The sequence below is a fragment of the Carcharhinus amblyrhynchos genome, unplaced genomic scaffold (assembly GCF_965287045.1).
Source record: "Carcharhinus amblyrhynchos unplaced genomic scaffold, sCarAmb.v2.hapA scaffold_38, whole genome shotgun sequence".
NCBI classification, from domain to species: domain Eukaryota; kingdom Metazoa; phylum Chordata; class Chondrichthyes; order Carcharhiniformes; family Carcharhinidae; genus Carcharhinus; species Carcharhinus amblyrhynchos.
In genome coordinates, this window is record NW_027649779.1 from 1069859 (window position 1) to 1124069 (window position 54211).

Below are 54211 nucleotides of genomic sequence, written 5' to 3' on the forward strand. Positions count from 1 at the left end.
TCTTTCACGGAAGAGCCTTGAGTTCAACCAGATCCAAGACATGACTGGAGGGATATGCCTGTCTGGGAAAGTGGGGGAGACCTTATAATAGGGAAATGGAGCGGAATTGGTGGGTTTTAGAGAACGGAATTAAGCCAAGCCAGAGATGGTTAAATTTTTATTCAATGTTTATTTTAAAAGTTCAGAGAATATTTTACAATGATTTTTTTTTAGAAGTTAGAAAAGTGAATATAACGATCTAAATTTACATTGAAAATAGAACACATGCACAGGGAATCCGTCAATATTTGGACATTTGTTACATACACCAGAAATAGAAAACAGGACATTAATGGGAAGAGGAATTAACAAATGTGAATAAGAAATAAAACAAGTTTCTTATTTATACATGAAATTTGAACTACGGGGAAACTATTATCCATAATTACATTATAACAAAAATGCCTGATACGTTTTACGCTGAAAACTGAAATAAAATCTAAGGTAGCCTCAGTGACAGACTCAGAATGATACGCTGGGAGAATTTTACTGATACAGTCACCGAGAGCTGATATTGTATTTGAGCCGTACAGAGATCTTTATAATCAGCTGAGGGAAATCTTCAGCGTCCAAGTTCAACCCATCATTTGATCATTAAAAGGAAGAGACAATAGTGAAGCAGATGTTTATGATGCGGGAAATTAATGTTAGAGTGTTTAATCAGTGAAATATTGAGAGATTTTTCAAATCCATTCTGCCAGTTTGAAATGTGAGTGAATTGAATCATCTCACCTTCACCAGAGTGACGGCAGTGCTGTAGAAAATGCTCAGGAAGAACAGGACGATGAATGTGGAAGCTGTTGTCCAGATGTTGCTGTTATCATCGTCATTGTCTTCAATCCAGATGCGGTCGGTGGGGTCTAGGGGTTGGAGACCAGGAAATGAAATTAGATTACTTAATTTATCCAGGAAATCATGTTGTTATTTCTCATCTCCCCGTTCTCCTTCATGAGTTGTTAATGTATTCTCTTTGTCTAATTTTCAATATGTATCTACTGTTAAGTTCAGGACACTCAGTAACCGATTTCCGTAACTACGTTCACACTTGATCTTTATGCACATTCCTTGGACAGTCCATGTCAGAAAACACTGAAGATGTTTTCTTGAGTATCAGTTCATTTTTGATCAATTTGGCACTATCCCTCATTGAAGAATATTGTGACTGATATTGAGGAACCTTCACTGATCAATGATTGTTTTCACAGATGGTGACTCATCTGTAAACTGTGAATGTTGCTGTTTAAGAACTGGGATGTAATTTCTGATCTTTTCTTATTTGTGGTGGTAATGGTTAGAAGATCACTAGCTTAATTCAGCTTCTCAACGTGTTTTCGGTGCAATGTACATTGGGCTAGTTGTTGGTAGACATGTCCATTAAAATTCATGTTTAAATTTTACTTTCATCATTTACCTACCATTTGTATTTAAGATTTTGCATTTGTTTGCGTGCGCATGATCATCTCGTGCTCTGCATTAAACTTTGGCTCTGAGTTAATATATGTACAAGAGCGTTAATGTACGCGTTCAATATCTCCTCGTTTTTGATCTCAATATGACTCAAAATATCTATACACCTTTTCCCAGATCCATCATCCACCAAATACTTTTCCCATTCCTCCTGTCTCACTCAATCTCTCTCTCCATCTCCATGTGCCTCCTCCTTCATGCCATTTCCACTTCCGTCTCTCTGTCCCACCTCCCTTGTTGCATTTCTCCCTTCATGGCTCTGTCCCGCCTCCCTCAGATCGTTTTTCCTCCATTGGCCCGACTCTCCTCACTCACTCTCTCTGTCTCTCTCTCTCTCTATTCCCCCCGTCTGCTCCAGCTCTCCTTCCATTATGTGGTAACTGCCTCTCCTTCCATTATTTGGCATCTGCATCATTCGCCTCGTCTCTCTGCCCCTTGCCTCCTCTCTCCCTTTCTCTCACTCCATTAAAGTTTTTTTTTCTCCACGCATCCCTGTGTCTCTCACCCTCTCAACACTTATACCCTTAAATCTCTGATTTAAACTGTGTCTCTGACTTACCTCATCTGTATACATCAACATCTTACTCCCTCTTCACTCATCACTCTCTCCATCTCTCTCATCCCAGTTGCCATTTCCTGTCGGACCCTCTTCTCCATTTCTCTCGCCAACGCCTTTACATCATGTCTATTTGTGTATCCCAAAACAGAACACAATACAGCAGCTCAGTTATTTAATGTGAGCACTGCACCGAGTCCTTTTGGTAGGCCAAACTTGAATGTGGATTACGGAGTCAATGGCAGAGTCCTGAGGAATATGGAGGAAGAGAGAGATCTTGGGTTTCATGTCCACAAAGCTATAAAGGTTGACACTCAAGTGGATAGAGCAATAAAGAAGGCTTATAGTGTGTTGGCGTTTATTAACAGGGGGTTTGAGTTTAAGAGCCGTGGGGTTATATGCTGCAACTATACAGGACCTTGGTGAGACTACACTTGGAATATTGTGTGCAGTTCTGGTCACCTCACTATAAGAAGGATGTGGAAGCATTGGAGAGAGTGCAGAAGAGATTTACCAGGATGCTGCCTGGTTTGGAGGGTAGGTCTTATGAGGAAAGGTTGAGGGGAGGGAGCTGGGGCCTTTCTCTTTGGAGCGGAGGAGGATGAGAGGCGATTGAATAGAGGTTTATAAGATGATGATGGGGATAGATAGAGTTGACGTGCAGACATTATTTCCTCGAGTCGATTTAGCTGTTACGCGGGGGCATAACTATAAGGTTCATGGTGGGGGATATAAGAGGGATGTCCGAGATAGATTCTTTACTCAGAGAGTGGTCGGGGTGTGGAATGCACTATCTGCTGTGATAGTGGAGTCGACACTTTAGGAACTTTCAAGCGGTTATTGGATAGGCACATGAAGCACACCAGTATGATAAAGAGTGGGGTAGCTTGATCTTGGATTTAGACAACACGTTGCACATAATCGTGGGCCGAAGGGCTTCTAGTGTGTCCCGTGTTCTATTTAAGATGGAGCTGAATTCCCTCAAGTTTAAGATACTTACATAGACACCATTCCTCTTACAGTATCTGATCCCCACAGATTCTCTCCCACACTCCCTCTCCCTATATATTTCAATCAATCTTCCTCTTTTTCGTTTCCATCTCTCAGAGATTCCTTCTCTCAGTTCTATCCATTCATAATCTTCATCCGGTTCTCTCCCTGTATAAGGTTGTGGATGAGAGTTGACACAAGTGTCAGCTGGAGCCTGTGTATTACTTGACATGGTTAAATCTGTTTTTTTTTACTTTGAGGTGATGTGTCTGTATCTGTTGCATTGTCTGAATTTTTTGTGATGTCCCATTGTTTCGTAATGTTTTCTCAGTTTGAGCAGATGGATTAAATTTAGGGGTAAAATAATTCTCTTTGCACCTTAATACTTCCAGATTATTGATTAGTAGAATTTTGGAATTTAGGGTCACCCATAACCCATTTAAGCCATTAAACTGAATATCCACAGTTAAACATCACACAGAGAGAGACGTGGTAACAGTTGCAACTTAGTTACTGAATGGTCACAGTCCAGATATCACTGTAACAAACTGAGATCTCGAATGGGCCTGATGGCGTTTGAGTAGATAGTGTATTTCCACTCATTATTCGTTGAACAATGTGATCAATGGAATCCAGTGTTTTGAACGAGGTCAGTCAATTAACAAATAAATATTTTCCATCACTGAACTGAATGTTGTAATCTGTTTGTTCATGTGTTAAAAAAAAATTGCTCTACCTCAATGTCCCTCAGGTGCTTCTATAGTGTATAAATTAAAGGCTTTGGGAATGGAAAACCTCACAGTTTAAGACAGAGGGATTGCGAGCAATACAAAGGGACTCATTACTACACATTGAGAATGCTTTATCCAGTTCAGAAAGCTTTGAAAATCATCTACCCAATCATTGCCATTACTGGCGTTCCTGGTAAGTAACTATAACCAAGTCGTGTCAATCTGTGTTTAAATTCTGAACGAAAATGTCCCATGCTAATCTTCTGTTCACTGCTATACATACTCCAGGTGCATGATGGAATTTATTGATATTAAACTTCTTGTATTATGTCTATGATTTCAATTATTGTCATGAACAAATAAAACTCACCATTTCACTGATGAATGAAATTATTGTACTTAATTTTATTTTGTACATTTAGAGATTGAATCTCAGTGAAGGTAATCACTGAATTTTACAGAAATAAGAATAAATTCAAATTTTGCATGTGGAATATCTGACACCAGTGAATAAATATTACCCGGTCTATTTGTCAATGTCGAATTGTACTGTTTGTGGTTCTTTCAGCAGAGTGGAACATCTGATCTAAGTATCCAGCTATTTATGACATTATATGCCTGCAATGTTCTGTGTATAGAACATTAGTGAGGCCATGGCTATAGTGACATGTGCACTTCTGGTCGCTACTTTTTCGGAAGGATGTCATTGAATCTGTAACTATTTTTGATCAAGTGTGGTCAGCGTTGCATTGTAGGCCAGTATGTATGTTCAGTAAGATGCCAGAAGAAACTAACTGGTCCGTGTGAATTTCAGCAAAGCATTGGCAAGGTCCTACGTGGGAGACGTGTAAAAAATGTTAATTCACATGGGATACAGAGTAATTTGATAAAATGCATTCAAAATTGACTCAGTTGTCGAAGCAGAGGCTGATGATAAAAAGTTGTTTTAGTAACTCCAAGCCAGCATCCAGTGGTGTAAAGTGGAGATCTGTGTTGGCCCCCTATTATTCGGAATTAATGCAAATATCACATTGATGACTCTGTCGGGGGTATGATTAATAATTTTGCTGAATACACCAAAAACGGAAGGATGCTGAAGACAGCGCGTGGAGCATTGGGCTACAAAAAGATGTAGATGGAATGGTCAAATATGCAAATCAGTGGCAGATGGTTTTTCACTCTGAAAGGCCTGAGATGATACAATTTGGAAGGAGTAATTTAACAAGGAAGTACAAAAGGTATGGTAGGATACAAGGAAGTTCAGTGGAAAAAAGGAACCTTGACATTGGTCTCTGAAAGCAGACGGGCATTTTAGTTGGGTAGTGAAAAAGTATGGAACACTTACCATTATCACTCACGACATAGATTACAAAAGCGGCGAAGTCATGTTGAGCTGTATAGAACATGACTGAGGCCACAACTATGGTATTGTGTGCACTTCTGGTCGCTACTTTTTTCGGACGGATGTGATTGCACGAGGTGGATGTACTGGCAAAGGATATACTGGCTCTGGAGAAGGTGCAGAGGAAATTCGCTCGGTGAATTGCAGAGTTGAGAGTGTTGGCTTCTGAGGAGAGACTGAGGATAAACTAATTGGAATTCCGAAGAATGAGAGGTGATCTTACAGAGACATATAGGAATATGAAGGGAATAGATAAGATGGGAAGTTGTTTCCACTGGCGGGTGAAACTAGAAGTAGGGGCGTAGCCTCAAAATAAGATGAAGCAGATTTAGGACTGAGTTGAGGAGGAACTTCTCACACACAGGTTTGTGAATCTGTAACATTCCCTGCCCAGTGAAGCCATTGAGGCTACCTCGTTGTATGTTTTTAAGGCAAGGATAGATACATATCTGAACAGGAAAGGAATTAAGGATTATGGTGAGAGGTTGGGTGAGTGGAGCTGAGTCCATGAAAAGATCAACCATGATCTTATTGAATGGCGGAGCAGGCTCAAGAGTCCAGATGGCCTACGCCTGCTCCTATCTCTCATGTTCATATGCAGAGGAGATTCACCAGGATGCTGCCTGGTATGGAATATCAATGTTATTTTAAAAAAATTGGATAGGCTTAGGTTGTTTTTGTTGGAACAGAAATGACTGAGGTGCAATCTGATCGTGTTATCCAACATTGTGGAAGAGAGGGACAGAGTGAAGAAGGAAGAGTCGTTCCCCTTAGTTGAATGGTCAGTCACAGGATACAAGGTTTAAGGTGAGGGTAAGGAGGGTTGTGAAGATTTTTTTTTTAACCCAGTAGGTAATGACAGTACCGAATGCCCTGCATTGGAGATTGGTAGAAGTGATTTGATTCGCAAACTTTAAAAAAATTATCTGGATGAACACTTCACACTTGCGTGCTATGGGCCAAGTGCTGGCAGATGGGGTTAAATGTGACTTTAACTGTTTATCGCGTGCAGGTGCAGACACATTTGGGCAAAGTGCTCCTGCGCTGTGTGATTCTATCGTTCTATACCTCTCTGTTTTTTGTCTCCTTACTGTCCCATTTCTCCCATTCCTTCAAATCAGGCAGAAAATTGAAATGGAAAAAAAAGATAGAGATCTCCAAACAGAATCTTCTAAAACTGAATAAAATGTTCGTCCTCCCCCACCCCCATCTCCTGTCCCACTCTCAGTATCCAGAAGCTACTCAACTCCCTCTCTCAGTTTGGGATGGGGCTGCAGATTCCTTCCTGACACTTCTAAAATCCCTCTCTCAGGACTTTTTTCCACAAGTTCAGACTATCTGAAAGGGTGTGATTGGAGTTGCATCCAGCGAGTATACCCTGTAGATGGAATGGTCAAATATGCAAATCAGTGGCAGATGGTTTTTCACTCTGAAAGGCCTGAGATGATACAATTTGGAAGGAGTAATTTAACAAGGAAGTACAAAAGGTATGGTAGGATACAAGGAAGTTCAGTGGAACAAAGGAACCTTGACATGGGTCTCTGAAAGCAGACGGGCATTTTAGTTGGGTAGTGAAAAAGTATGGAACACTTACCATTATCACTCACGACATAGATTACAAAAGCGGGGAAGTCATGTTGAGCTGTATAGAACATGACTGAGGCCACAACTATGGTATTGTGTGCACTTCCTGGAGACCTTCACATATTGCCTCTCTTTCACTTTCTCCCTCACCTTCCTCCTCCTTTCTCTGTTTTGAAATTTGGCTTCCACCTCTTTCTGTTTCACCTACATTCTTCCTTTTTCACCTTCCGCTCACTCTCTGTAATTGTGAAGATGGATGTTCTTATCCAGGTCGTGATCCCCGCACCAACCAACCCACTACCTCTTCTTTTATCCTCCTTCTACGTACTTCTTGCTGTCTGTATCTCTGCAACTTTCCCTGCCTCTCACGCACTCTGTTTTCAACGAAGCGATGCAATATTTCTGACCATCTTTGCCAATAACCGCAAATCACATTGCTGCGAGGGGCTGAGAAGTGACACAGTATCTGGGCTCTCCAGGTTGCCCAATTGTCTGCCTCTGGAGAAAAGCATCCGCAACAGCCCTCTGGGATTGACAGACAGCAAGGAATGTATAAATAAATAAACAAACTAACACATTATTAGGCACAGGGGACCTTATTTCGAAACAATCTACCAAAGGAATTGACACAGTGTGTTGCCATACTGCGTGAGGGAGAGAGAGAGAGAGAGAGAGAAAGATGCTGGGGGAGATGAACAGGAATGGGATAGAGGGCGTGCGAGAGAGAGAAATTTTTGAGACAGATAGAGAGAGATGGGGAGAAACGCCCTTAAATGTATCGTGAGTAGAACTGACAAGGGGGAGCCAGTCCAAACGCTTTCAGAAAACGTTTGTCAAAGTCCCCGATAAGACATTATCGTTCAGGATTAAATTAAATAGATTGTGAATTGGATTGAGATGGTTAGACAACTGCTTGGCAATGATGAAACAAAGAGTAGGAATGAATTGGTTCTTTTCAAATTGTCAGGCAGTAAGGTAGTGTCGTGCTAGAGGGATCCGTGCTGAGGCCCTGGCTATTCACAACATATATTACTGACTTGACAAGTGAACAAAATATAACATCTCAAAGTTTGCAGTTGATACCAAATGGGGTGGAAGGGAGAAGAGTGACGAGGATGCAGAAATCCATTAGCATGATCTGGACAGGTTGGGTGAGTGGGTAAATGAATGACAGATGCAGTATAGTTTGGATAAATGTGAGATTATTCACTTTGGAAGTAAAAACATGAAGGCAGATTACTACCTGAGTGGCAGCAAATTGGGAAAGATGAGGGGGCAGCGAGACCTGGTTATCCTTGTGCACCAGTGCTGAAAGCAAACATGCATTTGCAGCAAACTGTTTAGAAGGCAAATGTGGGCCTTCACGGTGAGAAGCTTCGAAGTACAGGAACAGGAATTTGGTTACAATGTGGGTTGGTGAGGCCACAATTATAATATTGCGTGCAGCTTTTGTCTCCTTTTCAGAGGAAGGATGTTCTTGCTCTCGAGGGAGTGCAGCAACGGTTTATTAGCCCGATTCCTGGGGTGGTGGAACTGATATATGAGGAGAGATTGGTTAGATTAGGATCGTTTTCGCTGAAATTCAGATGAATGAGGGGGATTTCATACAGACTCATAAAATTCTAACAGGCTGAGAACAGATGTTCCCGATGGTGGGACTGTCCAGACCCAGGGACATCAGCCTGAGGAAACAGGGTAGACCATTAAAGACAGGGATGAGAAGTCATTTCTTCACCCAAAGAGTGGTAAGATTGTGAATTTTATTGCCCCAGGAAGTAGTTGATTTCAAAATGTGGAGTGCATTCAAAAGGAGACTAGACACAGCATTTGGGCTGAGCGGGATGAAAAGATATGGGAAGAAAGTAGCATTGGGCTTTTGAGTTGGACGATCATCCATGATTGTGATGAATGGTGGAGCAGGCTCGAAGGGCCAAATAGCCTCCTCCTCTTTTTTGACTCAACATTAAACAGTGGGAGAGAGAGATATTGCAGGGAAATGGATAAATAAGGGGTGAAAGCTAGATTGAAAGTTAAGAATGGAAAGAGATTGGATGGGAGAGAAACCTGGAGATCTGGGAAGAAAACTGCAAAGGGAAAGGAATAAGATGGCAAGAGTCAGATTAGGAAATAAATGGGGGATGTGTGGAGAAAGGGAGAGAATAATGGAAAGAAAGAAAAACAGAACAAGGCATCTGGAAACTACAATCATAAAAAGCTGGGAGAAAAAAGAAACAGAATGAGGAAGAGATTTGGGAAGGGAACGAGCAATACTGAAGTGACATCAAAATCCATCAGTTGACCTGTCGAGAAAAGTGTTCAATCTTCTTGGGTCTTTGACAATTGGGTGCAGGAATGGATGGCAGATTATATTGCCAATCTCTGACATACTTCTGTCCATTTCGGGTTCAATTAGGAAATCCGTCAGCTAACCCTGTAAAACAGATCAGATGAGAAATCGAACCTCTCAGTAATATCTGCCTGATCAGAATTTGCAGATTTGCTCCATTTACGTTGATAGATGTGTAATTCATGTCTTTCTGATCCCCTGTCACAATTAACCAGCAGTGTTACATTGGCACTTACCAGTCTGCAATGTTAATCTCTAACTGAACTCGTCCAACAACTGCGCCACATCGGGAACTCCTGCCCATTGGATTGATGTTGAAATCTTCTCCTTATTGTCGGTTCAGACATGGAAAAATATTCAGATTTTTTCTCACTAATTTTCAGGTTCTTATTTCTTGTTTTTTTTTTCTCTCTCTGACAGTTAATTTACTGGGAATTGTGATCCTGAGTCGGGGAAAGTGTGGCCTCTCCACCTGCACCACTCGCTACCTGGTGGCCATGGCAGTGGTGGATCTACTGTTCATCATCATAAACCCCATTCTCAACTACATAAATTATTATTATTTCCCCCTGAATTTCCTGACCCTCACATCTGTATGTCGGGTTAAAGCTGTCCTGGAGACTGCAGCTGCAGACTGTTCTGTCTGGTTCACTGTCACTTTCTCTTTTGACCGATTTGTGGCCATTCGTTGCCAAAACTTGAAAACTAAATATTGCACTGGGAAAACTGCAGCTGTAGTGCTGGCAACATTTGGCATGCTGCTCTCTGTGAAAAACATTCCCTTCTACTTTGTACATGAACATCGACTGATAATCGACAATGCCAAGTGGGGCTGTACTCCCAAGACAAGCGCTTGGACTGATCCTGGGTGGATTGGTTTTAACTGGTTTAATCAGGTTTTAACCCCACTGCTCCCGTTCAGTTTAATCCTGTTGATTAATGCTCTAACAGTCAGTCACATTTTAGTGAGCAGTCGAGTGCGGAAGGGGCTGAAGGCTCAGACTAAGGGAGGTAATCGCAGAGACCCCGAAATGAAGAGCAGAAGGAAGTCAATGATTTTACTCTTTAGCATATCCGGAGCATTCATTCTGCTCTGGTCGGTTTATGTTGTAAAATTTTTCTATGCAGATGTGAGAGGATTAGTTTACCTCACTATTCCTGAATATACATTTCAAACAGTTGGATTTATCCTGCGGGATTTAAATTGCTGCACAAACACATTTATTTATGCAGTGACTCAATCCAAGTTCAGGGAGGAGATCAGAATCGCGGTGAAATATCCGGTTACAGCAATTACTAATTTAATGAAGAGAGAAAACTGAGTGACATCAAGTAAGCCCTGGATAATTAACTGACCTCCTCAGCCAATAATAGACTGTGTCAATAACTGACCATCTCAGACAATCAAAGACTAGATTTCTAATAACTGCCAGAGCCAATCAGAGACGGGAATGCTAAACGACAACCTCGGCCAATCAGAGATTAGATCGCTAAAGGACTGCTTCGGCCAATGAGGGACCAGTTGGCTAAATAGACACCTCAACCAATCAGAGACTAATTCCATAACTGACCGCATCATCATGTAAGAAACTGGAACGTAGAGCGACCGCCTCAGCCAATCAGAGGCGGGATTGCTAAACGACTTTTTCAGTCAAACAGATATTTGATTGCTAAACCAGCTTAAAGTCCAGTAGTTTTATTTGTGATTGTGAACTTGTGGAGGGCTGCTCTTTCATCAGCTGTGATAATCTGGTTGTCTCATTGGGTTGGCTGTTCGCCTCAAGGGGCTTGTCGAAGGGCTGCCTGAGCCTCATTCGACTGATGTTTTTCTCTCCTTCTGCCGCATGACCAATGGGTCCATTTTGTTAGTGGGGCAGAAATTGGGCCCTCGACTGAGAACTTCGATTTCATCTGGTTGAAGGGTGTAGTCCGGCAAGTTGACAATGGACTTCACTGTATTGATACTGTTTTCCACTGTGGTACGGGGGAGGCTTGGTTTCTGCTGGTGGGAATGTCTAGTTTCTCAAGTTTCATCTTCTTGTTGTCCATGCAGATGGTGTAGTTTTGTTGTCTTGTCTGTTTGGTGGCCTGTACTTTCTGGTCTGCTGTGTCCTGAGCACAAGTTCAGAATAAGAACAAAGAAAAAGAACAAAATCAGCCCGGGAAACAGGCCCTTCGGCCCAACGAGCCCACACCGCCATCTCAACACCACCAGTCCACCTCTCTACCCACGACCCCTGTCTAATGTTTTATGGCCACCAAGATTGAGGGAAACTGATTTAGGGATGATTTATTTCTGCCAATCAGTCTAACAGCACATCTTTGGGGTGTGGGAGGAAACCGGAGCACCCGGAGAAAACCCACGCAAGCACAGGGAGAATATGCAAACTCCCACAGACACCGGCCCAAATCCATGTGTCTGCACAACAATCAGTGATAGTCACTGAGCTGTCGTCTTGCCCAGTATCTGGTCCAGTTTAGGCACACACGAACGACATGAAGCACTAGGCCAATCTCGAACAACCAAGAGCAGCCCCAGTACGACCCATCGCGTGTATGCCCCTCGTTGGACACGAGGTGGACCGATTTAAACCTGTGAATGAAAAGAGAAAATACATTATTATCATACTATACCCATTTACATTACCAGGGACGCCCCAATGCGAATGACCCTTATTTAAAAGGATCTGCTATATCCACCCATCTCCAACTCCGTCATGTGCCTGTCTAAGTTTCTCTTAAAGGACTCTAGCGTGTTTGCCTCCACCACCTTACTTGGCAGAGCATTCCATACACCCACTACCCTCTGTGTGAAAAACCTCCCTCTAATATCTGTGTTGTACCTCTCCCCCCTCACCTTAAGTCCGTGGCCCCTTGTCCTACGTGACTCTATTATAGGAAATAGCTTACCTCTGTTTACTCTATCTATACCCTTCATAATCTTATATAATAATCTATTAGATCCCACCTCAGTCGCCGTCTTTCAAGGGAAAAGAGCCCCAATTTCTTCAATCTTTCCTCATACCCCAATCCTTCCATACCAGGCAACATCCTGGTAAACCTCCTCTGCACTTAGAACGGAGTTGAGGAGGAACTTCTTCACTCAAAGGGTGGTGAATCTCTGGAATTCTCTGCCTGTTGAAGTGGTGGAGGCTGCCTCGCTAAATATTTTTAAGACGCGGGTTGATAGGTTTTTGATAGGCAAGGGGATTAAGGGTTATGGGGAGAGGGCGGGAATGTGGAACTGAGCCACGACAGATCAGCCAAGATCTTATTGAATGGCGGGGCAGGCTCGAGGGGCTAGATGGCCTACTCCTGCTCCTATTTCTTATGTTCTTATGTTCTCACTCTCTCCGGATTCTCCATGTCCTTCCGGTAGTAAGGCGACCAGAACTGGATGCAGTACTCCAAATGCGGCCTAACCAACGTTCTGTACAACTGCAACATGAGACTCCAGCTCTTATATTCTATACCCCTTCCTATAAAGGCTAACATACCATAGGCTTTCTTCACCACACTCTCCACTTGCACTGCCACCTTCAATATTGTCTCTATCTTTGTTTCCAGGCTGTGACATCCGCTGTAGAGTAATGTACAAGGTGGGTGAGGAGTGTGAGAGAGATGCAACAGCAACGTCTCTAGACATAATCTGTATTGTAGGCCGTGTTGACTGAGTTCGTGATCTGTATCCTTTTGGGACCTTGTTTGCTATCTTGCATTTTGTAGGAATATGATGTCTGTGTAGATGTGGGTGATATCGTTGAAGATCCTCTCCACTTTGAACCGATGGTTTGTGCTGTTGGTGATAGCCATGAAGTAGAGATGCCGGCATTGGACTGGAGTCATCACAGAAACAAGTCTCACAACACCAAGTTACAGTCCAACAGCTGTATCTGGTAGCACGAACTTTTGGAGCACTGCTCCTTCATCAGGTGAATGGAGAGTTCACAAACAGGGCCTATAGAGATCGACAGAATTGCAGGTAATCAAGTCTTTACAGTTACAGAAAATGCGAATGGAGGGTGAGATAATCACAGGTTAAAGAAGTATGCATTACCTCAAACCATGACAATTAGTAAAATTTTGCAAGCTCAGGCCAAATGTTGGGGTTTAAATGTAATGTGACATGAACCCAAGATCTGGGTTGAAACCATCCTCACACATGTGGAACTTGGCTATCGGTCTCTGCTCAGTGATTTGGTGTTGTCATGTGTCTTGAAAGCTGCCTTGGAGAACGCTGACCCAATGGTCAGAAGTTAATTGCCCCTGACTGCTGACCTGTTCTCTGACAGGAAGGGGACACTCCTGCCTGGTGATTGTCCTGCGGTATGTATTTATACAATGCCGTAGCGTCTGCATTGTTTCACCAATGTACCACACCTCGGGATATCCTTTCCTGCAGTGTATATGGTAGACCACGTAGGCCGAGTCACATGAGTATGTATCGTGTGCCTGCTGGATTGTGTCCTCATTTGTGATGGTGATATCCATGCCGATGATCCGGTACGTCCGACATAGGTTGTTGTGTGGTGTCGAGGCCGCTGTTCTCCTGAAGGCTAGGTCGGTGCTGCAACAATTGTCTGCTTGAGGTTGTGTGGTTGCCTGAAGGCAAGTGATAGGGGTATGGGGAGGCCTTGACCAGATGTTCGTCTTCATTGATGACATGTTGAAGGCTCCGAAGAAGATCTCATAGCTTTTCTGGTCCGTGAAAGTACTGGGTGATGAAGGATAATGTGTCGGTCATGTCCTGTGTTTAAATTCTGAGGAGGTCGCTGCAATGCTGATCGGAGAAAATGTCAGCAGTCAAGCCCGCTCAACTTCCGATCTTTGGGTCAGTGTCCTGCAAAGGTGGCCTTCAAGACACACAGCAATGCATAATCACCGGACAGAAACTGATAGCCAAGTTCTGCACGAGGACGGCCTCAACGTTGAGTTCTTGCTATACTGCATATCGTTCTCAGTATTTGGCCTGAGCTTGTGAAATCTTGTTAACAATCCTGCCTTGAGACAATTCATACATCTTTAACCTGTGAGTCATCCTCTCGACAATTGCATTTTCTGTGGCTCTAAAGACTTAATTACCTGTAAAGACTCGCATTCCAACTACTTACTTGCATTTGCATCTGAGTGTGTTTATAGTATATATATGCTGTGTTTGTTCGTCCAGGTCCCACTCACCTGAGGATGGAGCAACGCTCCAAAAGTTTGTGATTCCGAATAAACCTTTTGGACATTAACCAGGTGTTGTGAGATTTCTTATTGTCTCTTAGCATCATTCCCTTTGTCAAATAAAAAAAACTCCAGCCTTCCCTCTTATCACAAGACCATTTGTTCTTTCTTCCTCTCCCTCTGTCTTTTCCCTGACTCTGCACTGGTTAGAAAAAACCTAAATATCTGAATTCTTCCTAATAAAAGACCACCGAAATGAAACATGCACTCCATTTCCCTCAGTTTCACAAAATGTCCTGTTGTGAGATGGCATTTGTAATATGTGCAATGTCTTGTCTTTGGGTAAAGGTTGTTCAGTTTTCTCGTTCTGAACCACACCTGCCTTAATAACATAGGGAATATCATAGAATCCTTCAGTGAAGATGGAGGCGATTCTAGTCTGCACTGAACACAAACCAGCCCATGCCCTATCTCCATAACCCCACACATTTACCCTCGCTAATCCCCCTGACAATAAGGGGCAACTTTGCATGACCAATCCACCTAACCCGCACATCTCTGGAATTTGGGAGGAAATCGTAACAGCCGGGGGAAGCCCACCCAGACGCGGAAAGAACATGTCGTCTCTGAACAGATAGTGACCCAAGCCAGGAATCGAGCCCAGGTCCCTGGTGCTGTGAGACATCACACAAAACCACTGGTTAGGTAAGGTTAATAATGAAAGAAAACCCATTTTAAATAATAATAATACACCAGATGTGTCACCATTTTCCATAAGAAAGCAAACACAATGTGAATGATTATTTTTATTTTCATTCATTCATGGACGTGATGTCGTTGGCTGGGCCAGCATTTGTAGCTTGTGTCTAGTTACCGATCAACTCAATGGCTCGCTTAACCCTTTTACAGGATAATTATGAAATAAGTATAGTGATGAGGATTTGGAGTAATGTGTAGGCCAGAATAGGAAAGGGCGGCGGATTCCCCAGTCTATTCAACTTAACTTCATAACAAAAATTCCGCAGCACTGGAGAACAATAGACTGCAATGTTACAATTCTGGATCAGAATCTGAGAACAATAGGCTACAATGTTCCAATACTGGATAAAAACCTGAGAAGAATAGACAGCAATGCCTCAGATTCTGAGAGCAATAGACTGTAACGCTCCTTCGGTTCGAATTCCATCATCTGCTGTAGTGGGATTCGACCCAATGATCCACCAGACATTAGGTGAGTTTTTCAATTAATAGTCTAGTGATAATACCACTAGGCCATTTCCTCCCTAACTTATGTTGAGGTTATTGGAATATATCTTTGGTTTGGATGGAGACGAGGAGTTTAGTTTTTTTAGTAATGTCACAAGTCTGCTTATATTAACACTGTAATGAAGTTACTGTGGAAATCCACGTGTCTCCACACTCTGGCGCCTGTTCGGGCAAAACTGATGGCGAATTTAGCATGGCAAATGCACCCTAACGAGCAGGTCTTTTGGACTGTGGGAGGAAACGGGAGCGCCTGGAGGAAACCCATAACGACACAGGGGAGGACACACAAACTCCACACAGTGAACAAGGCCAGCACTCAAACTCTGGCCCCTGGCACTGTGAGGCAACAGTATTAACTACTGTGCCACCACAATGAAGTCGCTAGTGATTTTGCTCTCGATACTTCAAGTGGCAAGAACAATCCAGTTAATTGCAGGCCATGAGCCCTACATCAACGGTAGGAAAGTTATTGAAGAGGATTCTTCGAGAAGGATCTGTTCCCATTTGGAAGTAAGCTGACGTATTAGTGAGAGGCAACGTGGTTTTGTGAAGGGGAAATTGTGTCTCACTAGCTTGATCGAGTGTTTTCGAATAAGATGATTAATGAGGCTAAGGTAGTGGATGTTATTTACATGGACTTGAGTAAGGCCTTTAACAAGATCCCTCTTAGCAGACTAATGCAGAACATGAAATCGCGTGGGATCAGAGGTGAGCTGGCAAGGTTGATACAAAACTGGCTCGGTCAAAGAAGACAGAGTGTAGCAGTGGGAGGTTGTTTTTGTTCTGAATGATGGTTTTGACAAGTGGCACTCCTCAGGGATCAGAGCTGGGAACTTTGCTCTTTGCAACATTGTGTATGACAGAAAGGTTGCAAGTTTGCGGATGATACAAAAGTTGGTGGATTTGCAGATGACGGTTAGGACCATAAGAGGATACAACAAGATCAGGATTGATTGGAGACTTGGGAGAAGAGGTGGAAAAACGTAATTTGACCTCACTGGAATGACGGAGGTTGAGGGGTGACCTGATAGAAGTCTACACGATTATGAGAGGGGTGGACAGAGTGGATAGTCAGAAGCTTTTTTTTTCCCAGAGTGGAAGAGTCATTTACTCGGTGGCACAGGTTCAAGGTGCGATGGTCAAGGTTTAAAGGAGATTACGAGGCAGATTTTTTTTACAAAAATGGTTGTGGGTGCCTGTAACTCATTGCCGGGGGAAGTAGTGGAAGCGGATACGGTAGTGACTGTTAACAGGCGTCTTGACAACAACATCATGGGAACGGAGGAATATGGACCCTAGAAGGGGAAAGATTTTACTTCAGTCGACGCAGCATGGTCAGTGCAGGCTTCGAGGGCCAAACGGGCCTGTTTCTGTGCTGTAATTTTCTTTGTTCTTACTCTAAAGCCTGAAAAAAAGATGAATGATTTTAGCGCTTAATAAATCAAGTCACGAATTTATTGGAGCCGATGAATGGCAAAAAGTTCAATGATGTATATTATCCTTACGGTAATATTTGCGGGCATATCCTGATATAATATAAATGAGTTTATGTTAATGCTAAAGTAAATTATCTCGAAACCAATAATATTTGTGCATTGAGAGGTGCGTTCAGGTCTCCACACTTAAACCTTTACATTGATCTTAAAAGGAAACATATACTATGATCATTCCAATGCGGGTAGGATGGTCTGTCGGAGACTCGGTTCAGACTCGTTGGGCCATATGGCCTCCTTCTGCACAGTCATGTCTGCCTCTCCATTATTTCCAACTTCCCATACTTCCCTGAACTTCAACGCCGCATCTAGGCTGTAAATTCTCTTCTTTGCGTGTAAAAAGTGTTGGATTGAACAGGGTGAGGTGAAGCTGTTTGTTTAGTGACTGTAATTGATGTGAGTCTGCATGGATCTGATTAGTGTGCCTGGAGGGATTTCCCCCTTCTAATAATAAGGGACTCCGTTCAGTGTGTTGTCCCATTGAGTCAGCGGGAGCGACAACTCCAACACTAACAGCGATCAGCGGCTGTGGAGAGAGAGGGAGCGAGAGGAGAGATCAGAATCTGGGAGCAATGGCCCAGAATGTTCCAACAGTGGATCAGAATCTGGGGACAATGACCCAGAGTATTCCAACAATGGATCAGAATCTGGGAACAATGGATTGGAAGCTTCCAGTCATCGACAACAGTTTATACTATTGGATTTCTATATTTACCTTAGATGATTGGAGGATGCCATCAGCTTATCGGATTGAAAGTCTACTGAAGGTGATTCAGTACGTTTACTATCCCATCTTGGCGATTGTTGGAGTTCCGGGTAAGTCCCTGTCTGGAATTGTACCAGTCCGACTGCCACTGGAATCGGAGCAGGCAAGGGTCAGAGCATGGGAAGGTCTGTTGAACACGGGTAGGATTTTGCAGTTTTCGGAAAAGTGAGGCTGTAAATTTCTGTCCCCAGTTCCTAATTCTAGAAAGGCTGTTTAACTGTATTGATTTCCTTGTCATTTACTGTACTGGGTTTGCTGCTCTTGTTGTTTCTGTTGAATCACTATATCCTGTTATTAATTCTTTCAGCCGCTGACAATTGTCTCAGGGCCTATGGGCTAGGGTGTCTTCTGTGTGCTGTGACTATCCATAGACATGTGACCTAACAATAATCCTTTGTGAGAAAAATATAAAGCAGAATCGTTTTTTACCATCTACATGTAACGCCAGCTCACTGCCAATTGCCCACCCAGTCACCATGCTGCAGAATGCATTTTATTGATCATGTTTGCACAGCAGGATCTCAAGTGAAAACATGTTTCGTATTGAAATTCATTCATCAATGTCACAAGTATGCAAACATTAACACTGCAATGAAGTTGCTATAAAAAGCCCCGAGTTGCCACACTCCGGCCCCTGTTCAGGTACACTGAGGGAGAATTTAGCCCGGCCAATGCATCAAACCAGCACAACTTTCAGATCTTGGGAGGAAACCGGAGCACCTGGAGGAACCACACGCAGACACAGAGAGAACGAGTAGACTCTGCACACACAGTAGGCAAGCCTGAAATTGAACCAGGGAGCCTAGTGCTATGAGGCAACAACACTGTCCCCTGTACCACCACAAACTTTCCTGGAGTCACAGAAACGCAAATATACATGTATTAATAGAAACATTTACTGATAGAAGCAATCAGATTTAGACACTTACTCCCACTCACACACAAATTCAGAAGCCAAAATTGTAGTAAGCCTCCGGAATAACACACACTTAGGAGCACTCATCAGGTACTCTGGTGCTCACACACAACACGCCCACACATACACACACACACACACACACACACACATACACACAGACACATGCATAGGAATCATGGTGTTAATGGCTGAGCTGTCGTCGAAAAACATGAGTCGGTGTTACAGGGTTGACTGTAGTGTCAGAGAGATGGGGTTTTGGACCGGTTGTGGATGTAGTGAACCGTAGTGGATCCAGGAAATCTGGGAAGCCGGAACTGATTCATGCCATGACTAACCTTTTCATGCATTTCATAATATTGGATGTCGGAGTAACAGGATGAGAGTCATTAGGCAGCTTGCTTGGCTTTTCCTTTGCTACTGGCCTTTGTTTGAGTTTTTACCTGGTGCATATATTGACAACATTCCTGCCAAGGGAGGACTCATGGAGATGTAAATCTAATAGAGATTCTGTGCTTCAGGGCATCAGGATCTCCCTCTGCCAACTGTTAGTATTGTCCAGAGGAAAGGGTCAAACCAACACTGTTTGGTACCAGCTCTGTTGCGGGAGTTGTCAGTGAGCTGTCTGAGAGACAACAGATTACCACCTACAGGACTCCACTCCAAATAGAACATAGAACATAGAACACTACAGCACAAACAGGCCCTTCGGCCCACGAGTTGCGCCGATCACGTCAACACCTATCTGTAACCCCCAATCCCATAAAACCCCATATACTCATCCAGAAATCTTTTAAAAGACCCCAGCGAGTTCGCCTCCACCACCACTGACGGCAGCCGATTCCACTCACTCACCACCCTCTGAGTGAAAAACTTACCCCTAACATCACTTCTGTACTTTCCTCCCCGCACCTTAAATCTGTGTCCTCTCGTAGCGACCATTTCAACCCGGGGAAATAGCCTCTGAGAATCCACCCTATCCATTCCTCTCAACATTTTATAAACCTCTATCAGGTCGCCTCACAACCTTCGTCTCTCCAGGGAAAAGAGACCCAGCTCCCTCAACCTCACTTCATAAGGCATGCCTCCCAGTCGAGGCAACATCCTTGTAAATCTCCTCTGTACCCTTTCAATAGCTTCTACGTCTTTCCTATAGTGAGGCGACCACAACTGCGCACAGTACTCTAAATGAGGCCTGACAAGGGTCTTATAAAGTTGCAGCATTACCTCCCGACTCCTAAACTCAATCCCTCGATTAATGAAGGCCAGTACACCATACGCCTTCTTGACCAACTCTTCCACCTGCGAGGCCGATTGAAGAGTCCTGTGGACCCGGACCCCAAGATCCTTCTGCTCTTCAACACTACTAAGACTCCTGCCCTTGATAGTGTACTCGTCCATCCCGTTGGTTCTGCCAAAATGGACGACTACGCATTTATCCGCGTTGAAGTCCATCTGCCACTTCTCCGCCCAGTCCTGCATCTTATTTATGTCCTGCTGCAACTTTTGACATCCTTCCAGACCATCCACAACATCACCGACCTTCGTGTCATCAGCGAACTTACTTACCCATCCCTCCACTTCCTCATCCAGGTCATTTATGAAAATGACAAACAGCAAGGGTCCTAGAACAGATCCCTGGGGCACTCCACTGGTGACTGACCTCCATTCAGAAAAAGACCCATCCACAACCACTCTCTGCCTTCTGCAGGCAAGCCAGTTCTGGATCCACAAGGCCAAAGGCCCTTGGATCCCATGCCCTCTCACCTTCTCAAGAAGTCTTGCATGGGGGACCTTATCAAACGCCTTGCTGAAGTCCATGTACACCACGTCCACGGCACTTCCTTTGTCAATGTGTTCAGTCACATTATCGAAGAACTCAACTAGGCTTGTAAGGCACGACCTGCCCTTGACAAATCCATGCTGACTATTCCTGATCATGTCAAACCTCTCCAAATGCTCGTAAATCTTGTCCCTCAGAAGCCTCTCCATCAGCTTACCAACCACTGAGGTCAGACTCACCGGTCGGTAATTTCTCGGGCTATCTATTAATTATATATTAATGACTTGGAAGAGGGGGTAGGTGGTGTGATCAGCAAATTTGCTGATGACACCAAGATGGTTGGATTGGCGTGTACTGAGGAGCAGTGCCTGGCAATGCAACAGGACATAGACAGGCTGGTAGATTGGGCAGATAGATGGCAAATGGAATTTAATCCGGAGAAATGCGAGGTGATGCACTTTGGCCGGAATAATGTGGAGGGGAGTTATACGATAAAAGGTAGAACTATCCGGAGTATAGATACGCAGAGAGACCTGGGGGTGCAAGTGCATAAGTCCCTGAAGGTGTCGGTACAGGTGCAGAATGTGATGAGGAAAGCGTATGGTATGTTAGCCTTCATAGGAAGAGGTATAGAATATAAGAGTAGGAGTCTGATGTTGCAGTTGTATAGAACGTTGGTTAGGCCTCACTTGGAGTACTGCGTCCAGTTCTGGTCGCCGTACTACCGGAAGGATGTAGAGATCCTGGAGAGAGTGCAGAGGAGATTTACCAGGATGTTGCCTGGTATGGAAGGGCTGTCTTACGAGGAAAGATTGGATGAACTTGGGCTGTTTTCCCTTGAGAGACGTCGGCTGAGGGGGGATCTAATAGAGGTTTATAAGATTATGAAGGGGATAGATAGAGTAAATGGTGGTAAGCTTTTTCCGCTACAAGAAATGGATAGAACGAGGGGTCACGGGCTTAGGGTGAGGGGGGCTAGGTATAAGACAAATATTAGAGGGCAGTTTTTCACGCAAAGGGTAGTGGGGGTGTGGAATGCACTGCCGAGTAAGGTGGTGGAAGCAGGCACGCTAGGGTTGTTTAAGAGTCACTTAGACAGCCATATGAGCGGGCTACATATAGGGGGATATAGTAGGCCTTACTGAACATTGTAGGCTTGGGAATACGTTTTGCCTCAGGAATGTTAGTCTTAGCCTGTTTAATAATGAATTTTTTTGTCTCCACAGGCATTTAAGTCCAGCAAGGGGCATGCAGGCGGCAGGTTGTAGTGGGCTGCTCTTGGATGTTGCTTCGGGAGTTGCCTATTGCTTCATGTCGTTAGTGTGCTTAAACTGGACCATCTCGAGGGCAACATGCCAGCTCAGAGACTATCTCTGTTGCTGTGCGGACACATGGATTTGGGCCTGTGTCTGTGGGAGTTTGCACGTTCTCCCCGTGGTTGCGTGGGTTTCCTCCGGGTGCTCCGGTTTCCTCCCACATCCCCCAAAGATGTGCTTTTAGGCTGATTGATTGGGTACTAAAATTGTCCCTAAATTGGACCTCCCTGATCCTCGCACGTTAGGCGTAGACTAAAATCATGAATAGGTCACTGAGATAGTAGGACGGCGGCGCGGGCTCGTTGGGCCGAAGGGCCTGTTTCCCGTGCTGTGTTGTTCTTTGTTCTTTGTTCTTTGTCTTTATCTCTGTTCCCTTTCTTGAAAATAGGGACTACATCCGCAATCCTCCAATAAGAACATAAGAACATAAGAAATAGGAGCAGGAGTAGGCCATCTGGCCCTTCGAGCCTGCCCCGCCATTCAATAAGATCATGGCTGATCTGTCGTGGCTGATCTGTCGTGGCTCAGTTCCACTTTCCCGCCCTCTCCCCATAACCCTTAATCCCCTCTCTTATCAAAAACCCATCAACCCGCTTCTTAAAAATATTTAGCGAGGCAGCCTCCACCACTTCAACGGGCAGAGAATTCCAGAGATTCACCACCCTTTGAGTGAAGAAGTTCCTCCTCAACTCCGTTCTGAACCGCCCCCCCTTTATCTTGAGGCTGTGCCCCCTAGTCCTACTGTCTTTTTTGAGCGGGAAGAGTCTTTCCGCCTCTATCCTATCCATCCCATTCATCATCTTATACGTCTCAATGAGATCTCCCCTCATTCTTCTAAACTCTAACGAGTACAAGCCTAGTTTATTCAGCCTCTCCTCATAGCTCAACCCCCTCAACTCCGGTATCAGCCTAGTAAACCTCCTCTGCACTCCCTCCAAGGCCAAAATATCCTTGCGCAGGTGCGGCGCCCAAAACTGCACACAGTACTCCAGCTGCGGCCTCACCAATGCCCTATACAGCTGCAGCAAGACCTCCCTACTTTTATATTCAATCCCCCTCGCTATGAAGGCCAGCATCCCATTCGCCTTCCTGACCACCTGCTGCACCTGCAGGCTGGGTTTTCCAGAACCTCTCCCGTCTCCATTGACGACGCAAAGATCATCGCCAGGGGCTCTGCAATCACTTCCCTCGCCTCCCACAGTATCCTGGGGTATATCCCATCTGGTCCCGGTGACTTATCTATCTTGATAGAATTCAAAAGTTCTAACACATCCTGCACCTTAATATCCACAAACTCAATGTTTTCCATCTGCTGCAAATCCGTAGCAAAATCTCCCAGATCAGCTTCCACCGTGAATACTGAGGCAAAGTACTCATTAAGCACCTCTGCCATTTCTTCTGGTTCCACACAGACCTTTCCCCCTTCACCTTTTATAGGTCCTATCCCTTCTCTTCTCATCCTTTTACCTTTCACATATTTATAGAAGGCCTTGGGATTCTCCTTAATCTTTCCCGCCAAGGTCTTCTCATGACCCCTTCTGGCTCTCCTAATTTCCCTTTTAAGCTCCTTTCTACAGTCCTTATACTCTTCAAAATCCTTAACCTCTCCTAGTTCCCTGAACCTTTTGTACACCTTCCCTTTCCTCCTGACTAGGATCAACACAGCCTTCGTGCACCACAGTTCCCGCGACCTACCAAAACCCCCTTGTCTCATCGGAACGTTGTCATGCATAGCTCCAGACAAACATTCCTTGAATATCCGCCACCTTCCTTCGGTACTTTTCCCTAAGAACGCCTCCTTCCAGTTTATTTGTCCAAGTAACTTCCTGACTTCTTCGTATCTCCCCTTACTCCAGACAAACACCTTCCTAGCCTGCCTGATCCTATCTCGTTCCAATGCAATTGTGAAGGAGATAGAATTATGGTCACCATTCCCAAGATGCTATCCTACCGAGAGATCCATCACCTGCCCTGGTTCATTCGCCAGTACCAGGTCAAGTACAGCCTCTCCCCTCGTAGGCTTATCCACATACTGTGTCAGGAAACCTTCCTGAACACACCTAACAAACTCCTCCCCATCCAAACCCCTTACCCTAGGGATATTCCAGTCGATGTTTGGGAAATTGAAGTCTTCCATCACGACAACTCTGTTATTAATACATCTCTCCAGAATCTGTTTCCCTATCTGCACTTCAACTTCCCTGTCACTATTGGGCGGCCTATAGAATACACCCAGCAAAGTTTTCGACCCTTTGCTGTTCGTAACTTCCACCCACAGAGACTCTGTAGATAGTCCGTCCACGGCATCCTCTTTCTCTGCAGCCATGACACTGTCCCTGATCAACAGTGCCACTCCACCACCTCTTCTACCATCCTCCCTGTCCTTCCTGAAGCATCTGAAACCTGGCACCTGAAGTACCCAGTCCTGTCCCTGAGACATCCAAGTCTCCGTAATGGCCACCACATCACATTCCCAAGCAGCAATCCACGCCCTAAACTCATCTACCTTATTCACTACACTCCCTGCATTAAAATATATACACTTCAGCCCCTCAGTCTGGGCATTTCCCTTCTCCACCCCCTGTCTAACCTCCCTCCCATACTGCCTGCGGTCCTCCCCTACCTGGGAGCGAACCTCCTCTGTCCCAGTTTCCCCATCGCAATTCCCTCCCCCCATCCTTTCTAGTTTAAAGTCCCCCCGGTAGCCTTAGCCAGTCTTTCCGCCAAGATATTAGTCCCCCTGACATCTTCTGTTAGAGTTCCTCATCCTTCTTACCCTCCAAATCCTTCACAGGCAGAGGGGATATTTACCTGTAGCTGAGTGAGGGATACTGTTGAGGACTCCCTGGAAAGCTCTCGCCCAAATGTTAACTTTGTGTCTCTGCCAAGGAGCAGTACGGTGGCATAGTGGTTAGTACTGCTGTCTCACAGCATCAGGAACCTGGGTTCAGTTCCAGTTTTGGGTCATTGTCTGTGTTGAGTTTATACATTCTCTCTGTGTCTGTACAGGTTTACTCCAGATGCTCTACTTTCCCCTCACATTCCAAAAGACGTGCTGGCTTAAAAAAATGTATTCCAATTGGTCTGATAATGTACTTTTAATAAAAAAAAAACCATCGTAAGTCTAAATGGTAATTCCTTCCATTGAATCATATGTAATTTTATTCTGTATTTCCTTCCTGACAGTGAACATAATCACAATTGTGACGTTGACGAGCAGAAACTGTGGTCTGTCCAAATGTGTCACTCGTTACCTGGTGGCCATGTCAGCGGGGGATCTGCTGGTCATTATCCTCGACCTGATATTGAGACACATTCCCATTGTTTATTGGGAACACTTTTATTTCCTGCTGTCGTTCCCCGTGTGTAACATCCACGCTGCCCTGCTTTATGCAGCCACTGACTGTTCTGTCTGGTTCACCGTCACTTTCACCTTTGATCGATTTGTGGCCATTTGCTGCTCCAAGCTGAGAAGTAAATATTGCACTGAGAAATCGGCGGCTGTGGTTCTGGGAACAGTGACAGTGCTGAGCTGTTTAAAGAATGTTTTCTGGTATTTTATGTTATTAAATACATATCGGCTGGGGAACTTCCCCTGGTTTTGTGATTTCACAGGCGATACCATAGATTCTCTGGCCTGGGGAACAATCGAATTGCTCCATTACATTCTAAACCCGTGTGTCCCATTCGTCCTGATTCTGCTGCTGAATGCTCTCACCGTCAGACACATTTTAGTGAGCAGCAGAGCCCGCAGGAGACTCCGGGCTCACCGCAGCAGTGAGAATCCCAGAGACCCAGAGTTGGAGAGTCGAAGGAAATCCATCATTTTCCTATTTGTTATCTCAGCCAATTTCATTATCTTATGGTCAACATTCATGGTTTATTCAGTATGGAATCGCATGTATGATTTGGGGTTGAATTTTAGATTAGACTTTTATGTTATGGAATTGGGCTTCATGCTGCAACTCACAAGTTGCTGTACAAATACTGCTATTTATGCTGTGACACAAACTCAGTTCAGGCAGCAGCTAAAAAATCTACTGAAATATCCCCTTACTGCAATTTTTCAACTCAATACAGCCTGAGAGGAAATGACAACAACAAGACCTCTGATTCTTCCTATTGGGCATTCAAACTGTAAATCACCAAACAGCCTCACAGAGATAGAAAGGGTGACAGATAGATAGAGTGGCAATGTTGGCAACATTGAGATTATTAGACAGAGAGTGGCAGAGAGAGGGAAAGACACAAAGACTTGGAGAGCAAAGAATTTGAAAGAGTTTCTAACAGGTACAGGAAAATAAACAGGGAGACAGAGAGATAGAAGAGAAACAAAGACAGAGCCTCACAGAATGTGAAAGACAGAAATAGTGAGGAAAATGGCGAGAGAGATAAACAGGGAATGAGAAAGACAGAAATTATGAGGAAAATGGCGAAAGAGATATACAGGGAATGAGAAAGGGAGCTAGAGGAAGACAGATTGGAGTTTGTAATACGAGAGGGAGACAAGGGGGCGGGCGGGGGGGGGGGGGAACGGGAGACAAAAAGTGATGCAGAAGGAAATAGCCAGAGACAGATAGAAACAGAGATATCGAGACACAGAGCAGGAGTGAATGGGAAAGAGTGGGACTGGAAAAGCACAATGGACAAAGCAAGAGCAAAAGTCAGAGTGAGGTGGGTGGGGGGGGGGGGGCAGAGAGACAAATAAATTAAAGAGGGATAGGGAGTGGGAGTAGGAGAGTCACACTGAGGGGGGGGGGGGTGCAGGAGAGATAGAGGGAGAGTGGGGGAGAGGCGGAGAGACAGCAAAAGATAGAGTGAAACATCGAGAGAGACAGAGGCACAGAGAGACATAGAGAAAGAGTGACAGAGAGAGAGCCACAAGAAACATAGAAAGAGGTAGAGAGGTATATCTAAGGACTTCAACGATAACCATCAAGTGGAGCTTTGGAATATGAGCTCCCTGATTGAGGCAGTTCATGCTGTCCAATCCGGGAGCCCTGCAGACATGCATAGCATGGTGTATCTGGGTTACCGGAATTCAGGATGTGTACACTCAGGTGTGGATGTGATGGACTGTAGGTTTTATCACTTGAGCATTAATGCAAGAACTCAGCTAATGTTCTGGGCACATGGATTCTGATCACGTCACCGCAGATGGTGGAACTTGAGTAAATATATCTGGAGTTTAGAATTCGTTAGTGACCATAAAAACATTGTCTATTTTCAGAAAGACCCATCTGGTTTATCTATGTCATGATGTGGATATGCCGGCGTTGGACTGGGGTAAACACAGTAAAAAGTCTGACAACGCCAAATTTATGTCCAACCAATTTATTTGATAATAAATTCTCTAGCTTTCGAGGTTACCCTCTTTGTCAGGTGAATGTTCGTCACCAGAACTCTCCATTCACCTGATAAAGAGGGTAACCTCGAAAGCTAGTGAATTTACTACCAAATAAATTGGTTAGACTTAAACCTGGTGTTGTCAGACTTTTTACTGTGTTTATCAATGTCCCAGGGAAGGGCCACAGCAATGTGGTTGACACTTCATTGCCCTCTGAACATGGGCAACTAGGCATCAGATTTGCAAAGGAAGATGCCTTGAGTTGGTGACAATTAACAGACACTGGTCATATCCCCAGTGGAAGAGACGGCAATCATGAACTTTTTCAAAACACTCCCAGTGGCAGCCAATAATATTTGGCTTTGGATACAAAATTACCCAGTCCTGAATAAACTGAAGCAGTGAGTGCTTATGAGGGAAACCAAAAGGCCGTTACAGCCTGAATTGTACCCATGTTGGAGTGGCAGAGGACAGCTGACTGTGGAAGATGGCACACGCCGATGGGGTTCAAGAGTGTCATCCTGAGCCAAGGTTCACCATCTCATCCTCGCGGTACTCGTGGCCACCCAGGAGTGACAAACTGAATAACCTCCAAATTGCCACGTCTGTGGCCACGTATGAATACAGGTCGTGGGTCAGTGTTGGCAATGTCAACAAGGGACGAATGTCACCAGTCACTACTCTTCACACTTGGGAATGGCTGGAACGGCCGTAGGCGTGGCTGCACATGGACAGTGCCGGACCGTTCATGGGGTCTATGTTCCTGATAATGGTAGATGCTGATTCACAATGGATGGCCATACAGAGGGTGAGTTCATCAAACACAAGGACAAGAGTGGAGAAGCCTCACTCCTCTTTCTTGACACCCGGGATCCCGCAGCTGTTGTTTTCTGAAAATGGTCCACCCTTCATGAGCCAGGAATTTGTGCATTGCATGAAGTTGAACAGAATTTGACACGTTAGGACAGTGTCCATATTCCCCATCATCCAACGGCCTGGCAGAAAGAGCGGCACAAACAGTAAAAACAGGTTCAAAAAACTATCCCACAGCCTCTTTTGACACCAAACTATCAAGATTCAGCTTCAGATACAGGACAACACCCCCCCCCACCCCCTCCCAATCACCAGTCCCCTCCCCTCTTCAACAAATGGAATAGCCCAAGCAGAGTTGCTCATGATCACTCTTCCCAAAGTTAACTCTGATCCTCCGAGGGCGGGAGCTGACACCCAGTGCCGTTTCCATCAACTGGGACAGGCCCTTAAAGGCAGTTGTTAGGCGATTAGTTAAGAATCATGGCAACGGATACGCTGGTTATGAGGCACGTTCAGGTCAGGAACAGGGCCAGATTCCTATCAAGTCCGCTTGGGAGATACCATCGATGGGAATGTTTCAAACATCTACAATCCATAAGAACATAAGAAATAGAAGCAGGGGTAGACCATCTAGCCCCTCGAGCCTGCCCCGCAATTCAATAAGATCATGGCTGAGCTGTCGTGTCTCAGTTCCACATTCCCGCCCTCTCCCCATAACCCTTAATCCCCTTGCCTATCAAAAACCCATCAACCCGCATCTTAAATATATTTAGCGAGGCAGCCTCCACCACTTCAACGGGCAGGGAATTCCAGAGATTCACCACCCTTTGAGTGAAGAAGTTCCTCCTCAACTCTGTTCTAAACCGCCCCCCAGTTTGTCTTGAGGCTGTTCCATCTAGTCCTACTGTCCTTTCTGCGCGGGAAGAGCCTCTCCACCTCTATCCTATCCATCCCATTCATCATCTTATACTTCTCAATGTGATCTCCCCTCATTCTTCTAAACCATGAAACCCCAAGACATGCAGGGAAAATCAATTCCCGGCACACCCGGAACTTTGGAAAGAATTCCAGATACTCCGGCTCCTGCTCTTCATCTCCACCAGTAAGAAACTCGGAGTCTGAAATGGACACAGCGGGTTTAGCCTCTCGGCCACATTGTCTCCCGATAAAGGTAACTCGGGCCACAACACTCATGGTGGAAGAGGCGAGCTCCGGTCTGCTGAACCCCACTCACTTCCGAGGCTGAGCTGGAGGAACCAGACCCAGCATTGAAATTTCAAAGAAAGGCTTCCAAGCCGGTCAGCCCTCGGCGGTTACTCCCCCTAGAGGGGGAGGGGTGTAATAACTTAAAATTGATTAATGATTTGGGCATGACCAAGTATGAACTTCGGAACTGAGGCCTGTGAAATCTGCCTATTGAGGGATCTCCACAGACTGTAAGTTGCAGAGAGTGAAACGCTGAGAGTTGGGGTAAGTGTGGGAGTTTAGGGAAGTGGGTGGAGAGGTGTTGCTGTGTCTTGTGTCCCTTACTACCCGGTCCATACTGCCATGTCCAGTTGGGTAGGTGTCTATCAGGTATTGCAGTTCAGAAAGTGACGTGGGACCAACAGAAGCAGCTGATTGTTAAGTAAGTCTTTGAAAGGAAAACTGAGGAAATTTTCTGAGTAGCTCCTACTGATGCCATAACTTCAGGAAGGATTCCTCATGTTGTTAATGTTCTAGGTACAAATCACTGCAGCTGATGGAACCTGAATTAAATAAAAAATGTCTGGAAATAAAAATCTACTGATGACCATAAAACCATATTTGATTGTCGAAAGGACCAATTTCTTTCACTAATGTCCTTTAGGGAAGGAAATCTACCAGGGAGAGGGGAATAAAGCAAAGGTGAATTCGCTGAAGTGGAACTAGAGAACAGGGCCAGTAAAACTCAGAGAAAGAGCAGAAATAGTGTGGCTCCTAATTAAAGCGGGTCCGGCAGGCTGAACTGCATTTGTTTCAATACAAAAAGTGTAACAGGTCAGGCTGATGGACTTGGAGCTGAGATTCGTTCTTGGAACTGTGATGTTGCTGCTATTACAGAGACTTGGTTAAGGAAAGGAGAGGAATGACAGCTTATCGTACAAGGATACAAATGATTCAAGCAGGATAGAGAGTGATGTAACAGGGGAAGGACATTTTCAAGACTGGTAAGGAGAATATTGCAGCAGTACTGCAGGAGGACTGCACCCAATGTACTTTGCATGGCTTATACAACGAGGCAGTATGGGTAGAGTGCAGGAATAGGAAGGGTGTACTGACAAGATTCGGCATTTTCTATTGGCCTCCCAACAACCTGCGGCAGATTGAGAAAGAGATATGAATGAGAATTTGGCAAGATGGAAAAGTAACAGGGTTATTGTGGTGGGAGAGTTAATTTCCTCAAAATTGACGGGGATTCATTTTGTGCTGAGTGTGTGGATGGGGCAGAGTTTGTAAGGAGCATCCAGGAGGGCTTCCCGAAACATTTTGTGGGTAATCCAACTAGGGAAGCGGCTGAACTGGACCTGGAAATAAGGAATCAGCCTGGACAGGTGGTCGACATTTCAGCGGGGGAGCAGTTGGGGAACAGAGAGCACAACTCAGTAAGTGTTAAGGTACGGACAGAGAAAGGTAAGTGTAATACTCAAGTGAAGACACTAAACTGGGGGATGACTAATTATAACAATATTAGGCAGAAACTTAAGAATATAGATTGGGGCAAATATTTGAGGGCAAATCAACATCTGGCACATGGGAGGCTTTCAAGTGCAAGTTGATAGGAATTCCGGACTGGCGCATTCCAATGAGAATGAAGGGTAGGTATGGCAAATTTCGGGAACATTGTAAAACGAGAGAAATTATGAGCCTCGTCAACGTGAAAAAAAAAAGATTTTTTCTAACCTAGGAAGACACAAAACAATTATGAAATACAAGGAAAGTAAAACAAAAGTTAAGCAAAGAATAAAGAGGGCGAAGAGGGGTCACGAGAATTATTTGGCCGCAGGATGGAAGAAAATCCGAAGGCGTTTTACACATATATAAAGGGCAAACGTTTAGCCAGGGAGAGGGTTGGCACACCCGAGGACAGGTGAGGGATTCTATGCACGGAGCCAGGGAAATGACAAGGTATTGAATACTTTACATCAGTATTCACTAAAGAGAAGTACTTCGTGCATGATGAGTCTGGGAAAGGATGCACAGATAGTTTGAGTCATGTTGAGATCAAAAAGGAGGAGATGTCGGGGTTCTTGAGAAACGTTAAGGTAGTCAAGGCCCCAGGGCCTGATGTGATATACCGCAGAATACTGAGAGAGGCCAGGAGGAAATTGCTGGGGCCTTGAAAGAAATCTTTGTATCATCACTGGCTATAGTGGAATTACGAGGATTGGAGAATAGCTGATTTTTGTTTAGGAAGAATAGCAGCCATAATCCAGGTAAGCACAGGCCAGTGAGCCTTACGTCAGTGGTCAGGAAATTATTAAAGAAAATTCTTCGAGACAGGATTTAATCCCACTTGGAAATAAGTGGATGTATTAGTGAGAGGTAACTTTTTTTTGAAGGCCAGATCGTGTGCCAATAACGTGATCGAGTTTTTTCGAGGAAGTGACGAAGATGATTGATGAGGACAGAGCAGTGGATATTATCTACATGGACACCAGTAAACACTCTGACAAGGTCCCTCATGGCAGACTGGTACAGAAGGTGCAGTAAAATGAGACCAGAGGTGACCTGGCTAGGTGGATGGAGAACTGGCTCGGTCATAGAAAACAGAGCGTAGCTGTGCAAGTGTGTGTTTCTGAATGCTATGTTGTGACTCAGGTATCAGTTCTGGTACCTTTGCTGTTTGTCATATATATATAAATGAATTGAAGGAAATTGGGGAATCAGCTTGGAGATAATCGGCACATTGGGGGAAAGATTGGAAAGCAGAGGATGGTGATTTACGGTAAATGGTGACAGGTCAAAAAGAACTAATTGGTTGAGTGGACGAGTAATTTGCATATTTAATTTATTGCAGAGAAAAGTTACATGATCAGTTTTGTTCAAAAGAATGTGAAGAGAAAAATGGAAATGATGAAAACGCTATGGAAGTGAATATAGACGCCCGAGGGGCTTGAGTGAATATGTGTATAAATCATTCATGATGCAAGACAGGTTGAGACAGCTGCAAACAAAAAAAAAGTGAATAGTTTTTGTCTATTGGGGAAAAGAATACAGAAGCAAGGAAGTTGTGCTAAATTTGTAGAAAACACTTGGAAAATCGTCAACCGAAAAATTCCGTCCAATTTTCGGCACCGAACTCAGGCAGAATGTAAAGTCAATAGGCTGGGTGTAACGGAAAACACGAGGATAAGTCCAGAGATCAGAAACTTCGGGGACGAAAATATTTTGGAGAGGTTCGGACTAATTTCCTTGACAGGAAGTTGCTGATGTGACTTTAACGAGGTATTCAAAATCCTGAGGGGTCTTGATAGAGTAGATAGAGAGAAACTGTTCATTGGCAGAGGGATCTTGACACAGAGGGCGCGGGTTGAATTCAATTGGTGGAAGAAACGTGGAGGCATCAGGAAAAACATTTTCAGACAGTGAGTGATCCAGATCTGGAATGTGCTGTTTGAGAGTGTGGTGCAGGCAGCGCCAATTAATGGTTTCAAAATGGGATTGGATAATTGTCTGAAAATGAACAAAATGCTAGACTGTGGGGTACAGAGTGTTATTGGATGAATTGCTCCTTTCGAGGGCCAACACACACATGACGCTTCAAAATGGCTTTCTTCTCTGCTGTAAGTACTTTATCAATGTTGAAAGGGTGACAGTGACAGAGTGGTAATATCTCTGTGAGGGTAGGCCAATTTCTCAAGATAAATATTCAAGTCCAACTACAACAGGCTTCAAAATGCAATTACAATTTTGAATGTAAAGGTCATTTCCGTGATTGCGGCCATGACCTGAAATATATCAGATTCTCTAATGCCCTGCAGAAAAGAAAACTTTCCATCATTTCCCAGTTTAGCCCAGAGGTGACTCTAGGCGCACACGTGCTTGGCTATTACGTGCCTTTTATGATGGTCTAGAAAACAAGTAAATTGAATGTATTAGCGATTGCCAATATATGCTGGCCTTACCAGCTGGATATACAGCCCATGAAAGAATGAGAAACAGCAACTGAAATCAGCATTTCACAACACCTGCAATAGCAAAGCTACTCCAGCAGATGGCGGTGAAACTGCAATTTTTGGGACGACACAACAAAGAACATCGTCTCAGTTATTTCTCTAATAGACTCAGTCTTTGTCCATCCTAAACGTGACCCAGTTTATATGACACGAAATCATATTTCTGATTATATGACAATAATCTCAGTTGATTCTGTACTCAGCAAAATCCCAGTTGTTTGAGTATGGCATGTCTCTGTTTATATGAGAAAATGCCACGTTGGTTAGAGAGTGTTAGATACTGTATACACCCGCTCAGTAATGACTGAACTGGACCCAGTCTGCATTTATATTAGTACAGGTGCTATATTGATATCTGGTGTATTCGGCCCTATCTCAATATTACTGCACGAAACCAGTCTCTCGATCATATTGCAACAGATAGCATTAGTTGGATTCGCCATGCAAAATTGCCCGTTATTTTCCCTCAGAATATGTGGAATAGCCATGGTAAATGTGTGGGGCTAACGGGGATATGGCAGAGGGGAGGACCTGGGGTGGGATGCAGACTCGGTGGGCCAGATGGCCTTTCTTCTGAACTGTAGGAATTTTATGGTTTTATGTCTAACAAATACCATAAACATTTGCGTGCTGACTTATTTTAAATATTCTATTTTCTAATAACCCCCTTTGGAGAAATGATCTCTTTTAGCAATTCCCCTTCAGTTTTCCCAGTGATAACCTTCAGCCCATCACTGCCTTCCATGAGTGCATGAAAACACCAAACAGTTTATCTGTTTCAACTGAAGAACGTTTAATATGTAATTATTTACTGACAACCCTTCTGTTGTGTGCTCTTGCATATAAAATTATTGCAGCCTCACTATTTTGTCCCCGGTGATGACTTATCTGTCTTCAGAGATCTGTTGGAAAATGGATAAGTCACGTCTCGAATGACGGGGAGATTATGAAAATTGTTCTTCTCAGTGTCTCATTAAACTTCCTGATATAGGACTCAATTGTCAGACTGGAACCTGAGAATTAGAATTAGAATTAGAACATTACAATGTGAATGACTGGCTCCAGTGTATCACTGACAGAGACAGCTGGGCCCGGAGTCAGACTGGAACCTGAGAATTAGAACATTACAATGTGAATGACTGGCCCCAGTGTATCACTGACAGAGACAGCTGGGCCCGGAGTCAGACTGGGACCTGAGAATTAGAACATTACAATGTGAATGACTGGCCCCAGTGTATCACTGACAGAGACAGCTGGGCCCGGAGGCAGACTGGAACCTGAGAATTAGAACATTACAATGTGAATGACTGGCCCCAGTGTATCACTGACAGAGACAGCTGGGCCCGGAGTCAGACTGGAATCTGAGAATTAGAACATTACGATGTGAATGACCGGCCCCAGTGTATCACTGACAGAGACAGCTGGGCCCGGAGTCAGACTGGGACCTGAGAATTAGAACATTACACTGTGAATGACTGGCCCCAGTGTATCACTGACAGAGACAGCTGGGCCCGGAGTCAGACTGGGACCTGAGAATTAGAACATTACAATGTGAATGACTGGCCCCAGTGTATCACTGACAGAGACAGCTGGGCCCGGAGTCAGACTGGAATCTGAGAATTAGAACATTACAATGTGAATGACCGGCCCCAGTGTATCACTGACAGAGACAGCTGGGTCCGGAGTCAGACTGGAACCTGAAAATTAGAACATTACACTGTGAATGACTGGCCCCAGTGTATCACTGACAGAGACAGCTGGGCCCGGAGTCAGACTGGGACCTGAGAATTAGAACATTACAATGTGAATGACTGGCCCCAGTGTATCACTGACAGAGACAGCTGGGCCCGGAGTCAGACTGGAACCTGATATAAGGAAGGAATCATTTCTGGGGCCTGAGGGCAGGTTTCTTTGTCATGAGGAGTGAGGCAGGGATTTGTGTGGCAAACACGGATTGGAAACCGTACCACAACCTCAGGAGTGACTGACTCCACCTGACTGAGGCTTGTATTCACAAGGTGGAACAGTCATGGCGGACTCCATACATTTCTATTATCTGAGGCACCGATGGCGAATCTGTCAGAGGAACAGAAAACAATCTCTTCCTTCTCATTTTTACAAGCTGTTTCACATTTACAGACAGAATTAGCACACGGGAAGTCTGAAACGACTAAGTATGAAACGCTCATCGGAGGGAGAAAAACAGTGCAATAAATGTTAAGGATTATTGTGTTTTTTCTAAAAAAAAAAGTTCGATCCGATGCTAATCTGTTCAAAGTGATGTTTTGTAAATAGAATGGACTTTCGGAATGGTTCCTGGCAATTACACACAGACACACAAAAACACACACAGACACACAAACACACAACACACACACAAACACATGCACGCACACACACATACAAACACACACACACGCAGACACATATACAAACACACAACACACACACACACACAAACACACACACACACAAACACATACACGCGCACGCACACACAAACACACACACACACACAACACACACACACACACACGTACTGTCAAAAGATAAGATTAGCACAAGACGACAGTTGTATAAATATTCCATTTTATTCCGTTTTAATGAAGGACAGGGAGAGACACAAAAAGGATCCTGGGACACTGATATAGATGAACCTTAAAATGCTCCCATTCTCGAGAATCCTTCAAAAGTTCATCCCATGAAGGATATATCGAATTTATTTTCCAAAGTTTCTGTGAAATCTAATTCCATCACCCTTCCAAGCTGTTCATTCCAGTTCATCACAACTCTTGTGTAAAAGTAAACACTTCTCTTTCTGTCTCGCCGCTCAACAAAATAAATTTGTGCCCATTGGTTGCTGACCGTCCCCCCAGTTGAAAGATTCTCTCTTTAATTTACCCAATCACAACTTCATGATTATGATCACTAATAAATGTGTTGAAAAGACTGGGAAGGAGATAGAGACAGCGGGAGAGTTAGGAGAAAGCAAACCGGGGCGGCTGACAGATAAAAGCTGAGGAACAAAAATAAATAGCAGATGGAGAGAAAATGATCAAACAATGAAAGATAACAGCTATCATTCCCTCCCTTCACAGATCCCGGGGGAGTTCAGTGACTAATCCACTGACCATCCAGTTATGTCCAGGAATGGAAACTTTAACCAGATCACACCAGGCTCATTTGTAAATGTCACCGCAATGTGACCTGTCTGACTTTGCCCTGACTCTGTGGGCAGATATAAGCCGCACTGACAGATGTTCTCACCAGATTGTGGTCTCTGGATTTATTTTCTGCTCGGAAGTGAGATATGCGGTTTGGAACCGGCAGCAGAGAAACAGGAAGTTGTGTTACCTGAGAATGAAACAACCGGGGCCAGTTTGGTGTTATCACCGTGAACAGTCTTCCTGCCTGTCAGGGTGAACTCACTCTGAAAGCATCAAGAACAGTCACACAGATTGCTGCCGGTCTCAGCATTACAGTCACCCCCATTCCCATATTAATGATTCAAGAAAATGGCCATATTTGGTGTTTAAACAGATTAATTGAAGGGAAGATAGACTGAGGGTTACCATTGAGGGAAAAGAGGGAAAATTAAAGCAACTTTTTTTTTCCGCAGAGACATTCCGATATAGAAAGTTTAATTGTGCTAGGTGTTGTGTGCGAGAAATAGAGGAGAGAGGTTAATTGAGTGAAATGGTTAAGTTCCTACAATGAATTTTCCTCTGCTGAGATTTTTGTGCTTTATCTTTTCAGTCACAAGGTGCCTTAAGGGAAAAAAAAGAAATAATCTCGGAGTCAGATCCATCTCCTGAGAACCTGGGTGAGTTATGGAGACTGAGAGAGAGAAGAGAGGTTATCTGATTTAGGTTCAGTCTGAGACAGAGAAAGAGAGAAGTTCAGTGAATCATTTGAAAGATGCATTGCCTTGGCAGCGGAATGACCAGCTGTACATCACATTCAAGAGCGTCCAGGGCCATTCATTAACTTTATTGATTGACTGAGACATAGAATGTGCAATAAATACTGAATAAATTACAATATCATGCTTAAAATTAATAGCAATTATTTACGCAGTAATTAGCACTGGTACCTCACACTGTTAGGGACACAGGTTCCATTTAAGCCTTGTATAACTGTGTGGTGTTTACACATTCACCCCGTATATGCATGGGTTTCCTCCAGGTTTACTGCTTTCTTCCTACAGTCCAAAGATGTACAGGTTAGTTGGAGTGGCCATGTTGAATTGTCCTTTAATGCCCATTTGCAGTGCAATGTGGTATACATTCATTCTGTTCCTCAATCTCTTTTGAACAAGAGGATGTCACAAGTTTCATCCCAAGCTTTCAACAAAATATCCCAGGCAATGCGAGAACAATTAAATATGATGCACAACACCCAGTAGTTAGTAACAAGACGAAACACATTCTTCGAACCCCATTACATTTTTAAAGCTAATTTCCATCTTTTCATCTCGTTCTCTCCTTTTTTAACATACGTCAAACGCATTTTATAGAAAACCAGTTACTGAGACAGTGTTGGCTTTATTATTAGTGTCCAATATAATACAAAGTAAGGCACGGGTGTGTTCAGTAGTGCATGACACAGAGCCGACCACAATCATATCTGAGATGGAGCCTAATGTCACAGAAATGGCCTCTTGGCTGAACAAAAACTCAGAAATGATGATTTGTAGCATTTATCACAGCATGTCATCATATAATAATAAATGGAATGGTGTGTTATGTAATATAAACAAATATAAGATCTGTTGCAATAATGATTCAAATGAGTCGCATGCAGTAAATAAAGATACAAGGCCCAGTGTCTTGCTGTACATGTCTACAACAAATGTGTGTGCGAGAGAGAGGGAGAGAGAGAGAGGGAGGCAGGGGCAGAGGCGTGGGGGAAAGAGAGACAGAGAGAGAGAGAGAGAGAGCCGTAAACCATTCCACTTATGATGAATGATCCACTGAGTGTTTCTAGCATTTTCTGTTCGGATCTCAGGCACCCACAGCATCTTGCTTTTGAACAACGAGATATTTGAACAGGTGACTGAAAGGATGGCCAATACAGGGACAGTTTTATGGATTGATTTAGGCGAGGAAAGTGGAATAAGGAGATTTAGGGAGGGAATTACAAAGCTTAGGCATAGGCAGATGAAGACATACGAAAGTGAAAAATAATTTCGAAGGTAACAATACAAATTACAGGATATATATATATATATAATTCTATTCAAACATAACCTAACTGACAACACTCGTTCTGTGGCGATTTTGTTTTATTTCTCTCTGAAACATATAAGTAATTAATGAGTGGATAGATATTTAGCCTCTGGGAGCCCATCAGGCGATATTGCGAGTACAGAATTCTGTCTCACACTGTCAGTGTGTCTGTTGAATGCTATAAATAAGACAAGTCAATCTTTATCTCTAAACTCTGTGCCAAATTGACACAGTGCAGTGCAATATTCAACTAATAAAATGTAACACAACGGTGGTTGCTTGAAGATATTGTAATGAGCACTGTACGATTATTCAGATATTGACCTGTCCCCGAATACCTGTGAATCACTGAGAAATTCTTCAAACTGAATATTACTCACACAATAACAGAGCAATTAGATATGTCTCACAGCTACTTATCGAAATTAGTAAAAATTAAATTTACTGCTCCAAACAAGAATGATTAGTGTCAGACAGGCACACCCATATTATATCGGGATTGATAATATCTCGGCAGGCAGCATATTCATGGTCGTATGTTAGGTTAACAGAGACAAATTCTGATGTCATTCAAAGGGACAAATCCCGTGTATTATCAAAAAGAGATGAGATCTGATGAAATATGAACAGATCCGTGGTCTACTGTCGTATTAATTGAGAGGACCTAATGCAGCATAAATAGAGAGATGACCGAGGGTGGCATAACGAGAGAAATAACCGAATGTAGTGTAAAAAGAGACAAGAACTACTGTCATATAATCAAAGACTAGCTCTGGTACAACACAAATAGGAGTAATAAATAAAGTGGCATTTTATGTAAGGTAAACAGATATAAGATCCGTTGCAATACTGAATCATTTGAGTCACATTCAGTACATGAAGAGGCATATCCTAGTGCATTGTAATCAATCTTCTGTACACTGGCCCTCTTGCCAGTGGCTAACAGTCTCTTTCTAATGAGTAAAACATTCTCATTCATCACTTTGAGCGTCTGTACTCAATCTCCCATAAACTGCTCAGTTCTAAGGGAACTAAACCAAGTGTTCAGCTGTTCTGATAGTGCAGCTTATACACGATTAACGTCAAGCCCGATATGACCTTTTCTACCTCACCTGTTCCCCCTTGTCATTTCATGAATTGATGGAACTTTTACATGGATTCCCATGAATCATTGTCATTCTGTCAGAATAAGATTCAAGGCCAGGAGAAGACTTGCTTCTGACAGTTAAATGCCAGGCAACATATACATGGTCATATGTTGAATTAACAGAGATGGATGTAAATATACAAATCCTGTGTAATATAAACAGAGATGGGATCAGATGTAATAGGATCTACTCGGGTACTGATTGAGAGGACCTAATGTAGCATAAATAGATGGCTTAGTGTACATAACGAGACAAGTAACCGAATGTAGCATAAATTCATTTGTAATGTATTCGTGTTATAAATGTATAGTGTAATATTGGACATAGATCTCAGACTTTAGGCACACTGAGTTAAATGTCATCATGCCAAAACACAAACTGTGATCAGTTAAGAATGGAAACAACATAATTTCTGAGTCAAACTGAAATGTATTCAATTCGCACAAGATACCTCACGATCCAACCTGTGACCCAGTACTGAATGTTCAATTATTCCATTAATAAATGTGATGATATTTCAGTCTCAGGGGTAGTATAGCAATATCATTATTAAGCTAGTATTCCAGAAGCTTGGGACAGGAGTTCCAGTTCGACCCTGGTAGCTGGGGAATTACAGCTCAGTTTATTGATAAAGACATCGTGTGTATTTAAAGGTTTGATTTTATTTATTCGTCACAAATGGGTTTACATTCACACTGTAATGAAGTTACTGTGAAAATCATATAGGGTCAAAGCTCATCTTTTTCTCGGATGTCTTTCAGGGGAGGAAATTTTACTTCTTAGTTAAAAGATACATAAAATTACCAGAAGAAGAAACAAGCCTGAGGTTTCAGAGAGTTTTAAAATTCAACAAAAAAAGTCCAAATAATCGAGGGGGAAATAGAGGATGGGAGTAAAATTGCAGGGAACATAAAAATTAATTATAACCGTTTATATCAATATCTGAAGAGAGAAGGATTGGTTAAGATAAATGTAAATCCCTTAGAGCCCGAATCCAGGGAAATTATAATGGGGAATAAAGAAATATTGAATGAATAGAACACTAAGTTTGACACTACCTTCACACAAGTATCATCCCAGAAATGTTCGGGGACCAAGGGGGTAGTTGTAAGACGGTATTGAGGGAAACCAGTATTAGTAAAATCATTCTGGGTAAAATAATAGGGTGAAATTCTGGTAGGTCACTGGGGCCTGAGAATCCCAGAATATGGAAGGACATGGCCCAGGAAATGTTGGATACATTGCTGCCCATCTTCTAAAATTCTATACAGGCCGAAACAGTTCCTACAGGTTGGAGGGTGACAAATGTAACCCCGATATATACAGAGAAAGAGAGAATAAAACTGATAAATTACAGACAGACTTTAGCATCAGTTAGAGATTGTTATCAAATCCATGATAGGAAAATATTTGGAAAGCATGGACGGAGTTTGATGAAACCAGTATGGGCTTGAGAAAGACATGTTTATCTTAACAAAACTACTTGCATTTTTTAAGGGTGTAAATAATAGGTGGGGGCGGGGAAAGGAGGGGGAAGGGGGCTTCTTTCGGGTAGGGAGGGGTGCGACCGGTTTACGTGGTGTATTTGCACTTTCAGAAGATATTTGAGAAGGTTCTTCATAAAGTATTGGTAGGCCCAATGAAAGCACGTGAGATGGGGAGTGATGTGTTGGCCTAGGTATAGAATTCATCGACAGATAAGAAACAGAGAGTGGAAAAAAATGGGTTTTCTTCCGAGTGACAGTCAGCTAACAGTGGGGTACCGCAGGTCCCCAAATGTTAAATGTGTCCATTTGTCACAAATAAATTTATGTTAACACTGCAATGAAGTTACAGTGAAAATCCCCGAGTCGCCACATTCCAGCACCTGTTCGGGTTACACTGAGGGAGAATTTAACACGGCCTAATGCACCCTAACCAGAACGTCTTTTGGACTGTGGGAGGAAACTGGAGCGCCCGGAAGAAACCCATATAGACACGGGGAGAACGTGCAGACTCCGTACAGACAGTGACCCATGCCAGGAATCGAACCCAGATCCCTGGCGCTGTGCCACTGTGGGATCTGGATGAGAGAGACAAATGTAACATGTCCAAAAGGATTGGTGATACGGAACTGGGGGGAATTGTGAGCTGTGAAGAGGATGGGTTGGGGTGGGGTGGGGGGCTTCAATGTAATCTGGACAAGTTGTTTGAATGGGCAGACACATGGAATTTGGAGTACAATGTAGCTAAATGTGCAGTTATATACTGGTGTGTAAAACAGAAAGCAGTATATATGAGGAAGTGTAATGTCCAAATGGATCTGTGTGTCCTTGTACACCAGTTAATGAAATTGGAGAGACATATACAGCAAACAGTTTGGAAAACTTTCATTGCAAGAAGATTGGAGTTTGTCGTTAAGGAGATATTCCTGTGGTTATGCCGGGTCTTCATCTGGCCACCCGTGGTGTAGTACATGGAGTTCTGATCTCACTCAATAAGAAAGGGTCTGGGGAGAGTACAGTTGATACCAAGATTGTTGGGACTGTCCTATGAGGCGAGATTGATTTGACTGGGTCTTTATTCGCTTGACTCACCTGATGAAGGAGTAGTGCTCCGAAAGCTTGTGATTCCAAATAAACATGTTACACTTTAACCTGGTGTTGTGAGATTTCTTTCTGTGCCCACACCAGTCCATCACCGGCATCTCCACCTCATGTATTCACTTGAGTTTAGAAGGATGAGAGGAGATCTGATTGAAACCCATAAAATTGTGATTGAACCATATAAAACATATAACGTGAGGGCGGGGCGGTGGGACAGTGGCTGGCACTGCTGCCTCGATTCCCACAGTAGGAATTGAGACTGAGCCAGATTAAAGTTTTTAAAATTACTTATTAGTGTCACAAGTAGGTTTCCATTAACAATGCAATTAAGTTAATGTGAAGATCCCCTAGTCGCCTGTTCGGGTAGAATTTAGGGGAGAATTTAGCCTGGCCAAAACGGACCTAAACAGCAAATCTTTCGGACTGTGTGAAGAAAGCGGAGGATCCGGATGAAACTCATCCAGACACAGGGAGAACTTGCAGACGCCAACAGACAGTCCCAATAGCTGGGAATTGAAGCCGGGTCCCTGGTGATATTAGACAGCAGTGATAACTATTGTGTCACCGTGCCGCCATCTTAACTGAAGCATAGTTCAGTCATCCAGTTTTAACTTAGAAAGTATCGTCTATCATGTAGGAGCAACTGATAATGAGCCGAGTAGAGAACTAAAGGAGATGTTGTAATGTTATCGAGACATGGCCTATTGCAATACAAACAGAGATGGGAGCTAGTTGAATGTAAGCAGAGATATGACACGGGCTCCCGGGCTCGAATACCCAACTCCTGTTCCAATCTTATCCTGTGGAAGGTATTGAACTGCTTGGAAACTGGCATCTGTGATGTTGGGGACCTCAGGAGGAGGCCGAGATGGAAAATCCTCTCGGCACTTCTGGCGGAAGATTGTAGCAATTGTTTCAGTTTTGTTCATCTCCATTTGCTGAGTTCCCACATCATTCAGAATTGAGGTTTTATTTGAGGCTCCTGCTGCGGTTAATTGCTTTAATGTCCACCACCATTCAGAACTGTATGTGGCAGAACTGCAAAGTTAGATCCTACCTGGAAAAATTCGGATCAAGGTGATTGTGTGATGTATACATTGACATGTACAGGTGCAATACTAGTTTAAACAGCGTGCTATATGTTATAATATATTATAATCATGGACAGGGTCCATTCTAACATATATACATATGGAGGCCAATTCAAAACGAACAGATGCAGGGCCCAGTGTATTGCGGCAGTCCATGCTTCATGTAATGTAACCCACCAAGATTTATTTCCATCTGCTGGCAAAACTTTGTAATTACAGTTAGTGTGAAAATATCATTGTCAGGTATGATCTATGGTATCAATGGAACAAGAAATCACACCCATTAATGTCATATCATATCCCCTTCTGCAAGGTGCCAAAATTTATGGTGCAATGAATTGTACATGTCCGTTGCTGAATTATGCAGATGAAGTGGTGTACGGCAGGAATCTGTCTGGGGCTCAATTATTTACAATATTCATTCAGGGCTTAGATAATGGGACAAAAAGTCAAATATCCAAATGATAGATCAAGATATATTTTTTAGATGGGACAACGCTAAATTTAGTGGAGGCCAAACAGGATTTGGGGTTCTGCACATAGTTTCTTAAAATGTCACGATCTGCTGCAGAAAATAATCATTAAGACCAATGGAATGGCTCCCTTCATATCCAAAGGACTGCGGGATACGGAGGCAGATGTTGTGCTCCAATTGTGCACAATCCTTGTTCCGCCCCAATTAGAGGACTGTGAGCAAGTATGGGCAACATATCTTTGGAAAAATGTTGACTCTGGACGGAGTTCAACGCAAGTTGCAAGGAGAGATCAGACGAATTAAGACATCGGCCCTCTTAAGGATAAAGGAGGGGAACTGTGCTTAGAGTCTGAGGGACTGGGGGAGATCCTGAATGAATACTTTGCGTCGGTATTCACGAAGGGGAGGGGCTTGGTGTCTTGTAATGTCTTGGAGGGAGCTGTAGACCAGTTGAAGGAAATATCCATTACGAGGGAGGAAGTGTTAGGGTTTATAGGCAGCATAAAAACTGATAAAGCTCCGGGGCCTGATGGCATTTATCCCAGGCTGCATGGGGAGGTGAGAGATGAAATTGCTGGGCCTCTGATGCAAATCTTTGTCTCTTCTTTGGACACAGGTGAGGTCCCAGAGGACTGGAGGGTAGCTAATGTGGTACCGTTGTTTCAAAAGGGAAGTAGGGATAACCCTGCTAATTATAGGCAGTGGTAGGAAAGTTGTTGGAAAAAATTGGATGAATCAGCATTTGGAGTGTTGCGACCTGATTAGGGATACAGAGCATGGCTTTGTTTAGGGGAGGTCTTGCCTTACGAATCTCGTAGAATGTTTTGAGGAGGTGACAAAAACGGTCAATGAAGGGCGAGCCGTTGATGTCGTCTATATGGATTTCAGTAAGGCGTTTGACAAAGTCCCTCATGGTGGGTTGGTTGAAAAGGTTAAGGCTCATGGGATACAGGGACAAGTATCTAGATGGATTGAAAACTGGCTAGTTAACAGGAGACAGAGAGTAGCAGTGGAAGGGTCCTTTTCTCGCTGGAGGTCTGTCACCAGTGGTGTGCCGCAGGGCTCAGTACTGGGACCTCTTCTATTCGTAATATATATAAATGATTTGGAAGAGGGCGTACGTGGTGTGATCAGCAAGTTTGCAGATGACACAAAAATGGCTGGATTGGCCGCCGGTGAGGAGCAGTGTCTGGCAATACAGCAGGATATAGATAGGCTGGTATATTGGGCAGATAAGTGGCAGATGGAATTTAATCCTGATAAATGCGAGGTGATGCATTTTGGAAGGAATAATGTAGAGGGGAGTTACATGATAAAGGGTAGACCTATTAAGATTATAGAAATGCAGAGGGACCTGGGAGTGCAAGTTTACAAGTCTTTGAAGGTGGCAACACAGGTGGAGAAGGTTGCGAAGAAAGCTTATGATATGCTAGCCTTTAGAGGAAGGGGTATAGAGTACAAGAGCTGGCGTCTAATGCTACAGTTGTACAGAACGTTGGTTAGACCACATTTGGAGTACTGCGTCCAGTTCTGGTCACCAAACTACCGGAAGGACGTGGAGACCTGGAGAGAGTGCAGAGGAGGTTTACCAGGATGCTGCCTGGTATGGAAGGACTGGGTTATGAGGAAAGATTGAGTAAACTTGGGCTGTTTTCCTTAGAAAGACAGAGATTGAGGGGGGATCTAATAGAGGTGTATAAAATAATGAAGGGTGTAGATAGAGTAAACAGTGGCAGGCTTTTTCTTAGATTGGAGACAAATATCACGAGGGGCCACGGGCTTAAGGTGAGGGATTTGGATGCGAGAGGGAGGTTTTTCACACAGAGGGTCGTGTGGGTATGGAATGCACTGCCAAGTAAGGTGGTGGAGGCAGGCACGCTGGACTTGTTTAAGGTTTACTTCGATAGACACATGAGCAAATTAGGGATGGAGGGTTACAGGAGACTGTTTTAAATAAGGGTCAGAGCCTCGGGACGTTACTGGAAATCTAATGCTACACGTGTTGATGTTTTTCTCTTTTACTCCACAGGTGTATCGGTCCACCTTGTTGTCTAACGAGGGGCATGCACACGGTGGGTCGTGCGTGGGCTGCTCTTGGATGTTTCGAGCGTAACCTAGTACTTTGCGTCGTTTGTGTATGCTTAAAATTGGACCAGCAGATGGGCACCACAACTGCTCAGTGACTATCACTGTTAGCTGTGCAGATACATGGATTTGGGCCAGTGTCTGTGGGACTTTGTGCATTCTCCCTATGGTTGCATGGGTTTTCTCAGGGTTCTCCGGTTTCTTCCCACATCCCAAAGAAGTTCTATTAGGCTGATTGGTGCCACAAATTGTCCCTAAATTATTCTCCCCTTAATCTGGCTTCCAATGGGGGTACCATAAGCATAGACACGGGTCAAGGGTGGAGGAGGAAAAACACATTGTTAAGACGGCGGCGCGGGCTCGTTGGGCTAGATGGCCTGTTTCCCGTGCTGTGTTGTTCTTTGTTCTTTGTTCTATTCATTTTAGTTTGGTGTCATTTTTCACATTTCACATTTGTTGATGACTGAGGAGGACAATTTTTGAGAGGTTGATTCAACCCTAAGTGTTGTCCATGAAGCTAACAGTTGTGTTGTAAATTGTCCTTTTCTGTGACATAAATGAGACCGAGAATATTTTGATGGAGAGCTTAGTTCCCCCAAATGTTGTAGTCGCTGACCTGATGTTAGTATCGAATGTCTTACTGAGATACACCAATGTATGGGTATGATATGTATATCTCTATACGTATCATATCTCTATACATATCTCTCTATATAGATATACATATCTCTATACATACCATACCCATACATTCCCATATCCACACATGATGAGACCCATCATCCCAACACAAAGAAAACATTGCGCTTCAGGTTAATCCCGGTCTTCAAGCAGATGAGTAACAAAATTGTCATCCTATCAAAGGCCTGCCCCGTAATGTTATGATTGAGATACACCTACAGATGTTGTCATCTCTTCTGTCCGCCTTGTCTTCGGATAGTGTGATGTTTCTGAATCATGAATCTCCTGTGGAACGGAAACTATCTTCTGGCAGAGAAAGAGAAGGTCATAAATGTTCAGAAAGTTGATATTTATTTCCATCAATTGCCATCCATTTACAAAGATGCCCAATTGTGTTCATTAGTTATCATCCATTCATAAACATTGATATGTTGATGTTTTAATTTAAGGGATATGGGCGTTGCTGGCCTAGTCAGTATTTGTTGCCTATTCCTCATTGCCTTTAGTAAACTGGTGGTAAGCTACCTTCTTGAATTGCTGCAGATCCTGTGGTGTAGATACCCAGACAGTCCTGTTACAGAGGGAGTTCTAGGATCTCGGTCCCGCGACAGTGATGGAAGGATGATATATTTCCACATCAGGTGTATGACTAGCTTGGAGGGGAATTTATAGGTGATATTCCCTGGTAACTGTTACCCTGTCCTTGCAAATAGCAACCCACCGTGTGGCTGCCTAAGGAGCCTTGGTGAGGTTCGGAAGTGAAACTTGTAGATGGTACATAATGATGCTCTGTGTGATGGAGGGAGTGAGCATTTGCAAATGTTATTCCTGTCAAGCTGGCTGCTTTGGCCTGAATGGGATGAATATTTCTGAATGATGTTTGAGGTGTACTTATTCAAGTAAGTGGAGAGAACCATTTTTGTCTCCTAATATGTGCCGTGCAGGTGGTGCATAGGTTTGGGGAGTTAGGAGGTGGGTTACTCACAGCAGGCTGAGCTGATATTCCAGCTGGAGCATGTATATACCCAGCTAACATAGCGATTGGCCAATGGTAACCTCGAAGATGTTGATAGTTATTGATTCAGTGTTGCAATATCATTGAGTGACAAGGGGCACCGGTCAGATTCTCCCTTTTTGGAGGTGATGATCGCCTGACGCCAATATTACCAATAATTCTCCATTCACAAAAATAAATAGTAAAAATTCACAAAAATAAATAAAAAAAATAAATACATTCTCAAAAATAAATAATAGTGGGAGGGATTAATATGTCTAGGGCGAAAAGCTGCAGCATGCTACGGTGCAGAGGGACCTGGGGGTCCTTGTGCATGAGTCGCAAAAACCCAGTCTGCAGGTGCAGCAGGTGTTCAGGAAGGCAAATGGGATGCTGGCCTTCACAGCGAGGGGGAGAGAATATAAAAGCAGGGAGGTCTTGCTGCAACTGTACAGGGTACTGGTGAGGCCACAGCTGGAGTACTGTGTGCAGTTTTGGTCGCCGCACTTGTGGAAGGATATTTTGGCCTTGGAGGGAATGCAGAGGAGGTTCACTAGGCTGATACCGGAGATGAGGGGGTTGAACTTTGAAGAGAGGCTGAATAGACTGGGTCTGTACTCGTTGGAACTTAGAAGGATGAGGGGAGATCTTATAGAGACGTATAAGATAATGAAGGGGATGGATAGGGTAGAGGTAGAGAGATTCTTCCCGCTCAGAAAGGACAGCAGGACGAGAGGGCACAGCCTCAAGATAAGTGGGGGGCAGCAGTTTAGAATGGAGTTGAGGAGGAACTTCTTCACTCAAAGGGTGGTGAATCTCTGGAATTAAATTAAACTAAATTAAATTGAGATTAAATCCGACCATGGCAGCTGGTGGAATTTGAATTCAATCAATAAATCTTGATTCATACTGACAGCGACGAGATAACACTCTGATTCCCCAATGAAGGACATCTGCCATCCCTACTTGGTCTCAGCAGGGTGTAACTCAAGATGGACCGCCATATATATAACTGGGCAATGCCTTCTGAGATGCCCCAACACACCACTCAGCTGAAAAGGAATTAAGTACAGGTAATAAATGTTGTTCTTTCCAGGGACCCCCACGTCCCATGGAAGAATAAAGTGAAATAAAACACCAGCCGACATATTTATGCAGTATAAGACATATCACCTTTCTGAATCAACTCACACAATCTGCCTGTATTTATTTCTATCCATCCATCACAGTGTTTTGTTGGGTTGGAGAGATCATCATTGTTACTAACAAGGTGCCAGAGAATCTGGGTACCTTTCTTTTCCAATGAAATGGGAAGCATTCGTATAGGTTTACAGCTTTAAAAAATAATAATTAAGATTGCCTCCAGTTGTTGCTGGGCAGACTTGTTTATAAATAGGCTCTATTGACAATGCTAAGAGTTTGAAGTTGGCTTGCAGCCAACTGTTCAGTACTCAGGAAACAGACCTTTGACTTACTGAACAAACACCGTCAGATGCTTCCTGTAAATATCTTCGGGCAGTTGGCAGCAGGTTGGACTGCTGCCAAATACTGCGTGGGACAGGTTAGCGAGAATATGTAAGGATAAAATGGGACTTATCCAGTTATACAATAAATGCTTGATTCCCATAATAAAGACACGTTTTTAAATGGTATTCCTTCCAAGCAAATATTTTAAAGGGCTGCACTGTGATTAAACAGTATGGGGAACGAGTAAATTGGCCAGATGCTACTTCATTTGTATAAATTCCAAATAAATGTCCTTCCAACAATTAAAGCCACTTTGTGAGTAATTTCATGACCTGCAAGAAAGAGATTTTGACCTCCCCACCCCCTCAGTCCAATGAGATCAGTGCAATGGCCCCAAAATGAAAATAATTAAAAGTAAAATAAAATCATATAATTGTCTTGAAAAGCGCGGATACCTGGAATATTCTAAGTGTTCTGCACCTCTTTAAAAAGACAACCTCTCTTATCTCTGATCAGCACCATGTTCTGTTGTCCAGCACCATCTGATTTCGATTATTTAACAGTCGCTCTTATAGCTGCCAATGAGTGAAGAAACGGCCTGGTTTAGTGAAAGACAAAACATTTATTTTTTGTGAAATTGTGCAATATGCCACAAAGTCCTAATATCCTGAGTTCCCACTACCAGTAAATGTTCGACAGCCGATGACCAATAAAATGAGCAGCAATGATTTGGATGTTGACAAAGAACTTTCCTGATCACCGTGTCCGTTCGGATTCTATAAATTCTCTGTCAAAGGTTGATGTCGATGTCATGTCCCCCTGTCAACTCAATTAATTATAAGTCCACCAGTTTTCTTTCAGTGATAATTTTCACAGGGTAAAGGAGCCGTTGGGGATATCTAACGTGTAATATTGCATCACATGAGGATTGTCCTTTTTGAATTAATTTGTGGATGGCATGGTGGTATATATGTTAGGGTTTCTGCCTCAAAGCGACAGGAAACCCGGCTTCAACTCCCGGTTTGGGTCTGTCTGTGTGGAGTCTGCATATTCTCCAATTGCCTGCTCATTTACTCACATTGTTCAAGGATATGCTGCTTAGGTTGATCCACGATGATGAATTGTCCAATCGTGTCAGGAGAATGAGCAGGGAATATACGTGGGGTGATGGGTATAGACTGAGGTGGGAATGTTGTGGGTTTGGGCCTGTTAGGCCAAAAGGCCTTCTTCTGCTCTGTAATGATTCTATGGATATGGGCACCTTTGGCTGTTCAGAATTGATTGCCTACTTCTTGTCCGAGGGCAGTGAGAGCCAATCACATTGCTGTGGCTCTTGGATCACACATAGGCCTGACCAGGTAAGGACGGCAGATTCCCTTCTCTAAAATACATTAGTGAAGCAGATAGGTTTTTACACAATCGACAATGATATCATGACCATAAGTGGATTCTTATTTCCAGATGCTTTTTTTACTGAATTTAAATCCCGCCATCTGTGGTGGTGGGATTCGAAGTCGGGTCCTGAGGACATTAGTTAAGTTTGTGCATTAATTGCCGAGCGATGACATGAGGCCATTTCCTCCCTCCTTCTTGTATCCAGTCCCAAATTACAGTGACAGCTACCCACGCCTGAAACAAAATCATTCCAGCAATTAGTTACATAAATCGATAATAATTCTTCAAATGGATTATATTTTTGCTGCAATGTGCAAATCAGACTGACGTTTTAACCCTGATAAGGTAATGTCATCTTCTTGATGTCTATTCTCTTGTGAAGGGGGTGCAGAATTAAGGGACTTGATTTACAATCAAATTGTTTTTTTCTCTATAACAGAGGCTCAAATATAATTTCACCTTTTGGACTAGCAGAGACGTTCCAATGGATCTCACTCTTTCTGCCTCAGTGTTAGTCTGTCTCTTGAATATTCCAGTGTCAGCAATCAATTCACTGGGAATAATCCTCGGTGTTTATTGATATATTTTATTTGATTTATTATTGTCACACGTATTAGTACACAGTCTTGCGCGCTATACAGACAGAGCATACCGTGCATAGAGAAGGAAGGGAGAGAGTGAAGAATATTATATTGCAGTCATAGCTCGGGTCTAGAAAAATATCAATTTAATGCGAGGTAGATCATTCAAAACTCTGGTTGCAGCTGTAAAGAAATTGTTTCTGAGTCGGTTTGTAGTGTCCTCAGACTTTGTTTATACCTAGTCCGCGGTGGAAAAAGGTGAGAGAGTGTGTCCGGGGTGATTTGTGTTTTCTTTTCATAGTTTTTTTTTTAAGTGTCGAATCGGAGGTTGTGTTGACTCAGCCAGAGGCAGAAACCGGGCATCCCTGAGGCTCCCTGAGACTGAGCTGTAAAGACAAAGTGTTCAGTATGGGCAGCAACTGGATGGTCTGGGTCCGACCCGTCCCTGATAGTGTTTATAGTCTCTCCTTCCGTCTGATAGTCTTGGATCAACCCACAATTCCTCCGCCCCAGAGATTCAGAATCAATTTATTCCACCCAAAGACACTTAAAACAACGTAAAGAGAAAATGCTGGAGAGTCTCAGGACATCTGGACTCGAAACGTCAGCTCTTCCCTCTCCTTATAAATATTGCCAGGCCTGCTGAGATTTTCCAGCATTTTCTCTTTGGGTTTGAATTCCAGAATTCACAGAATTGTTTTTATACTTCAAACAACATCTTATCTTTGCAAATAACTATAAACCGAGTATTCCTATCTTTCCCCTGTCTGTCCTACACAGACTCCAGTTCCATGTGATGAAAATAACCCTTCACCACCACTGAAATATCCGAGAAAGCCACCCAGTTGTATTAAAGCTGCAGTGGATGTCACCCATCCAGACGGCAGGTTTCAGCAAGATGTTTCACAATCACCAATTAATGTTAGCTTTGTCAGTGACGCTCGCATCCAAAGAGTCAATAAAATCAGTGCAAATTGCTGCAGATTCCGGAAATCTAAAACTAAAACAGCAACAGTGCTACTCAGCATCTCAATGGGCATCATCAGAGAGAGACAGAACCAGATTCGTATTTAACATCAATGCCAAACTGTAAAATCTCTTGATATAATTATGAACAGCAAGTCTGTTCTGTCCAATATCCTACCCAAATCCTCATTTGTCAAATAAAATCGCAAATTTGTTGGCCATTTATCACAACCGGGTTTGTGGGAGTTTGTGGTATGCAACTTCCCTGGTTAGTTGCAACATGAGAACAGTGACTAAATTCAGCAAAGGTACATCAGTGAGTTTTAAGAAATCTGGGGAGACGTGAGGTCGGGTAAAGTGTTCTATACGTTCGAGTTCCCCCATAATTTGTAGTACTTTGGAATCGCTGAGATTAATGTGAATATAATCACTCCTCTGCCTGATCATCGAAGCATAAAATCATAGAATCCCTACAGTTCAACATGTTCATTCGGTCCAATAACTCTGCAGCGGGCTCTCCAGCAGAGCATCGTACCGAGGCAAGCTTTCATCCGATCCCGGCAACCACCCATATTCACAGGCTAATCCCCCGAACCTACACATTATTGGACACTAACAGGAAATTTAGCATAGACAATTTACATTGGGCCTGGGAAGGATGCTCTGCCGGATAGCAGACTTGATGAACCGAATGGTCTCCTTGTGCACTCTGGGGATAATTCTACTTTGCACATCGTTGGGCGCTAAGGGGCAACTTATCATAGCCAATCCACCTAACCTGCACATCCTGGGACTGTGGAAGGAAACTGGAGCACTCGGAGGAAACCTACATGGATATGGATAGAATGTGAAAACCACACACAGTCACTCAATGTTAGAATCGAACCCGCTCCCCTGTCGCCTGTGAGGGAGCAAAAATAATTGTATCTCTCAGTGATAACCACATTTTTTACTCTTCCATCGTGTGAGTGTGATCACTATTTGTGAAGGAATATTTCAGACGTCAGATCTGTTTTTTTATTTAACTTGTCTAGTTTAAACAGACTAAATCCTCAATCAAATTAACAATCAGTGGAATATCTGCCTGTCCACAGATGTTTTATTAATTGTGACATCAGAACTTTCAGAACTAATTCTGAAATGAAATGTATCATTTTATTTTAATTAAATACAACTAGAGTTATGAATGTTCAAAAAGTTTCTATTCATTTTGAACCAACTGTTAAAATTCTTAAAATAAATCGTTATTTTGAGTTGAAACTGATCAATAAGTGACGGTTTATCTGTTTTTTCTGTCATGAACATTTCATTGTAAACAGTGAGGTATTTATGTAAATAAATACAAGAATAGCAATTCCAAATTAGATTGTTGACAGACAAAAACACAACAAATATTTCCCCACCAACACAGCACAGAAATAGAGACAACCATGCAAATCAATCAACGGATTCCAGTAATGGTTGTTTTTCAACATTATTTATTCATCAGTTATGTGAGGAAAAATATCATGATGATATCTATGTTCAGAATTAGGAAATAATCCCTCTGATCCCGAAATAAAATGACATAGAAAACACAGAACATCTCCTGTGTTTCATCTCTTTCTGTGTCTTTCTCCTGTCTGGTTCTGTGTCTTGTCTCTCCACGATGGTTCATCATCTTCACTCCACAGATAAAGTCAATGTCTGCCCAATGTGTTCTCTCAGCCACAGTTACAGGTTTCTAAAAGAATATAACTCAATAAATTGGAATCCATGAGTGAGATTTACTCGAAAAGATCTCTTGAGAAATCAATGGTTTGAAATGCTTGATACATTTTCTTCTGCACCTAAACTCGGCTACACCTGGTGATAAGGATTCAATGTGGAATCTTTCCCTATATTTAGCCGGTGTTGTCCCTGTCCTTGGAGTATTTGACTGGACAGTCTAGAGGAATATTTACTCTGCGTCTAAACTCATTGTTCCTGGCTTATGAATGTTTGATATATCTTTGTCAGGGAAGATTTAATCCGGATCTAATCTCTGCTGCACCTGGCCTGGGTGTGTTTTGTGGAACTGTGTAGACGGCTCTTTCCCCTATACCTAACACTAATTTAAACCTGCCTCCTGGATCTCTGAAGGAAGAGTGCAGGAGAGTTTTTACATAGAAGAGTGTCCATGCTCTTTCTGCCTTAATTTTGTTTGAACAGATTTGTAGACGGAGTTTCACTCTGTTTATAGACAGTATACTGTTGTGACAATGTTTGAATTGGATAGTTTGGAGGGAGATTCACTTTGCATCTAACTCATGCTATTCCTGCTTTGGGAGTTATTATTTTGCCGGTACAGAGG

At 43.4% G+C, this 54211-nt stretch overlaps 1 protein-coding gene across 1 annotated transcript; it reads left to right on the top strand.

The window, feature by feature from the left end:
* The first annotated feature begins 15416 nt into the window (after positions 1-15416).
* LOC145362361 (putative G-protein coupled receptor 139) lies at positions 15417-25910 on the top strand. Its single transcript, XM_080218424.1, has 3 exons — positions 15417-15516; positions 17765-17860; positions 25012-25910. Exons 1-3 carry the CDS (start codon positions 15417-15419, stop codon positions 25908-25910), a joined length of 1095 nt encoding a protein of 364 aa, XP_080074550.1.
* The last annotated feature ends 28301 nt before the right edge of the window (positions 25911-54211 follow it).

Coding starts and splice junctions, on each gene's coding strand:
- LOC145362361 (XM_080218424.1), top strand. CDS start 15,417: ATGCCTCAGATTCTGAGAGCAATAGACTGTAACGCTCCTTCGGTTCGA. Junction 15,517..17,764: donor AATGATCCACCAGACATTAG/GTGAGTTTTTCA, acceptor TATTTACCTTAG/ATGATTGGAGGATGCCATCA. Junction 17,861..25,011: donor GGCGATTGTTGGAGTTCCGG/GTAAGTCCCTGT, acceptor CCTTCCTGACAG/TGAACATAATCACAATTGTG.